The 72,089-nt window shown below is 38.4% G+C and overlaps 2 protein-coding genes across 3 annotated transcripts; one reads left to right on the plus strand and one right to left on the minus strand.

Annotated features, from left to right (window-relative positions):
- The first annotated feature begins 1,482 nt into the window (after window positions 1-1,482).
- On the plus strand, window positions 1,483-9,967 carry neil3 (nei-like DNA glycosylase 3). Of its 2 annotated transcripts, none has more exons than XM_066718149.1 (10): window positions 1,483-1,859; window positions 2,012-2,124; window positions 3,496-3,630; window positions 4,627-4,840; window positions 5,216-5,290; window positions 6,563-6,729; window positions 7,516-7,688; window positions 7,788-8,178; window positions 8,286-8,460; window positions 9,243-9,967. In XM_066718149.1, the coding sequence occupies exons 1-10, from the start codon at window positions 1,752-1,754 to the stop codon at window positions 9,423-9,425; spliced, it is 1,734 nt and encodes a 577-aa protein (XP_066574246.1). In that variant the 5' UTR covers window positions 1,483-1,751; the 3' UTR covers window positions 9,426-9,967. The 2 variants fall into 2 exon arrangements, with proteins under 2 accessions (XP_066574246.1, XP_066574247.1); XM_066718150.1 differs by having other exon boundaries at window positions 8,286-8,446; window positions 9,243-9,348.
- Window positions 9,597-18,799, minus strand: aga (aspartylglucosaminidase). Its single transcript, XM_066718151.1, has 9 exons — window positions 18,505-18,799; window positions 16,777-16,930; window positions 15,955-16,067; window positions 15,330-15,442; window positions 13,889-13,997; window positions 12,518-12,593; window positions 11,345-11,452; window positions 10,456-10,589; window positions 9,597-10,360 (listed from the first exon to the last, which is right to left on the minus strand). The coding sequence occupies exons 1-9, from the start codon at window positions 18,623-18,625 to the stop codon at window positions 10,260-10,262; spliced, it is 1,029 nt and encodes a 342-aa protein (XP_066574248.1). The 5' UTR covers window positions 18,626-18,799; the 3' UTR covers window positions 9,597-10,259.
- Window positions 18,800-72,089: the final 53,290 nt, after the last annotated feature.

Consider the following 72,089-nt stretch of genomic DNA (forward strand, 5'->3'; position numbering starts at 1 on the left):
TTTGATTTAGTCTTGGCCTTCATGATCGTACAGAAAGTAGAAAAGGTTCAGTTCCCTCATTCTCTCTGAGTTGGACATTCCCTTCAAACGTGGAATAAGTCTGGTACATGAGACTTTGAGATCATTTTGAGTCACATCCTCTGTCTTGTAAGAAAAGAGTCTGAACTTGAAAACTCGTGCCTGGCCGATGACACACGGACAAGATCCCCAGAGGGAATGTGTGGGCAATCTCCCACTGATCTCTTGACCTCATCCCATTAAAGCCACTTCCTGGCACTCCTTCATACCTGTTCTGTGCCAGCAATGGAATGCAACCCCACAATCCCGGATTACTGTACAAGTCCACATCAAGGCCTGGACCTAATCAAACGATTCACCCACCCATCAATCACACGTGACAATTTCACTATGGGATGGTGTTTCTTTTCTAATTGAAATCTGCAATGAAGTACCTGGCTGGATCTTACTTTATGATTCATGGCACAGTTTTGTCCTGGTTTGGTGTATGGTTCTAAAATCAAAAGGCATTGTTTCAAACTAGGGCGGATTCTTACTGACCCTTTTGTTATGAATGTCCCAACTGGGAAACAATTGAATACATATATTTTTAGTATTGGGGATGGTAAAAACACACACACTTTCAGGTAGAGAAATGAGCTAGGAAGTGACACAGGGTATTAACATCAATACAATAAAATGAACATAAATGTGGTAGTGAATTTGGACCTGGAAAATGCAACATGCTCTGCATTTTAGTGTGAAAAGTTTGTGGACCACATAATAGCATCAAATTACACTTCTTCTCATTTGTATTGTGGTGACAATGTAAAATGTGGTTTTGGTGTAGGCTAGTTCCCAGGGCTTTTAAAAGGCTATTGTTCCCTGATATTTGAATATCTCTCTTGCCAGTAAAGGCACAGTGAAAAGACAATACTCTGAAAGTTAAAAACTAAGGGAATTCAATTAGAGGTAAATATTTGTTTTTTGTATCTGAGGATGAATGTTAATGTATATTTAGATTTAAAGAATTGTGTTATATTAAGCGAAATGTTAATTTAAATGATATTTCTGCACTCCTTATTTTTTTTGCGTTCAAGGGTATGCTTACGTTTATGAAGGCGTATTTCATGTATATTAGGATATGTTAATGTCTGTCACACAAATAGCACATTATACATATATAACCCAATGCTGCCACCTATAGGTCAAATACTTAAACGCTTTACTGTCGTGCCGCCGCCCATTTTACAAGATCGGCTGAGACCTTGAGACCAGACTAATAATAATAATAATAATAATAATAATTGGGTATTTTTAAATCTCCGGTAAAGCAGAGAAGTGTAGCTTTAGGTTTGAGTTCAGCTTCCTGGAGTGAGCTGCAGCAGACTGCGCAGTCACATGCCACAGTGCATTCTGGGTAGGTCTGGATAATGGTACCTTACTCACTGAGGTCAATCCCCAAACACCTGACAGTGGCCTTAAACACAGGTCGTTTTCTTGTGGCGCAGATTTCTGCAGTTCTGCACAGATATGCAGAATGACCCAATCCCATTAGTGTAGCAGCACAGATATGCGCAGATCTGCGCTACACGTTTTGGCCTGTGTCTGGTACTCACAACGCATGCGCTGTTTTGAAACGTCTGGCGGGATGTGTTCATGTTGTTGTTGTCGCTGTGGTACGTCCTGCCTCCGATACTGGAATCAAGTTGAGTTTGTTTCCAGGCAAACTGTTCATTTTTCTGTGATCTGCGATGGTTGAGGGACCGGGGTGCGCCATAAACGGAGAAAAAATCCGCTGCAAGATCCAGAAAGGACAGAAGGTGAAAGAGATTAGAAAAGGCTGCGTGTCAGAGGCGAAGGTACTTTTTAATCTCAAATCACGACATTTGTATTAAACTATGTTCGTTACGTTAAATCGCAAATGCACATTTATGTTGTATTGACGTTTTAAGGGATTCAGTGGCCGCACGATGTCAATATCTGTCTGATGTCTCTTTCTGTGTGAAATCAGCGGGGGTGTCCTGCTCCTACGGAAGCCTGTAAGGTTTTCTCTGGAAGCCGTTTCTCAGGGGTGCAGACTTTGGGGAAGGAGCTCTTCATGTATTTTGGACCAAGAGCGCTGAGGTGAGATGCTGTGATTGCTAAAGTATTAATCATCCAATTATTATATTTCCATGAATAACCACTAATTGCATATGAACTACAGTTTAAATAATCAATGCATCCGTAATTGAGCCATTACGCAAATTAACTAATTTTGTAATGCGTAACATATTTGAACCTCTGGTGTTAAAGAGCAGTAGCCTAATAATCAGCTTTAATTATTGTACACCACCACAGTATCATGTTTATTGGTAACTTACTCACATTATACCATATGCCATTTAATTCTTAGGTGGTTTAGCTACATTTGAGATACATCCATAAATACTAGATTTAAAATACAAGTGGTTAAACTCCAGTCTTGAACAGAGCCACACTCCTGAAGACATAATGGGTCTTTCAAAGTAATGAACAATGTGAGACTCTGGATGACGCAGGTTTGCTCTATTTGCTCTAATGCGCAAAAATCCTGATGCCAATTCAAATCATAATATATATATATAGTAGTACTTTACTTAATTCCTAACAAAATCATTATTGCAAGTAATGATTGACTGACTGATTGATTGATTAATTGAATGTATACAGTTCCCCTGGTAACTACTTCTGCACCACCACAGAGAAGGACACTTATTATTACATACAATTTCCCAATATAACCACAACATCCATATGTTCAAAATATATATTTATTGTGTTTAGTTCGGTGACAACTCGGTTCCTTTTATTAATGGGCACCGAATGAGCACGATGGGGCGAATGTCCTCTTGATTGGACACTTTCTTATGAATGTTGGGTTAAAATAGATTAATAGTCTATCAGTACAAATGTCTTCTGCAGAATCTGCACACATTATTAATAGATCACAGAACAAAAAATAGTTCAGAATGCTAGGCTTTGTCATATTTAGCATATCAAGTGTCATGTATCATGTCAAGACTCTTTTTAAGAAACTCAAATAGTTTGATCACTGCATTTTCCACTGGCAGTGTTGCTCAATGTGCACATTTGGAACTTGTTTAACATTGAACCCCGGAATAAAATCAAGTGTTAAGCAAAAGAAACCCAGTATAGAAAACCAACGAGTCAAATGGAGATGCATGCAACGATTACATATGTGTTTGACGTAACGATAGAAGTCCTAAGCTATATAGTTGAGTTTGTGTGTGTTTGGGGGGTAAATAAATGAAAACACTTGTTAGAAAATGTACTAGACTAAAATAGGTGGTATTACAGAAAACAACTTTTTCTTGGGTTGTGTTGAAATACTGTATCAGCAATTGTGCAAGAAAGAGATGGTCTTGATTGATTCGTAACATCCTGAAGAAGTTTGGTACATTTAGCACTAAAGTATCCTCATCGCCTGTGTACCACCAACCTTGTGTGTTTCAGAATTCACTTTGGCATGAATGGCTCCATGCAAATTAATCCCAGCGAGAGGAGGGACAGGAGCGGGGCCCCGTCTGCCCTGGAAGTCCTGATGATGACCGATACTGTGTGCTTTTTTGACTCGACGGTAGAAATCAGGTGATTTGTGGTTTGATCTGCGTATGGTAACCCTTAACAGTCAGATAACAGAAAGCTTATGGAAGTTTGTTTTTATCATTGTAATTTCAAACTAAAACCAGATTACTTTTATTTTCAGCCATGTGATCCAATAAATGTTGGAAGTGCCACTGATCTTCTCTTTAATCTCAACAATCAGTATCTTGTTTTTTTTTTCTTTCTAAAGAATGCTGCATACTGAGTAAACATAATTCAATTTTGTACATAGCTTCTCATCAGGGAAATCAACAAGATCAGACCCTTATGATTAAAAGAGATGTGTTTTCCACTTTGATAAATGTAAAACTATTATTCTGGAATAATTTTTTACTTGTATTTCTGCAAATACTCTATGTATGTATGTGTCTATGTTTCTGTCTGAGTATCTATCAATGTATCTATCTAGGCTATATATTGACATAAAAATGAATATAATGGTTTATAAAGCGTTTCTTAAATATTATTACCGAGCACAAGTTTGAAATTCAAATTACATGAAAACACCAATTGTCAATCAAGGTACAGAGACTACAGGCCTACCCTAAATGGGTAATTGTCAAACTACCTTTGGTTAACACAGGACTTGAGCACAAGCACTGGTATCCAAATTACCCAGAGCTATTTGTCTTTAAATGCTCAATGGCATTTTCTTCATTACTGTATTGTGTTGGTATTGTGTTGGTGACTTTTATCTTAGATGTGTGTCATCGCAGTGGTCTGATTAAGGATGCAAGGTTGTGGATTGCAGCCAGGCAGTCAGCCTTTTCTAATTCTAGGCATTCTCAATAGTTTTAGAAAGCCATTTTTCCCTCAATGTAGCAGTAACCTTTACAGATAATCAAAGACACATTCATATGTGTCAGCAGGTTTTTTTCATAGATATTTTGGCCTGCTGGACTGCAAAGTTTTGCAGTGAATATACAATATCTTTATCTGTACAGCCATATTGTTTTAACCTGTTGTTGTGATTTATTGCAGACTTACTGCCGATTGTGAACAGAAAGTAAAGGCAATGGAAAGCTTGGATGTTTGTTCTCCTCAATTCAGTTTCACCCGAGCCGAAGGAGAAGTGAGGAAGCACGGTGGCCGCATGCTCTGTGATGTGCTGCTGGACCAGGCCGTCTTGCCAGGCGTGGGGAACATCATTAAAAACGAAGCTCTCTTCGACAGCGGACTGCACCCTACTGTAAAGGTACATCATTATTATCCCCGCCAAGAGGTGAAGAAACTTTCCAGTTAGGGAAATGCCATATTCTAAAGGTTTATTCCCGTCTACATGTATAAAAACATAATCCATTGTGTTTCTGCTGTGGCTGCTTGAAGAAAAAATGTATATAATACTGAATAAAATTATGTATCTGTCTTTTGTTTTTGTTTGCTTATACATTAATATTTATTACCCTGAAGACTTTTTAATAGTTTAATAGTTTGAACTTTCGTTTCTCATGCATACACTTAATTTTTTCTTCAGTTTGAGCTCCCATTTGCACATAATAATTGTGTATTGTGAGGCTGTTAAAGTACTTTATTTGATGTTTATAATCCTGTTTATTCCTGTTTTCTTCAGGTGCACCAGTTGACTGAAGTGCAGATTCATCATCTTGTAAAAATGACCCGTGATTTTACAATGCTTTTTTACAAGGTAAATACCCAGTCAAAACCATCTATGGCCATTTATGAGTCTTACCTATATTTATTCTGTACTACCCAGTGGTTCCCAACTTAAGAAAACAATGTTTCAATCCATAACTGTAGGCACCCTGCAAAGGAATAAGCTTTCTTATGTCCATTAGCTTACACTTGAACAGCATAAGACGATTACAGACTTGTCATGGACAGATCTGTGTCCTTGAAAGGAATGGATTGCTCTGCATGGTTACCAATAACATCACCAGGATCTAGGGTTCAACACTTTAATGATACGGGCTCTGAACCTTACCTTTCTGTCAGTATAATATACATCATAGCGCTGCTTTTTGGCCCTGATCTCAATTATTAGCTATGTAAGACAAGGAAATGCAAAAATGCACGGTTAAGCTTCTGGCAGAGACAAAGGAGCCGGTAGCGGTTGCTCCAGGTGTCCCATTACCAACGCTGTCCGGATGCCGCTCGGTTCCTTCATCATGCGAGTCCCGCCGTCTGTAATCAGTCCTACAAATAAAACACGCTGTGCGCCGGCTTTGTACAGTTTCCAATAACCCTGCGTGCTCGGCTGCATCAAGTCCAGTTGTAATGCATCAAAATTAGCAAATGACTCGTGGGGTAATTACACATTAGCTCAGGATGCGTCCAGGATAAGTAATGTCTATATATTTTTAAATGATGCATCATTGACAGAAAACATCAGGAGGAGAATTTAAAAATCAAAACAAGGGGAAGACAAAAAAACATTATAATCGTGTGTTTATAATGTGCATTTTTCAAATGTCTTTTTCTCCTAGTTAAAACTTAATTTGACCCTAAGCCCTATGAATACTTTGCATAATCTGCTTAATGCAAGAAACACATTTTCCAATTAGTGGTACATTAAGGTTCCATGAATACAATATTAGGGTCCTAAGGTTTATGTTAATATTGGGTGACACACAGTACATATATTCTGGAAAGTGAACAAGCACTTCGCTCAACTGTTCTGCCTCGGTATTAAAATCCTATTTTAAAGAGGGTGTTTTATGTAAATATGGTATATTATTTAAATATATACAGATAAATTGAGGGTGAAATGAACAAATAATGCCCCTTTCTAGGTTCTGTAACTAGTGTAATATTATATTATATATGGTGTAATTAAAATCTCCTCATGTAGGGTTTTCCTACATCCTAGAAAGATTAATGTGTCCCTCTTTTTATTTCAGTCACTGATGGGAAAAGTTAAGGAAGTTTTAATGTGTTCTTTGACTGACTTTTCTCCTAGTGCCGTAAATCTGGCTCCCCCCTCTACAAGCATTATAAAGTATACAAGCGGCCGTCGTGCGGTCAGTGTGATGGAAAGGTGGCTGTCTGTCGACTTGGGGACAATGGAAGAATGACGTACTTTTGTCACCTCTGCCAAAATCGGGACCCTCGCCAGGTTCACGTTAAGTAAGATAATTATGTATTTGTCTTTGAAACGATGCCGTGTTTTATGTTGGATCTAAACCTCGTCTGCCCGACTGATTTGGCTCTCTTCTTTGAAACTCAGATTGGTTTTGTTTCAAGATCAGAGTCGTTTCAAAATGCAGAAACGGAGATGGGGAAACGGAGGACTCTTGCCTGGGAATGACTGATCATGCCTATTGTGCAGAATGCCAGCTTAACTCCCTCCTGTTTTTGTTGAGAGAGGCTCTTTGTGATTAAAGCTCTTAGTCTGATTTGCATGATGTAGCTGTTTTAGAATTCTGGGGCGCGAACTTCTCAAAACTCTGTAAATTGGTCTCCGCGGTGCCTATTTATTGTGCACTCGTTTATTAATTTACTAATCAAATGCTTCTGCTGCAGCAGTTGTTCCTACAGTAAATGTCCTTCTGAACCCGGAGGTGGCACTCTACGCCTGTTTGGTTGGCATCTGTGTTCCCAATTTTACAGATAGAAAGATGTGTTTTTCTGATATAAAGTGAGAACCTTTTGTTTCTTTAATCAAAATGATTTTGTCAGATTAGCATTATAAAAATTATTTTCAGAATAACGTGCCATAGGGGTAAACAGTTTTGCTTTCTGGACCTGATACGTGTAAATCTCCTAGTTTTGTAAGAAAAGGGGAAGGACTTGTAACCCTAAATTCCAACCCCTTGCCACCAAAAGATCAGGGTCAAAGGTCAAGTGTCAAACTCTTTCCAAATCTTTCCTTGATTTGCTTTGTCCACCATTTCTCCTTTCTTTTCCTTATAGCAAACTTCCAGTCAGGAATAGTCTAATAGGTTGGGCATATGGAGGAGCCGAGTGGCAATCGGACAACCAAGTTGCTAAAAAGGATGAAGAAGAATGGGTCTGCGATCGGTGCACTTTGATCAACCAGCCCGGGGAAAAGTCCTGCAACGCCTGCTTCACATCTAGACCTGATGGTGAGAAAAAGACAAGCCTTTGTTTTCTTATTTTCCTGTCTTTCTTTGTGTCTGTTTTACCTGTGAGTGATGATTAACTGCCCTCTCTTCCCTTTACAGTCCCTAAGGAGGAGATTAAAGAAAAGTTTTCATCATTTACTAGAGATTTGATCAAATTCCCCCACAATGCCTTTCTCAGGCCGCAGGAGGAGCTCAAAGTCAACAGGACGGCCGTGTTTGGAACCTCCACTCTGGTCTTCACAGATTTCTCAAGCAAATCTTTGTCCTCCAGCAGTCGGCTGCTCGGTTCAGCGAAAAGTCCTTTAGGTGCAAATGGCAGTTTAAATCAACCGGGTCTTAGTCATGGGGAAACAAGTCCTAATTACAGCTGTACTGTCTCCAAGAGGAAAAGCTCAGAGTTGTCCAACACTGCGTACAATCAGCCACCGAAGAAAATGAAAACTGATCCACCCTCCTTTTCAAATAGAGCCCATTCAAACTCTACATTCAGGTACGGGATCTGAGGTATAGTTTTATATTTGTCAGCTGGCTTCTACTGGTTTGCTTCTTCCTTTACAGCACTTTGGTACAAACGATGCATGCGTCTCTGTCCTGCAGCGAGCCTCGTCCTCAGATGACCGCCGTCCCCTCGGCCTCAGTGCCGGCGACCCCGTGCTGCGCCACACACGGACGCCCCTGTGTCCTCAGGGTCGTCAAGAAGGACGGGGGGAACAAAGGGAGGCCATTCCACGCGTGTTCTTTACCGAGGGACACTCAATGTGAGTTTTTTGAGGTGAGGTGAAAAGTGTGATCGCTTCATTGTGGAGGGCACTGCTCAGATTATTAATGTGGAACAATGCTTTTTTACGCTGTGGAGATTGGGAGGGGAGCACTTTGCCAGCACTTTCACCTATTGTTGTAATTCATGCACCGTAGCCTAGAAGGTGTTTAAAACGGTTCCATAATACTTTAAATCAATCCCACCACAATGTAACAAACTAAATCTCCTTTACATTTTCAAAGCATTATGTTACATTCATCAGATTGGAAAATGGTGAAATACAATCTTCCAATATGTTAGGTTTAATAACTTAATATGACTCTAATAATAGGAGGTGTAATGAGACTCAATAATTATATTTTGTAATGTGCCTCTTAATTGTGAAATCTACTTAAGTTCGCTATGCTCCATCGAACCTTATTCGTGCGGATTGTTTGGGATGGATGCCAATATGTAGGAAATCATAAATGTGCCTATAATTACTTTATGAATGTATATTTTTAAAAAGATGGTGCGTTTATGTATATATATTAATTTGTGGTCTTTACACATTAATAAAACAGCCTTTTACAGCCTCTAATCAACCTGGTAATACAACTAACCTCTGAATGCTTCAGCATGTATATCTGTACGGGTACACAGATTTGCCAGGCTGGGCTGACCTATGACCAGCAATCTGCTTTGCACTTACAACTGGAGGAAGCTGTTGCCTGTGAAAGCCCGACCCCTGGAAACAGTGTAGGGAATCGGGGGAATGAAATGAAAATCGTGTTGTTTTTCTTCTCCTCTCCCAGTGGGCTGATCTACACTTCCCCCGCTGTGGTCACGGAAAGCGCTGCCTCGTGAGAACTGTGCTGAAACTCGGCCCCAACAACGGACGACATTTTCACGTGTGTCCCTTAGGAAAGCACAAACAGTGTGAATTTTTCCAGTGGGCGGAGGATGGACCGGGAATAAAGATAATCTCCGGATGCTGATCATTTACTGGTGAATTGGATGATGAAACTCCAGAGACTGAGATGTTTAAATGTATTTTATCACCATACAGTTACAGGAGCTTTTGGCAAGATTTTTTTTTTTTTTTTTTTTTTTTTAATGTAAAATCTACAATATTCTTAAAAACAACAACTTGAAAAATCAAGCCATAATTAAGTGAATTGCACATTTATATCCAGAGGCAGTTAAGACAATCACACACTTCAGTATTCTTAAATCATTCTGAAACATTACAGAAAACAAATACACTATATGGATTAAATTAAGCGTATTGACTGCATAACTTCACATTAATAATAAGTCAAGGTGTGTGTGACACTGTTGTCATATGATCCTAAATAACATGTTGTTATTGTGTCAATACATGGTTATAGATCAATAACCATAGACTGTAGCATGATTCAATTAAACACAAAGACAATCCTGGTGTAGAAAACCTAATAATAAAATGACAGTCAAGTCATGAGCAATATTTTGATATTGAAAAACTCTGAATAAAGTGCCAGCATGGTTTTGGAAAATGCACGCAGTTATTGTCTACTGCAGTGTCTGGAATGGATTCAAGCATCAGCCAGCTTCAAAATTATATTGGAAAACAGAAGTTGTCTGCAATCCATTTACAAAGCATCAGCATGACTGGAATCCACTAAAACACTCATTCTAATTTCATTTGTGAAAGTTAATATTGACAGTTAACCTAAATAGCCAGATAACATGTTGTTACCATTTATTTTTCCTTCATTGGGAATAGAAGCAGCCTTCGTTGGCCATCGCCACAACAGAGCGTTAGCATAGAAACAAATCATCATCAGTAGTTAAATGCAATCTACCATAGCTTGGAGTGGTGATTTTAACTGAGCGTTATATACCATGAAGTTAAACTGGGAAAATCCGGGAACCTTATTGCAGGCAGCACCTACACATGGAACAGGAAAAATGTTTGTATCAAAGATTTGACCTTGAATAGCATCAATGTTTATAAAGTGATTGATACAGTCCCCTGATACTCACCGTAACCTCCAGTTATGTTTGCGCAGATCATTGCACCGAAGAACTGCGGGAAATACTTTCTAATTCTGGTGATTGCCTTTTTGCAAGCAGTTGTAGGGTCCGTTCCAGCCCTCATGAGTTCCACGGCATGGTAGCTAAACAGAAAGCACACCGAGATCAAAACGGCATTTACAACGAGAACAAGATATGCTAATTCAGGCATTTTGCAATCGTCTGTGAGAATCCATTGACCTCTGTGCTCCATGTCAGCACAGCTTGCAGATTGCTTTACACAATGCATTGTGACTCATTAGTGAAGCCAAGATGGGCCCCCGGCTCCAACAGTGCCACCCTCTGACCTGACACAACAGCTCGAGAAGGGCGCAAAAACACATCTTGCGTACGGCCGACATTCTTTAAGGTAAAAGGACATCCGATTAAGATGATTACACTGTGCTTTTAATGACTACATATTAGTCTTCTGCGGCTGTGATTGATTCTCTACACGTCTGCCTTGGAGGCATTATCTGTGCTGGCCATGCCGCGGAGGCTATGAATGTGGATTCAGCAGAAGGTTTGAAATATCGATACAACGGGAATTGTAGGTAAGCTGAAATTAATTTCACTGCTATACCGGAGAAAGGGCACTTGAGTTGTATTTTATCACTCGTTAATCTTTGACTGCTGTTGGATTACTTCAGCCTTTGACCAGGTTCTGAAGTCCTGAATTTCAGTATCAGAATCCTCCCCTTCGCCGTACGGAAATATTTCAGTAAGCCTTCAGCTGACAAGCATTGCCGTTCTGCTTCTTTGAGTAGGCAATGCCATGTTATGTCAGTCAAGACTAAAAGGAAAATGAAATATCTGCTTAAAAATGGTCTCATCAAATCTATTTTACAAGTCAGAGAACCTGGGGAGGAAGCGCATCATAACATCCCCGTCTCCAGTAGCCGCGGCACCCCCAGCTGTGCTGTCAGCGTAGGCCCCGGCTCCTGCAACCGGCGAATCCCCGACACGACTATTATGCGAGAGAGAGAAGAAAAAGAAACCCACACAAAGTGATGTATTAATGCATCAAGCAACAAGGACAGCTGACATCTGATAGCAAGTGATGGGAGATGCAGGACTCCAGTAACACATAAAACATGCTTGAATACTACAGTCACAGCCGGACTGGGAGCACAGTACAGCTCTGCGTATTGCTTTGGGTTCAGTTCTGATAGCTGAACTGGAGGCGTTTAAATACTTATCAATTTGAGAAAGATTCAAGCAATCATCTTCACTCCAGAAATAAGTTTGTCTTTTAAAAGTCTCAGGAGGGAAGTAATCACATGCACTTTTGGATTTGAAATACAACTTTTTGGAGAAGAAAACGTTTGCTTTAAAAAAAAAAATTATATATATATATATATATATATATATATATATAAAAAAAAAATAGTGCAATGGCAGTTTAAAAAAAAAGGTTGCGTTATATAGAAACCAATTTCCAAATCTGACAAAAGCCTCAAACTCTCATTTTAACTCCCATCCCCCATGCAGTCCAAACAAATAATCCGACTCTATATTGCTTTAGAATATGCCATTGTCAGCCTGGTATTTACTTATCGCAGGAGGTATTCCACATACTTTGGATAATAAAACCAAAACATAAATCCCACAAGCATCACATTGAGATTCTATTCAGTCAGAGCTTAATAAAAATAAAACAAAACATAATATCTGCATTTTCATCCCACAGTTTTACATGCACTTCGTACTCCTGTAATACAGAAAAAAGTGAAACCACTAAGATCAATACTCTAGTAGCAAAGTACTGCATAGAGTCCTGATACTTTTATCATTGTTTTCTATAAAAACCTATATACATACAAATACGGAGATTATTTATTCATTTGGCAGACACTAATATAATCTGTGTACAATACTATGCGGGTTTATTCCCTTTATTTCAATGTAATTTATATTTACTAGTCTTACATGAGGATACAAAGAGTAATATTGGATAGCACAGCATTGTGGGCAGGAAGACTTTTCAAAAGCACAGCACACACTCGTGCATGCGAGTCCGTCGAGTACAAACCCCGGGATCTTATGTCGTGCTCCGTTAGTAGACGTTCCTGCAGTAACGTGCCCCTTTTGATTAATCACAATCATCCCTAAATGCAAAAAAAGACACACAGTCAGCCCGATTAATTCAAGCGCGACACACACACACACACTCGCATAGCTTTCAACCGCTTTAATATCATATCCTGCTGCCGCCCATTACTCACTGTCTGAGGCTAACACTAATGTGACCCAAATTATTCCTTAGGGGCAATTTCCTCGGCTCAGATTTTGGGAAGTTGGACAAAAAATAAATCTGAAACCTTGCAGCAGGCATGAAGACCCGAAGTTGAATCGTCTCTCTGTATTATTACTTTTAACGGATTACGACTGCCGCAATTACGAGGTTGAGCATTAAACCCTGAAAGTGAAATAAATATGTATGCTAACACCCTTTTGATTATGTGAAATGACCAGCTTTGGATTTATCATCGCATAATTATTCTAGCCTGGATGCATCTGCTAAATGTTAGGTCATCCTCAATCACTGATGTCACTGTGGTTTTTTCACAAACAATAGGAATACATCTTTGGCCATAAAGTACAGATCCCGAGGGTCAATGAGTGTTGCCCCTTGGAGCAAGACCCTCAGCAGAGGACTTCTTCTAAATTAAGGACCCCAGAGTAATGAGCTCCGTCTTATCTGGTTTCCACAGGTGTTCACATCAAACAGTGTTGAGGGTGCTGGTAATGACACGTGCAATGCAAGTAAGTCTGCATTTTAATGTTTTATAAGACATAGGCTACACATTAACTAAACAAAAGCTGAATAAAATACAAACATCAAAATAAGTGCTGTTTAAAACTTTTTAAGCAACCTTGATGAAAAACATATAACTGCAGTTGCTAATCAAATCTCAAAAGCCTAATTGATCAGCTCGACCCATTTCTGTCACTCCCCCAACGCGGACACTTCTCTCCGTCAGCTGGAATTGCGGGGGGTGGGGGGGGGGGGCGCCTGAGAACAATTTATTTTGCTGCAAATATACTACGTTTCCACAAGCAACAAATTCGATTGGCCCGCTCGTTCCGTTAATTTGTCGCCTGGATTTCATGACTAATATTCTCTTGCAAAAAAGGGAACTTCAGCTCAAGGTTGAACTTAATGTCACATAACAGTGCCCACCTAACATGCATGCGAGACTAATTTAAACACTGAAAAGGTAAGGAAAGTCAAACTTATGAGAGTGCTCTCTGGGTAGTGAGGATTTTTATTCAGATTTGGCCAAAGCACCATGCCTCTTGAGCTTGAATGACTTTAAAGGTTATTTTACTTCTACTGTTCCCCTTTAAGACAGCGCCACAGAGTTGGCATTTAGCAAGGAATAGAAAACAGATACTGTACCAATAGTGTCATGAGTGTGGATATTAATGTGCTGATCCCCTGCCGTTTGTTGCAACCTGGCACTTGGCTTATACGGACCACATGCGTTTGAAGGGTCTGGAGAAACACTCTGTCAATCAATGAGGAATAGAGTAAAGAATCTGCCATTTTAAGTGTCATATAGATGCTTCTGAGAGTTGTTCTTCTAGGTCAACAGTGTATACAACAGCTTGAGAGAATCTTGGGTCAAAAAGGGAAACAAGACAGTGGTGAAAACAATTCCCATTCAAAACTGAAGAATATTGTTTCTCTCTGGTAATAAGGAGCCAGGATAGAGGAGATAAAACCACTTTTTAATTTGCCGCCTGTCCTGGAAACCCCTTTTCTTTGAACAGAGCCTTGACGGTTGCTCAGATGCAACCGGCCCACTACCTCGCCGCTTTAATCTGCTTTGGTGTGTAAAGTTCGCAAGATAAATATTTAATGCAGGAGATTGGTATGAGCTTTCGCGTCATATTTCCAGTAGGCTTTGATCATGCCAAGTTTAACAGCATGTTGGGATCAAGAGTAGTCCTTTTCACATAACCCAAAATTAATTATTCATGCCGGCATTATGCATAATTTTAGGGTAAGGATTAGGGTAATATCCTTGAGCAAGTGCACAGAGAAGTACACACTCTGAATACAGCAGCAAGATGAAGTCACTATCTTGTATTGACACAACAAGCCATGCAATATTATGGCACGGTCTGCTGCTGGAATATACATCTATGAGTGAAAACTGCTCATATATTTTATTATTATCCGTTATTAACGCAGATGTGGCTTGCGCTAGTGATCTCACCGCACCGTGCCAACTGTATTGGGGTGAACAGACTAATGACAGAGTCACGATCCAAATGATTTAATTGCTGTTCCTGCGGTGAAGTATATCAGTTGAAGGAATTCATCATTTTGTCTTCCAAGAGAGCAGCAATTAACAGCCCAGCTATTTCCTTCCTGTTGTCTAAAATGTGCCAAAAAAAAAAGTAGTTGTGGCGTTTCCTTTATTATTATTAATTCTGGCAATGAAAGTTTTCTTTGGTTTCTGGCTGTAGTTCAGATTATAAATATCCTGAAGCACGAAACCACACATCATGGGTCCTTAATCAGTTTTCCCCCCAATAAAGGCTTTTTGTGTTTTCCCATCTTCCATATTATTGAATTAGAAAACAGAAATTTTAGATACTATTAAAGAGCACAATGAAGTATGCATTTCAATTTTGGATGTAGTCTTTTTACAGATAGTCTTTTTTTTTTTTTGTTTAAATGCATGAATAAAAAACATGACTTCATAATATAGTGCATAGCAATCACAAGCACATTATTTATAGGTTATATTTGATTCATCAATTTAATTAGGGGCAGCACAGTTAGCAGTGTGGTTCGAGATTTCTTCTGCTAAAGAAAGGAAGAGATTTACCTGTCGGTAATTGGGCTGGCAGTTTGCATTCAGCCACTTTTTATAGATGTTGAGTGACGTGTTAGTTGTCAAGTCCTCGGCGGTAAAACCCATATTTTCTGCAAATACTGATGCTTTAAAAAAAATTAAAATAAAAAGTCTGTATTAGCATAAATAAGAAGAATACCTATGCTTCAAAAACCATGGCATGGTTCATAACACAGATATGATTTATGTAGGGTTTATAATTCAGTCAATTCCCAGGCACAGTGTTTAACTCATCATATCACCCAGATTCTCAGTCCTATGCTCATAGGATCTATCCTTCTTGCCCACTGACTGTCATAATTTATTGCGCCTGTTGGGGGCTATCAAGGTTAAGCGGACCAGCTTGATTGTAAGGTATAAGTCTTGCTCCGGCCAATACACCCTAAATATTTTTCCATAATGGAGATTGCACTTCAAATCAAACTGCGATTCTACTGCTCAGGACAGACTGCATGTTTTTATGATGACAGCAGAAGCTCATACATCACAGAAGCCATTGTGCGGGAATTCCATCTTGCATTAGGAACTATGCATTAAGATGCAGAGTCTATTCGAACCCCTAGAAAGGTGACATTTATTCCTCAGTCATGTACTTTACCTGATTCTCCCACGAGGAACGTGTGTTTGCTGTGCTCCATTACAGCACGGGCTACACTGATGGCATCTTTAATCCGTCTGAGGTCTCCCACAGCTCCGACTTCCATCGTATCACTTCATCAAACGCACAAAACACAGAGACGTCAGTACAGAGCATTCTCCTCACCACCAGAGATGAAGAGTGTGCGTCATTTCATTTCATTAAAAAACTCGTAATCTAGGAATAGATGGGTTGCCTCAGAATGAATCATCTATAAATGGCATAAACAAACTGAACACTGCTATTAGCTGTGAAAAGGTAAAGATGCAATCGCATTTGAGGATGGAATTGAATTCCTTGTTAAGGTGTAGTGATATGACATAGATGGGGTAAGTTAATTAGCCTGTGATGTCATCTTGTTAAACCAATCTCACCACTTAATTTATCCAAGTCATTTTAGAAAGAATGGTTAACCAATGTAATTCCGGTTCTAAAAGGAAAATGTACAGACCAAGTCATTGTGCAAAAAAACACTTAACTTTGATGATATATGATCCATAATCGCAACTGCAAGAAATAAAATGTGCCTTAATTTGTTAAGACGGAAAACAGGAGACACTTCTTCACACAGAGAGGCGTCACAATCTGAACAAACTCCCCAGTGATGTGGCTGAAGAGACAATTTGGGATCATTCAAAAACAGACTGGATAGGATCCTTGATCACTTAGTTATTAATGGACACCAAACGAGCGCGATGGGGCGAACGGCCTCCTCTCGAGTGGATACTTTCTTACATTCTTCATCAATATTCAGACGATTCTCTGAAACAAAAGAAGACTCACCCATTCATAATCATCGCATCCAGTGTAGTTTCTCCAGTCTCGTCGGGGTTCCCTCCATAGCCCACGCTGCCATCACACTGGTCTTTCTCGCACTGCCCACAGCCTTGTTCTACAGCATCCAGCGCCGAACCACCAGCCTGCAGGACACGCCAGGCTTGCAAAGGAAAACAGTGCAATTATGTTCAGTAGCTTCAAATTATACACAAGAGTTTTTTTCCTTGGCAGACCTTCCAATTAATTAATTGAAAAACAGTTTTAAGATTATTGTTGCTGTTACTACCCTCTGCGACGCTGGAACCGAACCAAAGAACTAAAACTTCTTCATGTATTCTTCATGTAGAGCTTCACACTTGGTGATCTCCCTTCAAAAACCCAACTACGTTATAAATAAGTTATTTTTTTTTCTGCAAATGTGCCCTCCTGTGTCTCCCACATATAATCGGTTTTCTTTTTGATTTTTGTTTTGGGGAATGTAAAATAGTATAACAGATGTAAAGATGGATATGTTAGGAATTTAAATTCTAGATCATATTTCTTGTTTATTGACTCAACAACAACACTGGAATGACAGAGAACATAGTTGAGGGATCCACGCAGGGATGTCTGGGATTTAACATGCTGTTTTATTTGCGCTGACTTTTATTTCCATGCCAGCAAACCTAATGCACAACAGTGATTAAAGTTAAATAAGTGACAACAAGTACAACAGAGAAGCAAATCAGCATCCCATCACATTGCAATTTTCTCCATTTCACTTTCCGTGAGCTGCGTGATATTATTATAAGCAAAGGTGCTGTAGAAGTTGAGGCTTGTTGAGTCCTTTTCTATAGATCAATTTTATTAAATATGCACTATACTGCTTTTCTGCTTCGGCAGTCTAGTCTGTGCAGGAGCATCCAGCTTATCAACCCTGAAATGTATCCCGTTCCTATGCACAGTGAATAGGAATCATTGTATAACATATGGAAGAAGAATCTCATGCATGTTATATGTATAGTCTACTGGCCTTTCCATATTTGACAACTGGATTACACAGCATTAATGAAAGTACCGAGAGATTATAGATATAGGAGTTGTTTGAAGGAAATATTGGTTTGCATTTTTTTTTATATAGTCTATATTGTGTATGTAGTATGGTACCAAATCTAGATAGAAAGATAAAGAGTGGCATTACTATAAAATGTTATCTAAATGCCAGAGGTAACTTTTATGACCCAAAAAACCCATTTGGCAGGTTATTCATCTGATACTGCACTAGGAACAAATCTAAGCCCTGCTGCCTGCCTGGATTTTTTGTTCTTTTCTTTTGCTCATACCTAACAGCCTGACTGTTAATAGCCAGACGATTAGGGTTAATACTGAGGTTCAGAGGATGATCAAAACCAACAGAAGACGTTAGGCTGAGACAGTACTGCGCCTAATGTGCATGCCAAGTGAACAGCATGCGGATGGGGCACAGTCAACACTGGCCGGCCGTATGTCTGCTCTGTGAGCTCTTCATAAATCTTCCACATGGCTGGTTTGAGAGAGAGCAATGCAAGAGGGTTTATCCGACATGCATAATTCATGCCACGTTAATTAAGACTTCCACAGCAACATGCATGACTTCAAGTGGGCTCTGCATGCCAATACACATTGCAATTATGCGTATTATGGATAGTAATATGTTGTCCAGATTATAAATTGACAGGGATGTGCATGGACAGTATTACAGGTAGAGGATCTTACCTTGTTCCGTTGCTTTCTTGAAAGGCCAGGTGTTGATGACCAGAGGTAGTGCCGCACAGCTGACGGGCACCAGGGCGAGTAATAGTAATACCAGGCACATCTGCACCGGGCGAGGCATCATTGTGAAGCCGGACTGGTCAGCTCTGTATCCGGGGAAATCAAGCTGTACCTCGGCAATAGTGGTCTCGTACTGTGCAGATCCTAACTAAGTTCGTGTAAGTGTTTCATTACATGTTGATTTGCTGCAGCCTGACTTTCTTGTGACTTCCTAAGTTAATTGTCCGGGCGTGTCACATGCTCGTACGGGTAGTGTGTTTGGACAAAAAGAGCCTGTTCTCATTTGTTTCGTTTTTGTTTCGCATTTATACATTTCACTTTTTTTTCTATCCCCCATCAATTATTTTCTCTACTCTTCCTTAACACTATTGTAATCATTAATAGCCTACCAGAAAATGTGCTCTATGACGCTGCCCAGCTTTTTATGAATATAATTATTACATTTCAAATGATAGCCTACTTGTACGGTTCATATAAAACATCATGCTTTTAATATATTTATTTATTCTAACCTAATGCTTTGATGCTGCAGTTGATATTACTGATACATTATATTGTGTTCTATTAATAACGATATGTATACATTATTGATTGTGCAAACACCCCAGTAAAGCTGATTAACATTTATTTTTTCAAGTACACAGAGAGAGAAAGAGAGAGGGGGAGAGGAGGAGGACGAGTGTGTATTTTGAGTCACATCTTTTATAATATGACCTATACATCTTGTGGCAAAGTCCACACTGGATGCACCTGCCATAGCTCAATTGTTGTGTTTTTGATACTGCCCCACATTGTAGCAAAACATAGTGATAAATGGTAGAATGAATGTGCATGTACAGCATATTGGCAACAATATTTGATCAACAGACAAAATTCATAGTGTGTTAATAGGGATTAGACCCAATTTAAGTCTGCTGTAATCCTTTTGATAAATGACCAGTGTAACAGGGAGCAATTTCTCCCACAGCCAAGTTTCTTGTTTAGGATAAGAATTTGGTATCGGTGTCCTGATTTGCCTTCCCAGTTCATCATCAGCTCATCAATGGATCTTTTCTATGGGATTAAGATCTCTGGTCAGGTTACGCAAACTTTCTGTGCATTTCTTTTTGTACCAGTTTTATACTCATGTTGGCAAAGCCTCTAATGTGTTACATACACACACATACAGTGGTTATTATATTATTTTGATTGCAGTATATTTCACCGAAGCTTTCAGATTTCCACTTTTAACATTAGCCCTTAATAGTACTGTTCTTATAAACTGCAAATAAAGCAGCACCTGCAATTTCCTTGTGGCAATACAACTACTTTTGTTTGCCTTGTTTATTGCACCTTAACAGATAATGATGTGCTTTAAAAACAATATCCCTACATGCATGCCTCAGGCATAATAGAGATGGGACAGAGATATACAGATGACATAGACAGAGGCCTCTATGAAATTAAACAGGAGCAACTTCTATTCACTAATTAAATAAACACATTATCTGTTTGTTTGTTTATGTATGTATGTATTTTTATGTTGACAAACAAAAGTTTAAATCCGCTTTTGAAAAAGTTCCTTACCCATCACCAGATTCACTAATTGACCCTTCACTTTGCTTAATCTCCTAACACATAAAACAGATATTTAACAATTATTTACAGTCTCTACTAGAAGTGCTTCTTCTGTCAAAGATATTAGTGTGCCAACTACAGCACCTTGTGTTTTCCATCAGCATATTTTATCTGTAGCATTGCACTAAAACATTAATATTGTATTTATAGTATACCACCAAAGAGCAGCATTTCTACAGCCACTGTGATCTCTGTAATATTGAATACAGATTGTCACAGTTGTGTATGAACAGCAATAACTGAATTCAGCTTTATTTCTCTCCATCCACAGGAGCATGGGATTTCAAATGTTTAGTTGCTTGAGCTATGGCCAGTAATAATGCTGGAGCTCTCTTGTCTAATATAATGTGACAAAGTAATAGAAAAGAATTATGAGAACTCTGCTGGTCTGGAAGGTTTTTCTCCTTCCTGAATCAATTTCACAAATCCAAAATGATGTATTACATTAAACTCAAGCAACAGTAATCCAGATTCGGAAACAAATGGTAAATTAATTGCTTGAATTATATTTTCTTAATGGTGTATGTATTTGAGTAAATGGATATCTGAAATAAGACATGAACCAGTGTAATGTGTTGTGTCTGAACTTGGACTAAATGTCACAATTTGTTAGTAGGCCTTCAAAGAAATGCCAATGCATTTTCATATCTCAAAACTCTACCACGGGAATGTGTTTTCTCCAATTGAAACAAACAACACAAAACAAATTCAGGAAAAGCACAGTCTCTTATGTCTTTCGTTCTATTTACCCTAGTTAATGAGCACATCTGAATACAAACAGCTATTCTGAAGTTATACTTTAAAATTGAAATGAGCTGCAGAAGAGGTAAAAAAAAAAAAACATGCACTTCTCTAATCACCCAGAATTATTTATGAATATCTACTGAATTTGATATCCCAAAAGGTTTCTGCACCACTAGCACGAATTAAAAGCATTAGGAAATGTATTATTTCCTGTAAATTTAGATTCAGATTTGGCTTCACCCTACGCATTGAAATTTGCTGTGATTTTATCCCATCCAATTTCTTAGTTCATTTTTTCCCCTTGATGCCTATAGAAGTCAGTGATCACCTGCTGAGTCCATAACCCATCGACCATGTCTTTTCTGCCTTGTTATCCCGGCTCTAAATCTCTGGATGTTGGCAGTCCTGGAGATGTGTATTCCCAAAAAGACTCCCTAACTATCTCCCCTACTGGTTACCATCATGATTGCTTACACACACACACAGCTCTCTTGCAGCACGCTGGCTATATTTGGAAGGACTAATTGGGTGTTCTGGTATCATTGTTAGAAGAAATGACACCTTTGAAGTTAATAAAAATCTCCTGTGCATTGGCTTTTTATCAGTTGTAACAAAACAGAGGTTGAGCAAGTGCGTTCTCCGTTGAATTGACAGCTCATTTGAAGAACCCATCTTTGGAACAAATCACTGCTTGTCCCATTATTATTGCACTCTTGTGTAATTATAATCCCATAAGTTGCAAAACAAAAGTTGTGCAAGTCTGGTGTTATAAATTAGCAGCTTCCATTACTCCGAGGTACACAATTCCCTTCATGCTATCTGTTTTACAGAATAGCGCTCACCCTCTGGGTATGGATGTGGTGCCAGGAGGGACATTATAGTCTTAAAGGGGACAAGCTGAATATTACACATTTAAAGTGATAGTTAATATTAGTTTTTTTACTTTAGAAAGTAGCATTATATTATGTTTAACCTTATCAAAACATTGTGCAAGCATTGATAGTAAATCAACCAGATTATAACTAATTTACATTGAAGACTATGTGCTTGTATTTAAAACCTGCCTACAAATTAGGCAAGGAAGGAAAGAAATTACATCCACCATGAGTGAACTACATAACCAAGAAATTAGCCATGACATGAGACAGATGTTACCTGTCCATGAGACAGGTTGTGTTGTCCCTTCAACGGGAAGCAGAATATGAGAACAAATGATCAAGTAATACAAAGTTTATACACAAGATAATTCTGACATTAGAACCAAACACACAGACCAAACTAAATAAAATATGCTTTAAGACAGAGGGAGGGAATGGAAGTAATTGTGGGAATAGGGAAGATATTTGCTGGTATTTGTCATAGAATGGCTTCAGAAATATTAGCTACAATGACAATGGTTACTCATTGTAAACACACACAGTGATATAGTATAGATAGAGTATATAGTAGAAACAACACAGACATATCTGGAAAATACAAAAGATGATTTGCAATTGCTTGTAAGTTGTTTTAAGTAAATATATCCACCTGCTCCTGCCTTTATATTATATCCACCCCATTTCTCTATAAGGTAGCAGTGATAAAACTTTAATGTTATTACAATAATAACAGTAAGTAAGTGCCTTATTCAATTAAAAAGGGCTTTTATGCTGAATGCAGGAAGGTACATTTTGCTTAGCAGAAAGGCCAAGCCACAGGGGACAGTACAATGTGAGCTAACAGTATTAAACCTGTAACTGAATTAAAATCAATACAAGTTATATAATATGTAAAACAACAATTCTACTGGATGCTAAATTCAAAATGAAAGGTCCATGCTGTTAAACTCAGTCAGCACTGTAAGCAGTCTTCAGCAGCCCCTGCAATTAGACAGTGCTGTCCTAATTCAATTTGGCTAGCATCCGTCGGTAAGTAAATGCTCATGTTTTTAGCAATACGTGTATATCTGTATTTCATTTAGTGTATACAAAGCTCAGTATGTCAATCTCTGGGGAATGTGTACAGCTGTTGAAACTCCTAGAGTATAAAATCCCTCGCAGGTCCCTTTTATTAGGTGCTGAAACACATTTCTTTGCAGATAAGTGACATGCAAGAAAGAAAAACAAAAGAACGACACATCCCATGGGAACTCAGCATCTTCAATTCATGTGTGTTAGTTTCCCCTCAGAATGACCCCTTCTTGAACAGAGTGTCAGGGTAGGTTTGTAAAGGAAAGCCTGTAACATCCAGTTTCACTGTAACTCCAGAAGGTGGCACAAGAGACATGTGGACAAAACACCAACCAGTTTACAGAGCATTAGCACTAATGGTTTGGCATCCCTTAAGCAGATGTAGTATATTTTTTAGAAATCACATGACACTAGATGGATTTTTTTTAATTAAAAAGCAATGCAGGGTAGCATTGATTTTGCATTGCAAATGATTGTGTAATATTTGTATATAAATGTCAACCAGAATCAAATATTACTTACACATTGGCACACCATTTACATTTTTGTATTATTATTATTATTATTATTATTAATAATAATAATAATCATAAAAAAAAATACAATTAAAACAAAACCCTGCAGGCCCAAAGTTCATAAATGCAGACATTAAAGTCTAAATTGAAAATAAGCAAATACATGCCACGGAAAAATAAATAACAGAAAGAGAGTTAATTAGCAGTTTCCTTTGTTTTCGAATTACTTTAACAAACATTGTGACTGAAGGGGACATAATTATAAGTAGACCATTTATATAATGAATCTTAAATGATGTGTTTAGTACCAGTAAATACGAGTTGCCACTAGGCGTGTTGACTTCTTCTGTATTTACGTAAGCTAATTTGCCATCTGTTCAAACAGAATGAACCTTCTCTGAGTATACACTGTATAGCAGATGACTTTGAGATTCCCCTGCTCTGGATAAGAGTAACCACAGCTAACAGAGGAAGCAATGCAGAGCAAACCGTACACAGCATCGCTTTACCTTTAGAGATACTGAAGATGAAGCATTTTCATTAAAGGTTATTACGACATGTGTTTATACATTGTGCTGCTCTGTGATGAATGTGTCCGTTGCCTGCACAGTGTGTTTTGCCGTCAGTATTTATGCATGACCCGCAGTGACAGTGAGAGAAGTACCAGTGTCCTGCTCTAGTCAATGGGGAACAGATATACTGCTGACACCTACACATGATGAAACAGTCATCAGATTAAAATAGTTTAAAAAACGGTAGAGCGAGCCGAGTAGAGTGCATTATTTCAACTGGACATTTAGTTTGTTCTCTTTATGTACATATTCTCATATATATATTCCTCTTCTTCATGATGACAAACTACTGCTTTGAAAAAAGCTCCTAAAGACCATCTGAAACCCGATTGCCAGGAATTGAACAGTGTAAACTAAAATGAAATAACTACAACGTACTGGGAGGTGGAAACAAAGAACTGGAAGAAAGTAAAACATGCAGATACTGTGTGAAGATGCATTGTACTATATGTCCTTAAAGGTTAATTACATGTTGATAGTTTTTAAATTTAAAATTTCCACCTTGGAAATCAGTGGAATGGCTTTGAAAGTTTATTCCCATCCTCTTTTAACTCCTTCACATCAACTTTGTTCGGTGTTCGGTGAAAAAACAGACAAAAAACAATCATACAATAAATTCTTCAGAATACTGATTATTAATTGTGTACCACGTAAACGGGGGGGGGGGGACAACACACAACATCATAGAAATGTCTTTATATAAAATGAATTTACAAATAAATAACCACACATTGACAGGTAACCCGTAATCAATACAGATTTACAATAAAATGGGCATCTTGAAATTCTGTGCGTCTTTATTGATCCTGAATGTGAAGCTTTGTGGATTTCAGACTGCTTTCTCCTCGTGGGCACTGGTAGATGGGAAGGAAAAATCTGATAGCTGAGCAAATCTGCAGTTCATTACTAAACATGTATTGACGTTATGAATATTGCTGTTTATATTATATTAAAGATGTTGACTGTTTATTATTATTTTTATTATTATGCTACAGTGAATATGATGTCCAGATGTAATGCAGTATCCAGCTCTTTAATCCATGCACCTTCTGTTAAGTGTCAGTGACATCATAGTAAATGTGTTTTTTTCATTAAAGTCAAGTAATTGTACACATTTGAAGGTTTACATATAAAAACTGGACATTTGTGCTGTTACACTCTCAACCTATTTCAAGTCTCAATTGAGTAAAATCAGAGAAGGTTTCTTTGGGTCACAGGGCTTTTAATTGGCCAATTAACTCTAATTTGGATGCACAGGTTAGGAATGCTAAGACTCAACGAAGATTAATCAGTACTTACATTTGCTCTACTATACTCTTCCCGGCACTAGTGCTGACACTTCATTTGAAATAATGTGAATCGTTAAAAAAATATTGTTCATTGATCTGATAGATCCAGGTACCAAGATGCCAAGCTTATTGGATGCCGATTGATCGCAGGGAGCCGTAGGAGTGAAGTGTTCAGGTCAATTATCTGAGTGCAAACACTTGTGTATGTAACTCCACTGCTATTTATCTACATTGGCAAACCCTGTGTTAACTCATTCCTCTAGAATCTCCACCACTACTCGCTTGGATGTATAAATAAGTATAGCTGAAGTCATACTTTATTATTCTGAGACAGTACAAGAATATAACTACAAGGCCTTCGACTGCACAGTGGATTTTTTTTTAATCAGTTTCCTCCGGATCATGGAAACAAGCCCTATTTATGATAACTCACTTAATCACACACTCAACGAACGAGCCCACGGCCGACCACAGAAAAATAACAAATAAATAGCAAGGCTAGCATATTTAAACTCGCCCCAAACAGTGTCCTCTGCCATGCGTTTGGATTCACCTCCGCCTCCCCAGACTCCACCTGCGCCCTGGCTCTCCTGTCGAGGGGGGGATGGGTGGCAGCTGCACGACCCCCTGCCACAGCTGTACGCTGGTCGGACATGCAGATGTTACTAAATTACCGGCGGACAGGGGACCCTTGAATGGAGAGGACAAAGCCAAAAGTCTATGTATAATAACTGTAACACATTGCCAATTAACTGCACGTTATTGCATGAACTCATCTATTACACAAAGGTAACTTGCTGCTGAAAAGCTATAGATTACAGTCCTAAATTAACAAGCTGATCCCCAAAGCTGTTTTCTGTTTATTTGCTTGATGCACAGTATGCATTATTATTATTAATTCAGGATGTGCTGTTAACCTAAGCAAATGAAAAATATATATTAGCTTAATGTATTTTGCCATGCATCCAATTCCCCTTTACTTTCAGGTGGAAACAGTGACAGCCTTGTGCACAGGCGTTTATGAAGTGTTGGAAAAGAGACCAAATACACAAAAGGTGTTGGGAAATAGATTCAATAACGGCGGGGCATTCAATGATAACCTTCACTAATTTGAATTTAACAGCAGGGTAATTAATGAAAGCCCCATCTTGAGTTTTCAGATATGGTCGTGTTTTTTGTGTGTGTTTTTTTCAGTCAAAACTCAACACCCCAGTAAAAGTTATCTTCCCCTTATTGCCACATAATTAAGAGTCAGGTTGAAGATGTCTGATGTGGTTTGATCCCTTTTGATCACAAGAGTAAAAAGATAAGGTCATAATGTAGCTAGCCCCAGAGGTGTTGCAGTCTTGGCTTGATTCACCTCCTGCTGTGTTGTGAATATTTCCCAGGATCCCTGGCTTAACACAGCCTGGAGCTGTGCAATTTCTTATGGTTGGAGTAGTAAACCAAATGGAATTGAGGATGTTTATCTTCTCAAAGCAAGACAACAAAAGCAGCACAGCAAACTGCTGTCCGATCCAGCAATTAGTTGTGTTATGACTGCTTTTTGTTGATATATTTTCTAACAAAGGCATCCTAAGTGCTCACTAAAATACTGATGTTCTTCTTACGTCAGATCTGTGTGTGTGTGGAAAGTTTGCTTCTGGCAGTGAAATAAAGACACACAACCACACAGAGTAAAAATAAATGTTCATCTAATATGACCCCACAAAGCACAAACAAGTGTGCTCAACCCTTAAGTGTATAAATATAAGTGAATAATGAGAAAAAGAGAGATAAATAAACCAAGAAATCCAATCAAATAAAACATTTTAGAAAAACAAATGCTTTAATGATTTATAATAATATTCTTTTTTACTATGAGATGTCTCTATAAAAGTAGTTTGAGTATTTTTCCCTTAGGAACCCAGTGTGCAATATATGTCACATACAGAGCATAATATATTTGTGTCAAGTCTGGTACATGTTTGTGACATGTGAGTCACATTGGGGTTCAAACTCCGAAAAGCAGTTTTTGCCCCAGCGAAGTTGATTCTCATTCTTTGCCTGATTTAGCTACCAATGTGTGATTATTGTCCTGCATTGTTTTCATCTGCAAATGAAGCAGAACTGCATTATATTTAGTAAGCAGATACGTCAACAGGTCAGCAGGGAAATAGAAATCAGGAAGATAATGGCAGAAAACCTTTTTTTATAACTAGTGTAATAATCCAACAGCTAAGGGAATTAATACATTTGCCTGTATTTGCTTGCCAAGCTCTACAATGCTAGCAGAATATCTATTACTTTTTGCCAGTAGTATTGCTTTTTGATTTATATTGTTTATTCCTGGGTTCAGTTTTACAGTTATCTTCTGCAACTTGAATTCAAAATGTTTCACCCTCTTTTACACACACACACACACACACACATATATATATATATATATATATATATATATATATATATATATATATATATATATATTTATGCACACACAGTTTATAAATAGAGGGGTGGAATTGTATTTTTTGCTCACATTTTCCACCTCTAACAAGGCAATCCCTTCCAGGCTGCTTCGAAGACATTAGATCAGAAGGGGGAAAGTTATTAAAAAACCTCCAAGGGCAGTAAGTATTTATAAAAGTGCCACATTTTTTTCTGTATCATTGATCTAAGTTAAAGATCATCAGGTAAAAGGGATTGCCCTTTTAGAATATAGCTTCATCAATCACATCTGCCCTTTTTAAGGCTATTGCAGGCTGTCCTCCAAGGCTTTCTTTCGGAGTATGCCATTTCTTCTTGGCTACTTTCAATTTGCTTCAATGTATTCCTAAATAATGGGCAAGAAGGGACAACTTTGTTAAATGTTTATGGGAATCAAGTCTTTGTGTCTCCCAAACACAGAAAAAAGAAAGGAAGAAAAAGAGGATTTTAAAACAAAAAAAAACAGATAAACAACTTTAGCAGTGCATCTGCCTCTATTTGTACTTTTTAATTTCATTTCCATATTTACAAATATTCCTCCTCCTCATTCATCTTGTCATGATGAGGAGGAAGAGGATAGCAGTGTTGTCCACTGGGGGTACATTCAAAATGTCTATAGGAGACGCTTTTGAGAAATGTTTTAGACAAGAATAAACAGGTTACCCTGAGGAAGGCTTTAGAGCTGTGTCTTTACATATCAATACTAGCAAGAGGATCGGCCGGTTACTGTAGTCTGTGCCTGAGCTCTCCTGTGGCCATTGATTGGCACTAGATACCAAGACATAGAGATTTACTAACAAAATGCATACAGGTTCAGTCCCATAAAGCATGTAACGTCTACTTTCCTGCTCCAGAAAGCTCTGAGAGCATATACAGTTGTAGTTGAACGCATTCACACCCTTCAGTTGAAGTAAAGCTATGCAGCGATTCATTTAGGTCAATACGTGTTGGTGTATGTGTGAAGTGTGCTACTTTTCAATATCAGAAAGTTCTAGGAATCAGTACTGAGATGAATAGCATTGCTGTCCGATTATTGAAAGCGCTGCATATTCGGCAGTCTTTTATCTCTCAGTAACAGAATCTTCCAGACTGATCTTTAGTTCTTCTCGATGGGTTTTCATTGTATCCATTTACTTTCAATATTAGAAGTTGCCAGAGTTCATCCTCATTCAGTAAGTGAGCTTGTTTTTAGCTCAGCTGACTTAATAGTAAAGTAAAACCTCAATTCTCTTGCTATGGAGATATTTTTGGGCTTTAATTGAGGGGAGGTTCCTCAGGCTAGCTATAAAAGTGGACGTGTAGCCCCATGTGTAGAGAGTTGTGGCTGCAGAGCTGTTGAAATGAAAGGAGTTGTCTTACTCCAATTCCAATCGAGCCCGAAGCCTCCATGTAACAATAATGTTAATTAAAATATACTTATTTGTCACTGACAAAGATTGATGTTGATTTAACTGAGTTAACACAGGGGATGTGTTCATTTGTGACTGCCACTCCAATTGAATGGCACTTACATCCTTATTTAATCTTTGTTTTATTTTACATTTTCTTAAATACTAGTAATTTGGCTTGTGAATATTCCCTACATTATAGACTGTTTATCAAGACTAACTATGGAAAGAGTATTTCTTAAACATAAAAAAAATACTATTTATAGGTATGTGTTTGGGTAAAATTTACATTTTTGTTTTATTCTATAAACTACTGACAACATTTCTCCCAAATTCCAAATAAAAATATGAATGGAATGGAATGGCTGCCATACATGTACAGAAGCTGATTTACTTTAAAAAGAAACACAAAAAGTGAAAATACATCAGCAAACGTACTGTTTTAATTAAAATTTGATTTTCATTTCAGTACAACCCACTGCCATAACTAAAATAACAAAGTAAAACATTAAAAAGAAAAAAGAAATACATTTCCATTAATTTGTGCTTCATCACTACTAATCATGTGTTTTGTTTGACTGTCTAAAGTCAAACTTTTGTAATCTCAGTAACATGATACCAGACAGAAATGCCTAATGCTCAATAGCACAGATTAAATCAGATCTTGAATCAACCCACCAATCGTGAATTTCAAATCCATCCATGGTGGCTTTCTGTCAGACGGAGGCTTCCTGACTCTTCCCAATGCAAAGCTGCCTTCAAGCGATGGATTTGGAATTGGCAGTTTGGTCGAAGTTTGGACTTAATCCGGGCCGGTGTCTCATATTATCTCTGCCAATATTTTTTTTTATTGCAGACTAATTGTAAAACGGGACTCTTTGGCTGAATCCTAAGGTCTCAAAGACAAGTATTTTTATTTACAGCAATGTGAATGTTAAATGCTTTTATCCTGCCCGACATTTGCTTTCCGCATCACAGCGAGTGAAGGACAGACACTGATTGAAATATGACTGTGCACTTTTGTGTTGACCTCCTGTTTGAACAGGGAAGTGATCAAAATGAAAACCGACAGTAAGTGACCTAAGGTATTTCATGGAAGGACTTTTATCGGGTCAGGGATGAGTGTGAATGATCATTTATTAATTGCTTTGCTGCTTGCACACCATCTATTTTTATTCCAGGTTTGAAGGGAATTTCCTACTGAGAGACTGAGGAACTGAACATTTTCTTGCTGGAACAGAGGAGACTACGTGGGGACTTGATCCAAGTCTTCAAAATCATGAAAGGCATCGACCACATCAAACCAGAGGAGCTTTTCCAGATCAGCAGGGACACACGCACCCGAGGACACAAATGGAAATTGGGCCTCAAGGCATTCAAGACAGAAAACAGGAGACACTTCTTCACACAGAGAGGCATCACAATCTGAACAAACTCCCCAGCGATGTGGCTGAAGAGACAATTTGTGAACATTTAAAAACAGACTGGATAGGATCCTTGGATCACTTAGTTATTAATGGACACCAAACGAGCACGATGGGGTGAACGGCCTCCTCTCAATTGGACGCTGTCTTATGTTCTTATGTTCTTTCTATGAAATATTGATATTTAATATATTTCTACCACTTCCAAAGCTGACAGCTTCTTTATTTAGGACCGCTGTGCATCCCCCCCACCTCCCCCACTCTTGGTTTTGCTTAGAATATTTAGCAATATAAAATCTGTTGCAGTTCAGTGTATAAAACATTGTTTGCAATCACACAGTTCTGAGCCTCTTGTTGAAGCTTACAAATGTGTCAGTTCTGACTGCCAAAACCTACTGCAACCTTTCTAATTCTATGCATTTTAGTTCATGGGAAAGCTAGTGTCACAGGCACACTTGGCTCCTGAATCAGAAAGGCCAGTCTACTGCTTCAACCTTCAGAGTATGACAGACACATGAAGCAAACTGAGTCACTGGTCTCCCGACACCTTCATAGGACTTCCGCACTAAAATGAAGAGACCTAGTATATACCAGTGGATCTGTGCAAAGTGAGCCGAAGCTGTCAACGCGGCCGTCCACAGAGCAGGGGGTCAAACATCTCCAGGGATACTGGCTGGCACTCTGTCACTGGGATCTGGAAGTAAAGTGATGTGGACGAACTGTCACCACCATGAATGATGAATAGTCAGATCTGCAGTGACAAGCTGCGGACTGTAAACTGCTTGGCGTGTTAGAATATCATGCCTTACCTTTATTTTGGAAGCCCAAACCCTAAGCAGTACATCACAGCACTTCCAAGAAGCTTATTTCAAGAATAATTAGCAAAAAACTAAAAACAAAACCCAACTGAGAGGTGGGCACGTCAAACTCAGGGAAAAGTAGGCTTCATGTTGTTTTAAGGCAGCTTCGGCAGCCTTCCTGTCGTCCCTCTGTCCCCGTCTGCTCTGAGATCTTCCCCCGCTCTGCTCTCGAGGCATGCAGACTACTTCACTGAAGAGCTGGGATGACTCCTGCAGTGTCGGCCAGCAAGTGGTCCTCAAGCTGAAGTACTCGGATCTGAAGGCGCTCAACTGACTGGTTCTCACTCAAACGTCCGCTTTGGATGTCACAAGCCGAGTAAACCTAGCATTTCAGAAAAACACAGCCTCTGTGAGCTGTGAACTGCTTGTTTCTTATTTAATGTTTATTCTAGTAATAGTATGCACTGTATCATAGGCGCCATAAGCTCCTATTAAAAAAACAAGACGCAAACAAGCACGTTTTTAAACATGTTAAAGCATTGATTAAAATGGATATCAATGTAAAGGGAGGGAACTGGTCCCCTGACTGAAAACCAGAAACAACCGTGAGAGAGACGAAATCGAAATTTAAACGATAATTAACCAAAAACACAAAGCCTGTGACTGCTATGACCCTGCAGACAAATAGAAGCCAAAAACATACCTGTGGACTGTACCCCCAATTTACTTTCCTTTGTCAGTGTAGACATTTTTTGTTAGACTCACGTTGTGTATTGCGATGGAGAATTGTATCTTGCATGCTGAAAGATAAAGGAGCTGCAAAAAGTAGGCTTTTCAGCAAGTTTAACCTCTACTCTCCTGCTGCCTCTTGGACATTAATTTTGTCTACATAATTTATGCTGTTGTTGTTGTTTTGTTTTCTCCAGAATTAATACTTAACATTTTTCTAAAACACTTTACATCTATTCTAAAAAGCACATTTATTTATGTAAGCGATGCAGTAAGAATCATAATTGTGTGAACTGACTAGAGTCTATTTAGTTTTCAGTTTGGAAATTAATTAAATACACAATATTTATTATTATTCATTATGATTTATTTATACTAAGAGTCACCCACTGGTTGCATTGCCCAGGGTTGTAGGGAATGCTGTTATTTGTGACCATATTGAAATAACTAAGATTTAATTGGATTTCCCCCTAGAAGAAATACACACACACACACCTGCACACACTAGCCTAGTCACTTGTGCTTTAAATAAATATAATACTCCTTTTACCCATATATTTTTAATAATGTATTACTTTGGATCATTTTTGTATATATATCTTAATGTGAATTATATCTATTGAGTTGTAATAATGCAAGATAATTATTTTAGCAACATAGTCACAGGGAAATATGAAACACATAACCAGTTGGTTGCTTAAAACATTTCTAAAAACCTTGTCTGACTATGGCAAGATTTTAGAGATCCAGTGTGGCTTTATATATTAGTGATAGTGACCGTATTGGCTTGCCATTATGTAAGCAATGGAGTTGGCGCAATTATTTTCCAAGAGAAAACTAGCTGGAACGAGAACATAGCAGGCAAAGTTTACCAGCTAATGCAGTGCAGAAGATGACAGAGGGTTATTACATTAATTAATGTATATATCGTTTTCTCAGAATCCCTTATTATCCAGTGTATAAGAATTATTTTATTTTTATTATATTTATTTTTTTCCTGCTGTCTAGGTACTGTAATTAAATTTCCTCAGCTCAAAATTGAATTGCAAATAAGGAGTCAAGGTTGGACTGTTTTACACTTTTTAGGTTTAACTTCTCTTTATTTGCTTGTCAACTGCGAGGACTCCTTCAGGACAAACCCAAGACTAATGAGCTATCAGGCTGAGGTAAATGAAAGGCATGATGCCCCCTTTCTTTTAGGAAGTCACAGTGGGCATTACTGTCTTCTGGCAGAGAAAGACTCATCTCTGTTAATAAACCGTGGGAGATATGTTGTCAGTTTGAAGAGCTGATGGTGAGTAAATGAAAGAGACCTCCAGCAGCCAAGAGAGATTTTTATTTGAGTTAGTGCGAGGAAACATAAGGGATGCTTTGCAGTGCTAAATGCTTCATAACGGATTTATCTAGTTGAAATAAATGACATTGTCTGCTGAGCAACTGCTTTCAAGCTCCCTGTAAAGCAAAGCAGGTGGGTTCCCCACTTTATTGGAAAAGAATCGTTAAAGCTATAAATCATTACAGCATTTACAGGAGGCATTGCTCCCTGTCAAGTTACTAATTGTTTGTGATCCATGGAGCATTATTTGCTGTTAACTAGCTATCACAAATTGTGGGGAAGTCTCTGAGCGCGGCTGGAAAAAAGGAGAACTCTATTTGTTTGTGCTGGAGTGTGTTCGTCGAAGCGGATTGTTTAGAGGGAATCAATCCCAATCAATGCCTTGGTCTGTCATCTGCCTGCCTTAATGACACCGAATGCACTTTATCTTGCCATGTGGAAACCTTGTAGATGTTGTTTCCCCTCACTATAATGGTCAAATTATGTGCGGTGAGAGTAAATTAAAGAAAAATAAGTAAAGATAAATCAAGCAGAATGGAGTCTTTTATCAAAAAGAGCCACTGTGTTAAAAGTGTTTTCCTGGCTTTACAGGATATCGTCCCCAGCTGTTTGCTCTGAGATTCATAATTTTTGATAAATTTGGAGCAAGTTGTTTTTGTTATGAGGGTAGTGTGTTACAATTACCATCCAGAATGTGCGGGTTTTTTTTCAGAAAAGTAGAAGACACAATTTATTCTGAATATACTGTTTCTATTATTATAACTTTTACACTGCAATATTCTATATATAATTTATACTGGGTTATAAAAGCTATTCAGAGTGAACTCTATCTGTTTGTCTTCAAAATAAATAAAATACCACAATGATACCACATTAAAATAGACAGGTAGATAGATAGATAGATAGATAGATAGATAGATAGATAGATAGATAGATAGATAGATAGATAGAGAGAAAGATGCTTGGTTTGGAACCTCTTGATTCAATACATTCTTGCAAATCTGCCTGTACAGACTTTATAACTTTGTTAACGTTGCTGGCAGTGTGATCAGAAATGTAAACACATGGAGAAAAAACCTTACAGAAATAAAAGGCAGAAGTTATTGTCTCGGATTATCAGATCGACTGATTTCTACAGCTACAGATTTCTATATATATCAATAATGCTGGGGGTATGAATTCCTTATCAACAAATGGCTTTTTGTCAGTGCAATGTAACAAAATAAATCAATATTATTGTATATGTGTGTGTAAATGTGTATGTGTGTAAATTATAGATTTCTATGTTCCACAAGCAAGCTGCAATATGCCATGTCTAGGTTTACATACATTACAGCAGACAGATACCGACTACTTGTGTGTGTGCGTGTGTCTGTGCATGTGTGCGCGCGTGTGTGCGTGTGGGTGTGCATGTGTGCGCTGCAGTAGTAGTACTGATACAATCATTTTATCACCTATATTGTGTTTTAGTGATTTCAGTGTCCGTCTAAATAAATGTCTGTTTAGAAGTGATTACCACATTCCTCTTTTTTCACGTTTCTGTACAGGGTAATAATTTATTTTCTTTTTGTTCAGTTAAGAAAGACAAGTTGATCAGCATAACTGAAAGTATTAAATGTATTTTGTTTCTTTTTCTGAAATAAAAGTGCTTTTCATGACCATTATGTTTGAACATATGTGTCCAATTAATGCTTAAGGTTTATGTCAAAGCCTCAACAAAACAAAAGTATTACTGGAGTATTACTGGAAAGAAAACAACAGTGATGTTAAATAAGACGAGGCCCAGTTGTGGTGAGAGCGCTGGTTCTGGTCACCTCAGCTGGGTCCAAGCACCCGAATGGGACAGAGCATTAAAACCGGCGCTGACAAGAAGCAAACCCTGCCCCCACCAACAGCTGTGCCTTGACTGGGGTGACCTGTCACTTATCCAGATACAAACATGGTTTGCCAGTCTTGTGTGTCTGAAATGGCTTATACTGTAGGTTTCTATAGACTTTATTTTCTACCTAGGAGTTCATTTGAAGCAATAAAAAAGGCAAACACAATGTTAGGGTATATTGTCAAAAGTGTAGAATTGAGAACAAGGGCAGTGATGTTCAGAATGTACAATGCACTAGTTAGAGCTCATCTGGATACTGTGTGCAGTTCTGGGCTCCACACTTCAAGAAAGATATCGCTGCTCTAGAGGCAGTTCAGAGGAGAGCAACCAGACTTATTCCAGGTCTGAAGGGAATGTCCTACTGAGAGACTGAGGACCTGAACCTTTTCACCCTGGAACAGAGGAGACTACGTGGGGACTTGATCCAAGTCTTCAAAATCATGAAAGGCATCGACCACATCAAACCAGAGGAGCTTTTCCAGATCAGCAGGGACACACGCACCCGGGGACACAAATGAAAATTGGGCTTCAAGGCATTCAAGACAGAAAACAGGAGACACTTCTTCACACAGAGAGGCATCACAATCTGAACAAACTCCCCCGCGATGTGGCTGAAGAGACCATTTGGGAACATTCAAAAACAGACTGGATAGGATCCTTGATCACTCAGTTATTAATGGACACCAAACAAGCACGATGGGGTGAATGGCCTCCTCTCGACTGGACACTTTCTTATGTTCTCATGTTCTTATATTATAAGTATTCCAAAAACCCATTGCAGAATCATTTAGGCCTACCTACTAAATGTTCCCTGTCCAAACTCAGAATACCAGTGCCAGCTACCATCCCACCGATACATCCATCCCATGGTATTAACTACACCTCAATGATCATGATTACTGCTGGCCTTGGGTCCAACATGACTTTCATACATGACGTGTGAGTGAGTTGAAATATTTAAAGGCGGTGGTTATTATATAGATGCGTTTTGCAGGGTGCAGCTGGACCTACTCTTGGGATACATTGGCGGGCAACCATATAGCAACACAGACACGTTACTGGGATAGCAAACGGGACGCTCAAACCCAAACACACTTATTAAATATGGCACCAAAAACTGTGCAAATGGAAAAAAATCTTAGAAATACACACAACACAGTTGTAACATAATAACTGGCACAAACAGCTGAAGGGAAACACCAAATCGGGGTTTAAGATCGGGGTATGATAGTGTAAGTTCAGTTGTAGTCTTATTGCTTTCTGTCGATGTTGCCTTGCTATTGATTCATACTAGGTGTGGAGGTCCAAAGCTTAAATTGTGTTTCAATTCTGTGCAAGCAAACGGAGCCTTTACACTTTTCACTTTTACACTGGTGCTGGTCAAACTGTGGAAAGAAACAACGGATGAATAAGAATGTATTGGTCTGAATACTTTGGCCTATAGCTTTACTAGAGATGTACTATATATGTGGAGGAGGGTATCTAAGCTTTTGCCTTCAGGGTATTGCTGGCTTGAATTAGTAAGCAGTAACGCCAGCCGTCTCCTCCATAATTACTTAGTTATTGACGCTGTTCGATCTACATTCTGTTTAGGTAGAGCTCAAGTTCCACATGGCCAATTACTTCGGGATCGTGATGAGAGCACTGAGCAGTCCCGTTTTGTCTTTCCTGCCTGCCTTTTAACATCAAAAGAGGCATTAAAACAAGATCACATCCTGACAGGACTTAGATATGAATCGTGGTGTTTATTAGTGTTTGCTGATTAACTGTGATCTTTAAAACAATCTGTATTACTGCCTGAGGGCTCTCATCTTTCATCAGAAATTGACATTTTCAGATTAGTACTCTGGATTAGCAAGCTTGCCTCCCCCCTGTTTCTTAAAACTTAAAACATATATGTCAAATTGCACTGCTTATTTTGAAGCTTTTTTTTTCCTAACAAACTAGACACATTGCACTGCATCAAGGAGCTAAACATGTCAAGATCTAATATTCCATTTTGGTAAATTATTTGCAATGATAGATTTTATGTCATATAGATTTGCGCAGCACACACAGATCTACGACAAATCATTATGGGAGACATCCAGAAGAGTAATTCATACCAGACAGATGGATAGCACAGGATTGTTACAGTGGGAGCAAATGGGCAGACTTAAACCCTCAATACTGAAGAAGGATCGCTAAGGGTTCTGTGTTTAAAGCACACACATCAGCCACACTCATCACTGTTCATCTCTGTGCTACACGGCTGATCATAACCCACATCTTATCTCTCTAAACGATCATACATCTCAGAGTAAGACAGGGCCGTGGCTGCCGCAAGTATGACCTGTTACCTGCTACAGTTGAACTCAGGATGGGATTAAATCACATCTTTGACCCACTCGCTAATAGAGAACTAAACATAAAATGTCACTTTCTTTGAATCATAAATGTCACGGCTATGATGTACAGTTTTGTAACTTGCCATTAGCAGGTGGGTCAACGTTTTGGTTTAATCCGGCCCTCAGTCCTCTTATGAACAACTGAGAAATCATTATGATGGAGTACAAACTTTGCTGGTGTGCAGTGTAGGTTTTTAACTATAAAACGTAATTCTGCATGTAAAAAACAAAGATGTAAGAATATGCACCCTCGAGAAGATATATATATATATATATATATATATATATATATATATATATATATATATATATATATATACATACACAATTAATGGGGTTTGTAACTTTTTCGATTTAAGTAAACACACAGACTGGTCTAAAGTGATGCTCCTGAATGTTTTGTGTGTATTTTGTGTTTATGTCAATTTCATTACCCCACATTTTGTAGGAACCCAAATAGTATTTGCTACATTTTGTTTTTCAATAGATGCACAGTCTGGGAAAACATTTGTCCATTGCTGTTTGAAACAATTATACCACTTCATCATGGGTGCAAAGGAGTCAAGTGGCCCACAAAAACACTGCACAATGCCAGTTATTGATTCCATCAGAATGAGGGCGAGAATATGCACAATGACAATGACTATTCTTGAGATATTTTTGAATAACAATACACTGTTTACACATCAGCCTACATAAACTTGGCAAAGAAGGAAGAGCTAATCAGACATTAGTTATACTGGCTAGACACTCCAGGAGTGCGGCATTGTATAGAAAAATATGAACAAAAAGGTCCAGATGACTAAATTGAATGCTTAACTGTAAAGTGTAATTTGTAAAGTGCTTTATTGCACCTTTTTTTAATTATTGGAAGGCATTAAACACCTGATGTCATGCAGTTAATGAGTCACAAAAATAAGTAACTACAAAACTCCACTTGAACAAAATTAGAAGACACGGCACTCCAAGACCAGGGCTAATAACCAGCGGTGTAAAAGATCAGGAGCCTCCGTATGCACGAGCAGGTTGACCTCAGTGGAATTCCATATCCAGCAGAGCTATATTGATTCTGATCATTCCCGGCTATGAGAGTACGGCAACATCAAGAGCATTTAGAGACATTCACTCAATATGTGATTATGTAATGGACACCAGGCAGGGGCAGATGGGTTGACTGAAAACCTCCACTTCCAAGAAAGGTCCCTTGTCAAATGGATCTGATTGACTGTTCTCAATCCGCCCCTGCAGAGTACACACATCAACACCGAATAGCATTCCTGCAAAGGCTAATGGACAGCAAGAGTTAATAATGCTTATTTTTAATTAATCCTGCACAGAGCTGAAACGGGAAAAGGGCAACTTGAGAACCCAGCCTTAAAAGTGTCTTTATTAATTTTTTACCTTTTTACAATGTAGGGCCCATTTAATTATGTAGTGACATTTCCCACTTAGCCTTTAAACAAAATCTGGGTTAAACTGGGCTGATTTAAGGGTCTGATGACTGTAAGTATTACAACAGTTTTGAAATGTCACACGCCTAGTTGTTAAACAAAACATTAATACTTCTGAACAAGATCTGACTCTTGCTACTTCCCCCGAGCTTTTCTGTTTGTTTTTTAAAGTTAATAAGGAAAAAAAAGTTTTGATGCTACTACTGCATGTACTACTTCTATAATGTTTTTGACCATCTACTTTTGACTGCATTAATTATTTATTATTATCAATTCATTTGGCACATTCCTTTAATTCAGTTACCCATTTTTAAATTATAATCACACAGTAGAGACAAAAGCAGCATGCACACTAATTCAGCTGCTCAACAGGTGCATTGCTCTGTAGCAGCCAATTGCTACTTAAGTACTTTCTGGATGCAACCATTTCATTTGTCCTCCCAGTTAGGCAATTACCGTGCCTGTATGTATTTGCCAGAATTATCCAACTGGGTCTCCACTTTTAGATTTTCATATTGAGACATCCTCAGTACAAGCAGAACAACACTGTCAAAAATATCAGAATATGATCAGAGAAATGTGGTGCCATTCAGGGTTGCTGTGTATTAATTCACTCTAACACTAGAGGTCAGCAGGCATTTCGCTGGCACCTGTATGTCTAAAAGTGTTTGGGAAGGTCAGCTCTTTATATTTAGAGGGTTAAACACTCTTATCAAAATGTAAACAATTCTATCACACATCTGCCGAATAGTATCTATGAAACTATCAATCTATTTATATATATATATATATATATATATATATATATATATATATATATATATAGAGAGAGAGAGAGAGAGAGAGAGAGTGGGAGAGAGAGAGAGAGAGAGAGAGAGAGAGAGAGAGAGAGATTAACTACAGATTTCTTTTTAGCGACCCATGTTGTTTACCCCAGAAACCTCCGCCATTATAATTACTGTGGTCCACAACCAAAACGAGATGGAATACAGATGAGTGCCCCGGCAATTTAACACCCAACCAGACCTTCTTGTCATGTGGCCAGCCTATTGTAGCCTATGTTGCTGCTATTAAACCCGAGGATGAGGCTCAATGTGAGCAATTTCTTTCTGGGCTTGTCAGGCACCACCCCAGTCAAGATCGCTGAAGCAGAAACAGGTGCATTTACCCCCTGTAACCTGCCCATCTTCCAAACCACGTCTGAGAATTTGCAGCCCCCAGTATCTAAACCTTACTTCATCCCCTGCACGTGGCATATATACGACACATTATGCAATGTACTGGTTTAGCACAGTTTGCCTCTAGGCATTCTTTCTCCTTGTTTTTAAGATAAGAGACTGCCTTGCCTCCAGAGGTTTACTTTTGCAGCAATTTGACAACAAATGACGGAACAACAGAAGAACAAGAACTCAAAATAACTGAAGAAAAACGGTCCACAACCAGGGTGGTAAGCAAATATTCAAAATGACATATATATTATGCTTCCCTTCACTAAACAAGACAAATTTATAGTAATAACCTGTGCAGGGTTCACAACATTTCATTTATGACAGTTTTCCTAAGGGCTGGGAGAAAGGGAGATGTATACCAAAGACAGAGGCAGTGCGGAAGAGAAAAAAAAGTCAAGGTCACAGGTAGAGTTCATTTTAATAAGGTATTTTCTCCAAGGGTAATTGTAGAAACTACAGGAGTGGATTACACTTTAAGGCTGAAAGATTTTATAAAGATGTTATTTGTATCCATTGCATGTCGCAGCTACAAAGATAAAAACCACACAATATCTCAATACAGTGGTGAAGCAGGCACAGATGTTAATTTATAAACTGGATATTGCTTTGATTTCTCCAGTAACTGCATTATTTATATTGTCTTTCCTCAATATATTTGTTTTTGCTGGATTTATTTTTTAACCTCCAGCCTTTTTTGTGATACATTACCTTCATTAAAAATACAAATTGAGTCTGGAGAAGAGCATAACATTTCCTTAGCTGTTGAAAATAATAAATGGAATAACATTTTAGGCTAACAGTTAGCAAGGAGTTGCTGAGGTTAATTACATTATACAGTTCCCATTTCTCAAAGCAAAGCACTACTTTCAATCTCTACACGTGACAGCGCAACCTTACATTGAGTTAAGCCCTGGACAAACACTACTGGCTCTCCATGTTTTTCCATTAATATTGCTGCCAGTGTGTTCCTATGTATGTGAGTAAGCTGTAAGTGATAATTAAATTCGGCAGTGGAAAAATGCTGCAGTAGCACAAAATAACGACATCAAAATATAACTTTATGGAGGGTTTATCATTACTGCTATGGTAAAGCTGACAGTAAAGCTGGAGCTATGGTTGAATATCAGGGGAGAAAAGAAACTGCAGCACAGAAAAGTACAGGTTATAGGTGAAAAATGTCTATATACACACACACTTATTTCTGTTTCAATTTTTTGTAATGTAATTATTATTATTATCTGACCACCTGTTTTACATACACATGTCTGGGGGATATGAAGAACTATTTGATACCAATGTTTTCTTCACTGTTTTGGCCTCTCTGTGTGTACTTAAACACAGCAAGTATAACAGATGTGCATCATTTGCAGCCAATCAAACTGTTAAGTCTACATTTCACTGTTACAAAAAGCAAACGTGAAAAGAGCATCACCTCCAGTTAAAGGCCAAGACACCAGCTAGAGATGGATAGGGTATCCAAAGTAAAATTCTGTATTTACCAAACTTGACAACATACCTATTCAGTTTTAGCTTACATAAATCAACACTTAGGGATGGAGTGCTATGATTACAATTTTTATGAAACTGGGACAATTTAAATAATATGTTGGGCTGAGTGGATCCTATATTCTGTAGGTAAAACATTCCTTATGTCCTTCTCTCTCTCTCTCTCTCTCTCTCTCTCTCTCTCTCTCTCCCTCTCTCCACTCTCTTTCTATATATAAATACTGAAACTTTGTTACTGTAAATACTGTAAGCATATATCCACACACACAATGTTATGTCATCAAAAAAGTTATATTTTTGACAAAGGCTCCACACATTTAACTTCCAGCAATGTCAATTTACATATTTTGCAGTATGTCAATTAAGCCATTAAGAAGCAAACAATATAGTATACTGAAGAAAAAATGAAAAATCAAAGAACAGTAGAGATGTCTAATTAGAAGATTAGAAAAACAAAAGAACAACAGAGATTTCTATCTGAATTCAAATGGGACTTCAAAAGGGAACAGTGCAATTCGGGGGGAGCACTAAGCAGTTAGGTACCAAGACATACAGTACCCCCTAAGACAAGGTAAAGTTTCTAGCTTGAGATCTTGAGGGAAATGATCTAGGATTACAGTCCATGATTGGCACTATGTAAAACTGCGTAACTGTATCAGTGGCTGTTTTGCCAAGGGAGAGGACTGCCCACTCCTTTGAAGAACATCTCTGTTCATTAATTATATCATTGCTTGTAACCAGGAAGTCAACAGACTTTTGCAGAAAAAATCAGATGCAAGATCTATGTGTGAATTCACTTGAAATTAAGCTGATTGACTGAAGACCCCTGTCCCAGTAATTCTTTCCAATAGAAATACTCCGCTGTAAACTATATTCTGCTGAAGAAAATAGTCACTTCAACCAGTTGTTATGAAAAAAATGAATATTATGTTTATAATATAAAGAATGATAATGACCAGAAATTATTATTGTCAATAGAAACAATATCTAAATTATAAAATAATATGATGATTGAAGGGGAAGGAAATTGTAGGGAAGTGCAATGTATACACACATAAAATAATGTTATCATATGGTTGTGAATCTTTATTCAGCAGGTTCTGGCACTGCATATTTCTAAGTTAATGAAAAACACAATCAAATTAAAGGAACAGTTGGACAAAAACAAATCTGTATCTGACATTTTGACCCTTTGTTACCCTGCAGTACAATAAGTGCAACAAGCAGGAGACAAGAACTGAAAGCTATTAGCCATTTTAATGGACAAAAGTATTATTGATTTCCTTCCCTAATTTAATGTGTGAGAAAATAGGAAACACATTTTTTTTCTTCTCAAATATAAATCATTAACAGAATTGCCTCATGTTAAACCAATCTATTGTGTTACATGAAACAAGGCCATTTTACCAACTGATCATCAAAAGGAAAAAACAAACGTTGGGAGAACGTAATAAATTGTATTTCGGACAGTTTTAGTCATTGTTGATTGTAATAAACAAATGTCTGTCATATGATTTTTAACATGTACACCAGTCTGGATAATGAAGAATGACTGCTGACCTACTTTACACAGTATTCCACAGGCCGTGCCAATACACAGACTGTATGCCAGGAACTGTACCATCTGTGGGACACTACTGTCAATGCAGGCAACTCAGAAACCAGACTGGTGCAGCAGGAGTGTCCACACTGTTGCTTTTACCTTCTATAAAATGCGATTAAAACTCCATGGTACACAGTTTATGGTACGCATCCCAGATCCTCGAGATGCTAGTTCTTCAGGTCACCCTAAATCAGTGCTTAAGCAAGCTGCTTGTTCCCTGAAGAATGAAGGGGTCTTCTGACTGAGTTGATCGAATGGGCTGCATAAGTGATCTTAGTTAAATACCTCGATTGAACATTTACAGATAGCCTATAACACCTGTTGGAGCCAGGGCTGGGCACTTGGTCTCATTATTGTATGTTTGCAGCTGTCAGTTTGTTCCTGTCCCTGGTTCTGACTCCCAGTCCCCAGTGTAGCTGTTGTTAAAATAAAACAAAGGACAAGAAAGCAGGTTATCAGCTAGGTCAGAATGATGTTTCCATAAAAATAAAGGAATGTTCCAGATCATATACTTGTACAAACAGAGTCCCTTGCTTGGGAGATTTACCTGTAACCTTCAAACAATATTGTTAACCAGGGATGTAGTTGAACAGTTTCAAGATGCAATCATGCAGGGCAACATCACTATAAACACAGGCCGGGATTTAATACAAATTATAATGCAAGGTGCCCTAATCCTGTAAAATACAAACTTCACACAGAATGCACACTCCAGAAAACTGTTGATTACAGGTGTTACCCTAAGCTCTCTCTCTAATTTAGTGACTCTGTGGAGCAGCCTAGACTCTATAGGGTCCAATACTCTGGGAGATGTCTGAATGAATGGTCACTGATCATACATACATGCATAACAGTGAAATCTGGGAGGAAAATAATACATCAATAGCAGATGTTTTAGTGATTCTGTGATGAAAGATAAGGCTGTGTTTTGAAAAATGAGAGCGGTAATATCCTGTTAATCATGTGGCGAGGCTGATTTCTTGTTTTCCCATCCTCACATCGTGTTAAAGACGCACTTGTTTTTGTAATCACATTCTGTTCTTGTTAGACACTTGACCTTCTGTATGAAAATGAATTAATCTCAACAGCGGAGAACGCATTAGTTTGCTTTGGATTTATAGCGTTTAAACACTTTGCACATATCCATTACACATTTACATTTAGAATGTGCTTGGCGCCGAAATAATACATAAAACATTAGGCTTACCCAAGACACGTCGGTTTATATTACCTCGAATGACTCCCATACCCGAACAGTTAATGGGAGAGCACATCAGTCAATCTACTCCATTCACCAAACTGACTCTACACACACAAAGGTATGCCCAAAGCCACCCATCAAGAAATGAAGAAAATTATGTGTTTCACAGCATCTGTTTTCACCACCAACCACAGATTCGCTGACAATAAAGTTGCTCGCTTGCTTGAAGCCAAAGATCCATTGTCCTGTTATTGCTTTATCATATAAGAAATAAAGAAATACCAACCCTTGACTGTAATTTGAGATGGATGTGGCACTTCTAGAGGTTGGAATATTGAATTTCCTGTCACACTAGAGATACTTCTGTAGTCCCTCCATAAATTATATCAATCACACTGTAAGCTCTCATGATGTTTTAGTTTTCCCAACTAGAGCAGGGCAAATGTAAAGTGAATACAAGTGAGGAAATGGGTTGGTTTTCTTAAAAAAACTAACAAACATAATCAGGAACACCAGTACAGACACTATAAGCTGAGGATCGTGGTCGTAACTCACTGAGGATAGATAGAAAACAGACTGCGGATAAAAAGTAGCAATCTAAAGCAGAGCGCTTTCCACTTAACCAGCAGTAAAGTAATGTTCTTCATATTCCTGCTACTCAAGCCCCAAATGAAATAATACTTTAAACAATTCATCATTTAATAATAATAAATAATAATTAGACCGTCGTTTTGAATTATGGTCTGCTGTGAGATTTCATAAACTCATGAAAATGTGAATATGAGCTGAAAGAGAGAGCATATGTAACATCATCAACGCTGTGTGCATGCAGTTAAATTTGTAAAAAACAACAACAATGAAACAACAAAAAACACAATATGACATTATAAAAACACATCACGGCAGGCCTCAGTATCATTACACATACACTTTAATAAGAAAAGAGGTTAATGCTTCATGTTTAAACATTGTTTCATTAGAATATCTAGTCTATGATAATTATTATAATGGTATCTCCAGGCATAATTTTCTGTTGCATATTTAAAAGCCATTAATATGAAAAAAAGTAAAATTGTCACAATATGTTTCTATGAATGTATTAAAAATATAATGCTTAACATTATGCATTACAGAGTATGCATTCACAAAGATTAAAACACATTGTGTACTATTATTATTTGTTCTAATACACTTGAGGGGGTTGGCTATTGTTAACCTGTTTTTATTTTCTGCATTACTGTATTACTTATTTCATATATTCCTATTTATTTATTTACATTTTTATTTTATTTTAAACATGTCTTTTGGGCACCATGCCTCCTTGTGGTCACAATGAATGGGAATTATATTTGAATGTCTGCATGTGAAAAAATAAGTTTTATGTTGTTGCATTGATGATTTATGTACCTTATGTCTTTTCTATGTGCAATTGTAACTTAGATCAAAAAACATTTCATGTATTGTTTTAAATCTTCCTGGCTAAAACGTTTTGGGAATGATTTATGATGTACTTTACGTCTTTACAACCTGAAAGCTGTTGTCTAATTGATGAAAGAGGTGTGTGCTTTTCTACAGAGCTAATTAGTCATTATTGCCAGCTGCTTGTAATTATTTGTATTTGTCTATGTAATGTAAACTTGTCTTTGTATTACATGATGAAGGTGAGCACACACCAAAACGTTAGCCTTTAGTTTCCTCCCATGTATCAAATAATACAAAATTAACTCATGCCAACAACTGCTTAAAAAAGAATCTCTGCTGAGGTATTTTATCTGTTTTTACAAGACGCACTTGGGGAGTGTGGGTTGGGCAGGCAACAGACTTAACTTTTAAATTTACCCTAGTGTCATATAGTGAGGGAAAAAAGTATTTGATCCCCTGCTGATTTTGTACGTTTGCCCACTGACAAAGAAATGATCAGTCTATAATTTTAATGGTAGGTGTATTTTAACAGTGAGAGACAGAATAACAACAAAAAAATCCAGAAAAACGCATTTCAAAAAAGTTATACATTGATTTGCATGTTAATGAGGGAAATAAGTATTTGATCCCCTATCAATCAGCAAGATTTCTGGCTCCCAGGTGTCTTTTATACAGGTAACGAGCTGAGATTAGGAGCACTCTCTTAAAGGGAAGCACTCTCTTAAAGGGAGTGCTCCTAATCTCAGCTCGTTACCTGTATAAAAGACACCTGTCCACAGAAGCAATCAATCAATCAGATTCCAAACTCTCCACCATGGCCAAGTCCAAAGAGCTGTCCAAGGATGTCAGTGACAAGATTGTAGACCTACACAAGGCTGGAATGGGCTACAAGACCATCACCAAGCAGCTTGGTGAGAAGGTGACAACAGTTGGTGCGATTATTCGCAAATGGAAGAAACACAAAATAACTGTCAGTCTCCCTCGGTCTGGGGCTCCATGCAAGATCTCACCTCGTGGAGTTTCAATGATCGTGAGAACGGTGAGGAATCAGCCCAGAACTACACGGGAGGATCTTGTTAATGATCTCAAGGCAGCTGGGACCATAGTCAGCAAGAAAACAATTGGTAACACACTACGCCGTGAAGGACTGAAATCCTGCAGCGCCCGCAAGGTCCCCCTGCTCAAGAAAGCACATGTACAGGCCCGTCTGAAGTTTGCCAATAAACATCTGAATGATTCAGAGGAGAACTGGGTGAAAGTGTTGTGGTCAGATGAGACCAAAATCAAGCTCTTTGGCATCAACTCAACTCGCCGTGTTTGGAGGAGGAGGAATGACCCCAAGAACACCATCCCCACCGTCAAACATGGAGGTGGAAACATTATGCTTTGGGGGTGTTTTTCTGCTAAGGGGACAGGACAACTGCACCGCATCAAAGGGACAATGGACGGGGGCCATGTACCGCCAAATCTTGGGTGAGAACCTCCTTCCCTCAGCCAGGGCATTGAAAATGGGTCGTGGATGGGTATTCCAGCATGACAATGACCCAAAACACACAGCCAAGGCAACAAAGGAGTGGCTCAAGAAGAAGCACATTGAGGTCCTGGAGTGGCCTAGCCAGTCTCCAGACCTTAATCCCATAGAAAATCTGTGGAGGGAGCTGAAGGTTCGAGTTGCCAAACGTCAGCCTCGAAACCTTAATGACTTGGAGAGGATCTGCAAAGAGGAGTGGGACAAAATCCCTCCTGAGATGTGTGCAAACCTGGTGGCCAACTACAAGAAACGTCTGACCTCTGTGATTGCCAACAAGGGTTTTGCCACCAAGTACTAAGTCGAAGGGGTCAAATATTTTTTTCCCTCATTAACATGCAAATCAATTTATAAATGCGTTTTTTCTGGATTTTTTTGTTGTTATTCTGTCTCTCACTGTTAAAATACACCTACCATTAAAATTATAGACTGATCATTTCTTTGTCAGTGGGCAAACGTACAAAATCAGCAGGGGATCAAATACTTTTTCCCCCCACTGTATATGTTACCTACCTGATAAATTGTGATAATATGTTTTTGCCGAGCCGGAAAAATGTTTATGACATATACAGAATATTGTTTTCTAAGGGTTAAGGCAGGGGTCTCAACCCAATTCCTGGAGGGCCGTGTGTATGTTGGTTTTCGTTCCAACAATTACTTAATTTGTCTAATTAATTATTCTATTTGATATATTTAAACAATATATTACAGTTGATGGTCTAAAAGTGCATTTGATTCAAGGTACAGCATCTTATAAAATATCCTGGGCCTGGATAGGTGTTTAAATGTATTTAGATAATTCAACAATTAGATCAATTAAGTCATTGAGGACTCGGTTGGAATGAAAACCAGCAAACACACGGCCCTCCATGGATTAAGTTTGAGACCCCTGGGTTAAAGTAAAGGGCCTTTAGGTACAGTAGCATCCTAAACACAGTCTTCCGCCTCAGAGTATATCTTTGTGGCCTAGAAGTCCACAAACACCACTTTCAGCACGCGATATCTGCGATCTAACAGGATCTGGACTGTCTTTTGTTTGTGGTTGAATGATGTGGGCATGCCGTCTTTTCCAAAGTAAATAAAATAAAAACTTTTGGAAATGTTTCTTGAGGCTGACTGCAATAAAGCAAATTAGTGGTGAAATGCTCCACAGCCCACTGATAAAGTACTGCTCAGTTTCCGGCCACCAGAGAATTGCACTCTCAACTCATATGCTTCAATTGCTAAACTAGTGTGCTACTGCTTATTTCCTTCATATTTCTACCTTGGGGTCCCTTTCACGAGTCACTATCAATATACATAATAGGATATAAAATAAACAGACGGAAGATACAAATTAGCCCAAAGAAAGCTGACATCCCAGCAGTAGTTAACAATAAAAAGTATTTCCTAATGACAATATTGACTATTTAAATCAGCGTTACGACCCCACTTTGCCAATGGTGTACAATATTTATGATGGAGATGAACCCTTTCATAATGTATTCACAAATGAGGCAGAAGTGCGTCAGCAGGTCTGGAGCACAGGCTGTATTCTGGGTGCTGAATAAACGTCAGGGCTGCCACAATTTGTTTAGCCTCCTGCTCCTCAGGGTTGGTTTTTAAATGGGTTAGTCATGGTCAAAGTTTTATCCTTTATGAGCAGAGATTTACAATGTGATCCCTACATCATGCGAACTGGCCATTCAGTCACTGTGATCTGAACACTAATGCATGCAAAGCAGGTAGAATTTAATGCTCCAGTATTTAGAAGAGCATATATAGCCAATAATATTAAAAACATGCCAACTGAGTAGTTGCACATTGCGTCATTTGTTTTTCTATAGAATGAACAATCCCACGGAGTACATGATTCTTCTCAAAATGGCCGAGCACTCTTCTGTGCGTTCTTTTTAACGGCATCACATTTGTAGAACAGAGCTCAGAGAAAGTAGTTAACAACCTTATCCAGACAAAGGATTTAAGCTGTGTTCCTCACACTGTCATAAACAAGGCGTTTATTTGATATGGTCTGTGCTGTGACCAGTTATTTTGGGTTCTCTTTACACCCCGTGTCCACAGTATTAAAAGTTAGTTTTTCTCAAATGAAGTTGCATGGTTTTCATCTTATACGCTGATCGATTTGAGCCCCCTCTAAAGATCACCAGCGAAGCTCTCGAAATGAACTAGAGTCAGTGCACCACATGTAATGGCATTCACAGCTCCCACCCCTAGATGAAAGGCAAGCCAATGTTATTGATATATTGATATCACAGGTAGGAGCTCAAAATGAGAAAGTCATTTTGGAAACAGATTGTATTTTGTTTTGTTTGTTTGTTTTTCTGTGTTTTTAGTATTTTTTTGACTCTTGCGACTGTCAGTTTGGAACAGTTCAATTAGGAAACAAGCATGTGTGTATGCAGGGAAGATAAACAAAAACACAAAAATAAAATAAGATCATCTCCCCCTTAGGGTGGACTGAATCATATGTGTCTGCTTCCTTAGTTACAATAGCTGTGCAAAAAGTTAGAACAGAATCCTGTCTTCCCTTCCTCCCTGAGCTGTTAATTAGTTAATTTAACTAATTTCTCACTTAATTGAACAATTCCCCACCCCCCTTCTTAGGTCTTATGCAGATTAATATTGAAATAGACTGATGTACTGTGACCAATGAGAACTGGATTCTAGGAACCATAGAATAGAAGGCTATGAGACTAAATCTTTAACTGTATAGAAACTGCAAACATGTTTATAATATGCATATATTCCAGGCTTCATCAGCTGTGATCCTGCTAGGCCACATTGTCTTCAGGTGTTTACTCTACCTGAGCACTCAGCTACCTAATTCAACTAATTAATCCAATTTAATGTAACCACCCCTCAGTTATGAGAGTGTCAGTGATTTAATAAGAGTTAAACAACAACCCTCCAAGGATTGGAGACTATCAATGTATTTAATACAATTATAATATGCCTATTACAATTGTATGTTTATAACAGTGTTATAACAACACAATGGAGTGCATTTGGACATTGTATGCATGCTATAAGAGTAAGTATATATTTAAGTATTTGTTTAAAGCTACAGCATTACTCAGCTAAGTATATTGCAATATATTTTTATATATGGAAGTTGAAATCATAAAAATACCTGAACAAAAACAAAAACTGGGTTCAAGTGAGACTGAAGCACAAGTATGTATATACACTCACCTAAAGGATTATTAGGAACACCATACTAATACTGTGTTTGACCCCCTTTCGCCTTCAGAACTGCCTTAATTCTACGTGGCATTGATTCAACAAGGTGCTGAAAGCATTCTTTAGAAATGTTGGCCCATATTGATAGGATAGCATCTTGCAGTTGATGGAGATTTGTGGGATGCACATCCAGGGCACGAAGCTCCCGTTCCACCACATCCCAAAGATGCTCTATTGGGTTGAGATCTGGTGACTGTGGGGGCCAGTTTAGTACAGTGAACTCATTGTCATGTTCAAGAAACCAATTTGAAATGATTCGACCTTTGTGAGATGGTGCATTATCCTGCTGGAAGTAGCCATCAGAGGATGGGTACATGGTGGTCATAAAGGGATGGACATGGTCAGAAACAATGCTCAGGTAGGCCGTGGCATTTAAACGATGCCCAATTGGCACTAAGGGGCCTAAAGTGTGCCAAGAAAACATCCCCCACACCATTACACCACCACCACCAGCCTGCACAGTGGTAACAAGGCATGATGGATCCATGTTCTCATTCTGTTTACGCCAAATTCTGACTCTACCATCTGAATGTCTCAACAGAAATCGAGACTCATCAGACCAGGCAACATTTTTCCAGTTTTCAACTGTCCAATTTTGGTGAGCTTGTGCAAATTGTAGCCTCTTTTTCCTATTTGTAGTGGAGATGAGTGGTACCCGGTGGGGTCTTCTGCTGTTGTAGCCCATCCGCCTCAAGGTTGTACGTGTTGTGGCTTCACAAATGCTTTGCTGCATACCTCGGTTGTAACGAGTGGTTATTTCAGTCAAAGTTGCTCTTCTATCAGCCTGAATCAGTCGGCCCATTCTCCTTTGACCTCTAGCATCAACAAGGCATTTTTGCCCACAGGACTGCCGCATACTGGATGTTTTTCCCTTTTCACACCATTCTTTGTAAACCCTAGAAATGGTTGTGCGTGAAAATCCCAGTTACTGAGCAGATTGTGAAATACTCAGACCGACCCGTCTGGCACCAACAACCATGCCACGCTCAAAATTGATAAAATCGCCTTTCTTTCCCATTCAGACATTCAGTTTGGAGTTCAGGAGATTGTCTTGACCAGGACCACACCCCTAAATGCATTGAAGCAACTGCCATGTGATTGGTTGGTTAGATAATTGCATTAATGAGAAATTGAACAGGTGTTCCTAATAATCCTTTAGGTGAGTGTATATATATATATATATATATATATATATATATATATATATATATATATATATATTTACTGTGAGAAGTCATTCAAAGAAGTAATTTGGTGAAGTCATACTCAAATGGAGAACAATTTAAATAACTATCTGCTATTCTGGAAAAAGGGAGATAATCTGATGTAAAGAGACAAGTCTGAAAGCTTCATTCCTTGAAGAAACACCCCTGCTGCTCCAGCTATGGACATATATTATTCTTCTGTAAAGACAGTGAGCATATGAGCAGCTGCTGTTAACCGATGCAGTGATGTATGACAGACCACACAGCACAAGGAAAGTCAATAAGCACATCTAAAAGGAGGGCAATGCTTCAAATTGGCTTTTCGTTCTTTCTATATCCGGGTCACATCCCAGTTCCTGACTACCCAGGCCATGACCCTGTATCCCATTTTTGACCCAAATGGACTTGGTCAGTGTGTGATCCGTTTTGGGAATTAGATCAACCATACACTTGGGTCAATACACTACTGCTACTACTACAGAGATGGTGAAGATGAAGAAGACAAAGAATACTACTCCTAGTACTAATAAAGACTAATATATATTAGATAACATAGTACCAGTAATATTTCCAGCAGCATTACTTTCTAGCTTCACCCCTTTTTGCAATCTCAGCCAAACTTGGTACTTCGGAAAGTTTCATCAAACTTACATCATAAGTAGGTAACTAGATAATGTACATTAAAACTAAATACTTGACTGCCTACCTGATAGTGGTACATAGGAGAATTGAAACAAATAATTTTATATACGACTACTACTACCTTTGTTTTCATTCACTCAGTCTTTTCCATAACGATGATGCTAATAAAACGGTCACAAGAACATCAAATGGTTCCTAAATAGGTTGCAAACATAAAGTCATTATGCATTAAAGGCAGCAGCAGAAGTTAAAATGTTATTACATGGGAAATAAAAAAGAAGCCTTAAAGTTTATCAGTAGGCTGCCTGCATTTATAACTCATATAGACAGCTTCCTTTGCCCTGTGACAGTATTAAATAATAATACTGCCACAATAAATGCATGTGCAATTGATACCGCCTGAATCACTGTTGTAGGTCCTCTCTTCACCGAGCTACTCTCTCCAACCCCTCGTCTCCTGGCTCTGTGTATATCCCCTCTGGCCCTCACCTTTACTCTTCTGCAGGTCAATTAGTCATGCCTGCCCTCAGGTGTCAGACCCCCAGGGCTCACTCTTTCTCCTCGGTTTGCCCCCCAGGGGTAGAAGAAGCTGCCCATGAGTATTATAACTGCACGCTCTTTCACCACAATTTGACACCTCCTTATAACACATCTGTCTAGATTCCTCCGAAGACCATTCCAATCTATTCGTATACCTTAACTGGATGCACTGTAGTGTGTAGATGAGTTTTTATAATGTTGTTTATCCTTTGGTATATGTCAGCATTTCATGTATGTAGCCTTGTATGATGGTTTTTGTTAAATAATTTAATAATAATAATACATTCGGTACGGAAACATTTTAATATCAGGATTATTCTTTATTTGGGTTCCCGTCTTTCGAAATGGAAATATAGTCATTCTGTGTTATTTTCCATTACCTTCTGGACAATTAAATAAAGTAATTTTCCTCACAATAAAACCAGGAACGCCGCATGCATGTGTTTTGATTAACAAATTAGCTGTGTGAGCGCTGGGATGCGAAGTCGTGTGTGTGACCTATGGCAATTCATTTTTACATACTGGCAGATTTCATTAGCAGCCTCCTGTCTCAAAGCTCCGTCGGATTGACTTGATTAGCAAAGTCCGATTTAGAAATCACTTGTGGTTGAAGCTTGCATCGCTGTGCTGCGACGTCTGGCAAGAACACATTGTTGCTGGAAACACGTTTCTGTATTCTCGTCTGAGTTGGAAATACTCTTGCATATTATTTTTCATTATTCACCCAAAGCTTGAAATATTTTGGCAAGGCACAATTAGACAACTTTCTACAGAGAGTAATAAAAGAAATGAAAGAACCGCCTTGGCAAAATATTTCCTTTTCAAGTCCCCATGTTAATATTTTCACGAGTCCCCTAAGCTTAACTTAGAACATTTTAATGCAGTAGGCTGTGATATTATGCTTCTGTTTTCTTTAACAACATCATACGTTTCAATCTTTATCATAGTGGGGACAATAAAATACCAGGCTGCAATACATTAACATCATAAAGGAAATCTAATAAATGAGTTTATAACTATAGTAAAAGTTGAATGAGCATCAGCATCTGGAGCAGAGGTGTTGCTACAGCAGTTTTATGACCTAATGACACTCAGAGGACTGATATTGCTGTGTACATGGGGAAGGAAAGCAATTTTAGGAGCTGCGAGTCAGTGCATACACAGTATATTTCGAGAGAAGGGAATGTGTACACGGTGGAAGATGAACGTACTGTTCTTCTCTATCACACACACACACACACACACACACACACACACACACACACACACAGACACATGTAACCAAACCCTTTTGATTTAACATTTGTTCAGTGAGTTTGAGTTCCATCAAAGTATATTATCAGTAAATACCTATTTTATACACAAACAGCAAATCCCAGGGGTCGGTGAGTACAGTAAATCCCCACTAACTAAAACAGAGCAGATAGATCACATATGATGACTCGCATACTGCAAATCAGACATGAAGCTCAGCTTTCATTGACAGGTGAGCGTATCCTCTTTTGCACAGACAGGCAATGTCCCTCTGTCCTCGGCTACAGAAATTGGCTTTGACATAAAATCAATTTCAACAAAAAACATATTTAAACTTTCAAACAAACTCTCCATGTTTTGAAACAGCCCATTTTAAACCAAACCCAGAATGTGGATTATATGTATCTATATATCTATTTATCTATATCTATCTATCTATGTATCTATCTATCTATTTATATTTGATACATGTAATCCATCCTTGAACATTGGAATATTTCAAGAACTTCAAGGAGGTTACCGGAGTAGAAAATTACAAAGACATCATAAACCATCCGAGTTGTATATCTGTCATGTGACTTTCTGTTGATTTCCTGCTGTTTTCTTTAAATGGTCATGTTTTCCATGATCGAGGAATGAAAAGGACACAAGAAAATTGCTGTTCTTAAATACAAATCTCCTGTGATATCATGAGTACATATATGATGCTCTTATCTTCGTAGCTAGAAATATAAAGGAAAACTACTGTCTAATGTTATTCATACTTATTTGCATCTACTAATTCAAAGATGTTGACAGTAATACAAGTTGTATCCCATTTAATACTCCATGTTTCATTTATATTTCAGTCCCTATACAGATAAAAATGATACATTAACCTAATGATGTAATTTACTTTGAACGTGAGTAATTAAAGATAAACACCTACCATTTCAATACTGGTATCTTATTTTTCATTACTACATTAGCAACTTTGTATTGACAGTCCTTTTTTGACAATGCATATCTGATATCATAGTGCACATTACAAAGGAGGTGCATTTCTGCTGCACTGTAGTGATGAAGCACACTGAAAACGGGCTCAGAAATGTATGATTGAAAGATAAATATTTCAAATTGTGTGCAACATAATGGCAGATCCTATGTGTTTCTCATTTCACTAACGGCTTTATCCATGCAGTTAATGACACAGTTGCATTATATATAATGACACACATTACATAAAAGACTGTACTGGACTGCTTATTATTGTAAGTAATACCAAAACATAATTATTACACAAAAGGATAAGTGACAGAAAAATATGGTAATGGAAAATTGCTGTGCTCGTGGTTAAAATCTGGGGTCAGACCATATTTTGATAAATAAACAAACAAACAAACAGAAAAAGTCTGACACATTCCTGCTAGTTTGTTTTGATCTATGGGATATAAGTGACAGAAATAATATGGCCCTGTCCCACAATGGTCATTTGAGAACAAAAACATTTTTTTGTTGTTGTTTTTCTTTGCATATTTTCTTGCTTTGTTTCTTGGGGGATTCAATCCATCTTGTAACAAATACTTTGGTCTGGTGATTGATAACTGGATTAGCTGCCTTATTCTCTAAAGAAAGACACAACTCATACGCTCCATTATTTCAAAGCTGTTGTATTAGTCACACTTTCTCCCCTTTCTGTTAAACCTTCACGGATCAAGGCTACGATTACACGCCCCCTTACCTCTGAGGTCACACATTCAACCAAGCATACATATACAAACCTACAGACATAGATAGACTCCTTTGAAAATTATAGACAGTGTAACTAGTGATTATTATAGTGCATATTTGCAGTCAATAGACGATAGAGTAAACGTTGGTTTGACATTAAATGACTAAGTAGTACCAGAGAGCTCATTGCATGAAATGTATACCTGACACATTTCTATATGTATCTTTGTTTTGGCAAATAGCGAATTCAAGGCTGCATTAAAAACTCTGTATGCATATAAGCTTCTATATATAGCCCTGTATCCTTATACATGCATCTGCATTGTAATCTCCATTAAAGCATTTCGATGACATGGCCTTCTGACCTTTTCGATTTTGTATTCGATTCACAGAGAATCAGGCTGAAATTGTTTCACTTTTAAAACAATTTCAATTGTGTAACTTTTTGGGGGCATTTACTTGTCTTTTCCCTCTGTAACCTTTGCCAATAAATGATAAAAGTGACATTGGTATTTAAATGTTACCTCTTCTCAATAAAAGTCTGTCACATCACCAGCGGTTACATACCATTCGTATAAGCCTCTAACTTTGTGCATTAAGCAACTAACGGCTCCTACTGTTTAATTGGCATATAAAGACGGCATTGTAAAATTTCCACACTCAGTTAACAACTAATTGCCTAACGTAAGTTGTTTCTCAATAGCCAACCAGTCTCAATTGAAAAGAAAGGTTCTAATTGGCCTGAACGCAATAAGTGTGGAATGGATATCACAATAACGCTCTTTGTATGTCCTGCTTCATAACAAATCACTAAATTATAATTTGTACTGATTTACCAAATATAATATTTCCCTTTCACAAAGGATTCATATTGCATTGATGTATATCTCTTTTGTATTCTTCTGTTTGTTTCCTTTAATTAGGATTAGCCTGTGTTTGAGGTAATGGTAATATTTAGGACCAGGCATTAGGTGAGTATTAATGCTTAGAATTAGGTTCTAAATCTAATTCAATGATATGCAGCTCCTGAACAGCACGGATCCTGATGTAAACTGTACGTTAAGTTAAGATTGGTAAAACGTGATGTAATCCCTAAGAGCACAGTGTTTCTTCACCAAAACCAAGTAAGCACGAATTACGCATAGTGCATATGTGGAACATTAATGTCAATCCTTAAAACAGTGGGTTTAAACTTACATCGCATACACTGTTCCCTCAGACTCTGGAGAAGATCCTGTCGGTGACCACAATGGCTCAAACCTCTCTGACCATTTCCACATGCTTAATCAATATTAGTAGTGACCAGACGTGTTACAGTTCAGGGGCCCAGACTGTCTTCCAAAAAATAATTAATAAGGTACACCATGACCAATTATCAGTCAAGTAAAGGGTTTAATTTGATATATTTGCATACATACAAAGAGTGGAGAGGCATTTCAACAATCTGTCCATGGCTGATCACCTAAAATGTATTTGGGTCCCAGACAATAAACAGTATAAGGGCAGACGAGAGATCTTCATCAGTGATAACACAGGAGGTGCCATGTAATCTTATTTAGAGATAATTAAGAAACAGCAACAACACTTTATTGGATAGTTGTTATCAGCTTCATGTGCCACCAAACAATATACAATGAATAAGAATCAAATACAAATGATCTGCTAGACAAATTCATACCAAATTCAAATTCTGTACGCAAGTTAATAAATCTGAAAGGGTAACAGGGATAATAAATATTCAATGTCTTATGCATCTAAGCAAGGGAATCCTCATCTTCCTGCTTCACAAATTTTGGCACTTTAAGATCTACAGCTACTGGAGACTTTCTCCAGAGAGTGACATAGGTGCTAGTGAACCAAAAGTATGAAAGACTGTGCGTAAAGACTGTGCCTTCCTATTGTTTGATCAGTACCTTAATTCTTCCTGATGTGGCTGAAAAAGATATTGACACAGGCAGACATCTACCAAGATGTAAAGGGAGAGCAAAATCTGGTGCTCAATCAATGCTCCAGGCGTGTGGACTACATTGTTGTTTTTGCACATTGAGTGCTTGGTGCAACGACACAACCAGGCTTGTGGAATGCATGTCTGAGGCGGGAAGAAAAGCTTTCTCTGTAATCCACAAATTCACATACTGTGCCTGAGATATGGCCCTAAAAATACGTCCCGGGCTGTTCAGGTGTTAGTGGTTTCCATTTAATTTCACTTCATTATTTATTATATATTTTTTCTATTACCTGTGTTCTATTAAAGGTGTGTTCGTTCCCTTTGTTTATTTTCATTGTGTGTAATTCAGAGGGATCGGCTCCCAGTTTGCCCCTTTACACTTGACATACCTGGATTAATCTCAGATTCTTTGTCTGGTTTCCTCTAAACATTCAGCGGGGGTTGGGGGGGTGCTGCCAAGTCAGAAAAGAGAGAGGGAATGCATGTTTATTGTATAATTTTGATAATGCCAATAAACACATTTTTTCGATTGTGGTGTTTTTGTGGAAACCAGGTTAAAACAAAAAGATGAAAAGAATATTTGCATTGGCATTTTTGACTCCTACCAGTAGGGGGCAGAGTAGAGTCTAAGCATGAATGCAGTAGGGAGGGATTGTTGTTGAATTAGAGAGTTAGAGAGTCGTGTGGTGTGCAAGACAGGGTGAAAACGATGTCAAATGAAATGAACACAATTTTCTCCGGTGTGGCTAATGTTTCATCCACCACAGATGTAACGTTTCCTTGAGATGGATGACTCCAAATTGATGTCTTTACACTTTTAGTGCTTGAGTTACAATTCCAAGGGCCAGAGCACATCAATTTGTTTGTCTTTCTCATTCTGTGAAACCTCCAGTAAATGATTAGCAGGGTTGGTATCATGTAGAGCTAGGTTTGGCCTCAGTGAAGGGAGTTGCAAAATAATTTGAATTGGGTTCAGAGTGAAGATAAATCTTTGGGATTAACTAGCCTTTGGGTTTGGGTTAGCACTACTATATTGATATGTACAGTGAGGGAAAAAGTATTTGATCCCCTGCTGGTTTTGTATGTTTGCCCACTGACAAAGAAATGATCAGTCTATAATTTTAATGGTAGGTGTATTTTAACAGTGAGAGACAAGAGAACAACAAAAAAATCCAGAAAAATGCATTTCAAAAAAGTTATACATTGATTTGCATGTTAATTAGGGAAATAAGTATTTGATACCCTATCAATCAGCAAGATTTCTGGCTCCCAGGTGTCTTTTATACAGGTAACGAGCTGAGATTAGGAGCACTCTCTTAAAGGGAGTGCTCCTAATCTCAGCTCGTTACCTGTATAAAAGACACCGTTCCACAGAAGCAATCAATCAATCAGATTCCAAACTCTCCACCATGGCCAAGACCAAAGAGCTGTCCAAGGATGTCAGGGACAAGATTGTAGACCTACACAAGGCTGGAATGGGCTACAAGACCATCGCCAAGCAGCTTGGTGAGAAGGTGACAACAGTCGGTGCGATTATTCGCAAATGGAAGAAACACAAAATAACTGTCAGTCTCCCTCGGTCTGGGGCTCCATGCAAGATCTCACCTCGTGGAGTTTCAATGATCATGAGAACGGTGAGGAATCAGCCCAGAACTACACGGGAGGATCTTGTTAATGATCTCAAGGCAGCTGGGACCATAGTCACCAAGAAAACAATTGGTAACACACTACACCTTGAAGAACTAAAATCCTGCAGCGCCCGCAAGGTCCCCCTGCTCAAGAAAGCACATGTACAGGCCCGTCTGAAGTTTGCCAATGAACATCTGAATGATTCAGAGGAAAACTGGGTGAAAGTGTTGTGGTCAGATGAGACCAAAATCGAGCTCTTTGGCATCAACTCAACTCGCCGTGTTTGGAGGAGGAGGAATGACCCCAAGAACACCATCCCCACCGTCAAACATGGAGGTGGAAACATTATGCTTTGGGGGTGTTTTTCTGCTAAGGGGACAGGACAACTGCACCACATCAAAGGGACGATGGACGGGGCCATGTACCATCAAATCTTGGGTGAGAACCTCCTTCCCTCTACCAGGGCATTGAAAAAGGGTCGTGGATGGGTATTCCAGCATGACAATGACCCAAGACACACAGCCAAGGCAACAAAGGAGTGGCTCAAGAAGAAGCACATTAAGGTCCTGGAGTGGCCTAGCCAGTGTCCAGACCTTAATCCCATAGAAAATCTGTGGAGGGAGCTGAAGGTTCGAGTTGCCAAACGTCAGCCTCGAAACCTTAATGACTTGGAGAGGATCTGCAAAGAGGAGTGGGACAAAATCCCTCCAGAGATGTGTGCAAACCTGGTGGCCAACTACAAGAAACGTCTGACCTCTGTGATTGCCAACAAGGGTTTTGCCACCAAGTACTAAGTCGAAGGGGTCAAATACTTATTTCCCTCATTAACATGCAAATCAATTAATAACTTTTTTGAAATTTGTTTTTCTGGATTTGTTTGTTGTTATTCTGTCTCTCACTGTTAAAATACACCTACCATTAAAATTATAGACTGATCATTTCTTTGTCAGTGGGCAAATGTACAAAATCAGCAGGGGATCAAATACTTTTTTCCCTCACTGTATGTAGATTGAGTTGGGTTCATGTAAGAATCAAAGGTGTTTTTTTCTGGGGCAAAACTGTTAAAGCTGGGACTGGGAATATTCTTATTGTTACTGTATATGAATTAATACATGCATCACAGTAAATAATGTAAAATAACATTGCAGTTCACAAACTGCAATCACCAACAGTTCAATGTTGCACAGCATGTTAAACATGCTCTAAAGAATTGATTGTGTATAAGCACCATCTGGATAGTACAGTCAATTATTATAGCATTACAATCTTACCCTAGTCCTCTTTCCCTAGTCCCATAAATTTCCTAAGGAGCTGCTGTTGTTTCAGAGGTAGATAAATCACAGAATACATATTTTCCTTCTAGTTTTAAAGTGTAATTCCATTCAGAAAACGGTGAAGAAATCTGTCCCTTACTATTACAAAGATAGGACCCCGGGTGCATATTTACATTGTGCAATCCCCACTTGTGTAATCTGTACTGCTTTTGAAGCACAAAGGGTCTGTTTACCACAAAATAATTGTTTGCCCATAATTTCTATGACACCCTTGCTCTATGTTAATTGCTGCTTTGCCCTGCTTTGTGCACCTTCAAAAACAACAACAACAATCCAGCCATAATCATACACCAATCAACACAAGGTTATTCTACATTTTTGTATCCCTTCCATTACAGTAAATACATTAGGATTGTATTGATGATATTTTCATGGCTAGCTTATCTCATTTGATTGTATAAGAATGTATAATGCATGGGTCTTTCGATTTCTTATGTTTTTTTCTGGTTTTGTTTCTAATACATAGGCTACATATTATGAATACTGTAAATAAGCATTTATATATACACACAATACGGAAACACAAACACAATACAACATTAAACATACAACATAAATACAACATTTTAAAAATTGCCTCTTTGTATCAAATACTGGAATATGTATATATATATATATACAGTGAGGGAAAAAAGTATTTGATCCCCTGCTGGTTTTGTATGTTTGCCCACTGACAAAGAAATAATCAGTCTATAATTTTAATGGTAGGTGTATTTTAACAGTGAGAGACAGAATAACAGCAAAAGAATCCAGAAAAACGCATTTCAAAAAAGTTATACATTGATTTGCATGTTAATGAGGGAAATAAGTATTTGATCCCCTATCAATCAGCAAGATTTCTGACTCCCAGGTGTCTTTTATACAGGTAACGAGCTGAGATTAGGATCTCTCTCTTAAAGGGAGTGCTCCTAATCTCAGCTTGTTACCTGTATAAAAGACACCTGTCCACAGAAGCAATCAATCAATCAGATTCCAAACTCTCCACCATGGCCAAGACCAAAGAGCTGTCCAAGGATGTCAGGGACAAGATTGTAGACCTACACAAGGCTGGAATGGGCTACAAGACCATCGCCAAGCAGCTTGGTGAGAAGGTGACAACAGTCGGTGCGATTATTCGCAAATGGAAGAAACACAAAATAACTGTCAGTCTCCCTCGGTCTGGGGCTCCATGCAAAATCTCACCTCGTGGAGTTTCAATGATCATGAGAACGGTGAGGAATCAGCCCAGAACTACACAGGAGGATCTTGTTAATGATCTCAAGGCAGCAGGGACCATAGTCACCAAGAAAACAATTGGTAACACACTACGCCATGAAGGACTGAAATCCTGCAGCGCCCGCAAGGTCCCCCTGCTCAAGAAAGCACATGTACAGGCCCATCTGAAGTTTGCCAATGAACATCTGAATGATTCAGAGGAGAACTGGGTGAAAGTGTTGTGGTCAGATGAGACCAAAATCAAGCTCTTTGGCATCAACTCAACTCGCCGTGTTTGGAGGAGGAGGAATGACCCCAAGAACACCATCCCCACCGTCAAACATGGAGGTGGAAACATTATGCTTTGGGGGTGTTTTTCTGCTAAGGGGACAGGACAACTGCACCACATCAAAGGGACGATGGACGGGGCCATGTACCATCAAACCTTGGGTGAGAACCTCCTTCCCTCAGCCAGGGCATTGAAAATGGGTCGTGGATGGGTATTCCAGCATGACAATGACCCAAGACACACAGCCAAGGCAACAAAGGAGTGGCTCAAGAAGAAGCACATTGAGGCCCTGGAGTGGCCTAGCCAGTCTCCAGACCTTAATCCCATAGAAAATCTGTGGAGGGAGCTGAAGGTTCGAGTTGCCAAACGTCAGCCTCGAAACCTTAATGACTTGGAGAGGATCTGCAAAGAGGAGTGGGACAAAATCCCTCCAGAGATGTGTGCAAACCTGGTGGCCAACTACAAGAAACGTCTGACCTCTGTGATTGCCAACAAGGGTTTTGCCACCAAGTACTAAGTCGAAGGGGTCAAATACTTATTTCCCTCATTAACATGCAAATCACTTTTTTCCCCCACTGTATATATATATAATGTATATATCTTGTACTGAAACTAAAACAATAAATAAGAGAAGGTAAGGACTTTAAATCATTTCTGCAGAAAGCATGATTGATATAAAGCTTTGTTTACTGAGGAAACGCTTGCTGCTTGACAGAGGAAGTAGAAGGATGTAGTCGAGAAAACAATGCCGTTCAACTAGCATTATGAAGCAGCAGGATTCAATTGCAGTAAAATGAGTTTAAAAGGCACTATTTATATGGAACCATCTGGGTATACTAATCCTTTCAGAACAGATCATTTGTAGGCCTTTGTCACTATTAACATTTTACAGAGGTACCAGTGGGAACACATTTTATCAGTAAGTGCCGGCTGGAGCTTAGAAACGTTGATTCCTATATTAGCACAGGGTGAGCCGAAACTGTTTAATAGGGCTGTTTATGTCATGATTTGGGGCTTTCCAGTCATGTCAAATACTCAGAAAGGAAATGCTGTTTCTGACCGTTTTGATAAGACTGGAGTATTTCCGTATGAGGTCACCTTTAAGTCTTTTCTGAAGTCCATCTTAAGAAAGCAAGAAACACATTTCAGCTGATTTGAATGATAGTGGATTCACTTTCATTGCAGAAGGTAGCAGTGCTGGAATAATACAGCACTTCCACTTTCATTTTACTGTCTCCTATTTATTCAACAGTAAAATAATCCCAAACTTCACATCCAGCTTCAGGCTCCAGACAGTCAAATTCACAAAGCCATTATCTTTGAATGGTTCTCTTTCTTTTACTCTCATAAACATCTTTTTTTTTCTTTTGTTATTTTCTTACTTTAAGGATAGTTCCCACAATCCTTAGTCACATGCAGAACCAGTGCAGATCAGCAAATCAGAGTTACAAATGTCAAGCATCACGTTGACAAACAATCCTTACGATTTACTTGTAAGAATAACCCCCCAAATGTATCATTTTCCAGAAAAAAGAGCATTATGGATTATAAGAGTAAATTGTGCACTGTCATCCGTGCACACGATCTTGCTGAAAGTCACAAGAGCATCAAAAGGTGACAATTAATTAATTATTTAATATATATTTCGTTCTCAGGAGCTGGCCTCCAGAATGCAGAATTAAAGAGGAAAAAAAACATCAAACCATTTTAAATATATATCAGGATCTTCACAAGTAAGCAAAAGTACTTCATATTATATTGATAGGTTTTATATGGACCCTGTAAGAGAAAACTTGACACCTTGAAGATTTAGTCAGAATGATTGATTCAGTATTTCTTTCTCTGTATCCTTTTTTCCTAGTTCAAACAAAACCTGTCACTGGAGCCAGTATGGTCTCAGAGATTGTGTTCACGGGTATTCTTCCTGCATTTCTTGCAATTAGAATCAAGTCTTTTCCACCACAATTGATTAATCCTTCAAAACAAACAATAGCGGATAACTCAAATTAAGCATCTAACTGGTTTAAAAAAAAAAGAAGAAGGAATGAAAGAAGTGACTTAAATCAGGCATATTGAATTAAAACAAACATCCACAATCAGGGAGAGGTAGCTTTGATTGCGTTTTAAATAATTAGAGATTAACTGTGACTTTTAGAAAGCCAGTCAGTGTGACACTTGGGGAAGCAGTATTTGCCTTACAGAACTCTTTGACACACTATGTAGGAATACACCATTTCTCTTCCAGATGGCTTTCCTGTGTCAAGGCTCAGCATGTTCCTTAATAATGCTCTGCACTGTGGGCTTTGGCAAAAAAAAAAAAAAAAAAACGAGCTGTGTAACAATTGCTCTGATTGATTAACTGGCTCAGAGTGGTTTCACAGCTACATTTATAATACCTTACTGATGTTACTTCTTTGCATCTGTTCTCCGTCGACTTATAGGAGGTTTAGAAGTGCGTGTTTCATCCTGATTATACTTGATTTAAACTATGAAAAATTAAAAACACTTCTTGCATGCAATTCCTATCCTTTCTTGTTAGTCACCACTGTTGATGCTTTAGGGCAGTGCTGTGCACAAGTTTAGGCCATCATTAATTAAAACACCTGGGGTAGTACTTTGTGAATTGAAGGGGAATACCCACAATTCCTAAAGGTATGGTTGTATGCCTTTTTACATGTTTCTATGATGTGTAAATAAGGCGTACAGCACTTTCCCAGTTTAATTCGATCATGTAAGCAATTTTTAAAACTAACATTAAAACTTACCAAATAGTGGCAGATGTCAACAGCCAGCATGCATGCTGTTTCGGGATGTGTCATAACTTCTTGGATAGCAGAAACAGCGGGACAACTACAAAGATCTGGATTTGTTTCAATCTTTAACAAATACAGCTTGATGTGTATTGAAATGTGGTTTGGTTTGTGTGGAGCTATACACCGATCAGCCATAATATTATGACCACTGACAGGTGAAGTGAATACCACTGATAATCTCGTTATCATGGCACCTGTCAGTGGGTGGGATATATTAGGCAGCAAGTGAACATTTTGTCCTCAAAGTTGATGTGTTAGAAGCAGGAAAAATGGGCAGCATAAGGATCTGAGCAACTTTGACAAGGGCCAAATTGTAATGGCTAGACGACTGGGTCAGAGCATCTCCAAAACTGCAGCTCTTGTGGGGTGTTCCTGGTCTGCAGTGGTCAGTACCTATCAAAAGTGGTCCAAGGAAGGAAAAGCGGTGAACGACAGGGTCGTGGGCGGCCAAGGCTCATTGATGCACATGGGGAGCGAAGGCTGGCCCGTGTGGTCCGATCCAACAGATGAGCTACTGTAGCTCAAATTGCTGAAAAAGTGAATGCTGGTTCTGATAGAAAGGTGTCAGAACACACAGTGCATCGCAGTTTGTTGCGTATGGGGCTGCGTAGCCGCAGACGACCAGTCAGGGTGCCCATGCTGACCCCTGTCCACTGCCGAAAGTGCCTACAATGGGCACGTGAGCATCAGAACTGGACCACGGAGTAATGGAAGAAGATGGCCTGGTCTGATGAATCACGAGTTCAAGGTGTCGACTTGGCCTCCAAATTCCCCAGATCTCAATCCAATCGAACATCTGTGGGATGTGCTGGACAAAGAAGTCCGATCCATGGAGGCCCCACCTCACAATTGTAATGGAATGATGTAATTGTATCAGGGTGGGGATCAAACCAAACGGACTGAGATCATTAGAAAGAGATGGTCTCGGTTCATTTGAAAGTAAAGTTGTTGTTTTGTTGCAATGTGAAAGCAAGCATATTCCGGTTAACCTGGAAATTAACTGCTCCAAACTGTGGGAGTGACGGACTCAAACAAAGGAACTGCCGAGCCTTGTTGCTTTGTTTTGTTTTTTCCCTGAGAGAACCTTGGCACAAGTAAACTGCAAGACAATGAGCGCTTTGGAAAAAACGCTAGAATTCTGTCCGCAAGAAGCTGCACTTGAATTTAATATCAACGAAATTCAAGTTTGATTACATTTCCCTGGTGTGAATAATTCACAACATCATCATAATTTATGTGCTCCCTACACAGAGTCTGGGTTGCCACGTATTCCCCTGAGGTAATAAACCATCGGCTCTTACTTACGGATTATTAGAATGTGAACTAGGTGTGAACATGCCACAAGAGTTGCTTTTTCCCCCAGAAATATGGGCAGGGCGGCCTGGTACTGTTAGCCTTCTTTCCATTTCAGCTGAGCTCTAAATTAAACCCTTTGACGTAAAGCATACATTTTACATTTGAAAATGCTTCATGCACACACTATAGAAAGGTCACTAGTGACTGATTATAGTCATGCAGGCAAGATATGTTTATGTTTATTTATTCTACCTTCTGTCAGCCCCTCTGGATCTGAAAACAAATCCACCTCCGGAGTTGTCAGTGTACCGCGGTGTTAATAAGTCACATGCCATGAGTTTACATGACCCAGACTGCACAAATGGTCAGGTAGCTGTTTTAAAGCATACTGTAATTATGAGACACATTTTCAGCCAGAACAATCAGACAGAAAAATACAGCATCAGACATCTTAATATTTAATCAGATTTTAACAAGTCCCAGTTTAGTTGCTTTGTGTTCTTTTGTGGGATGCCGTCAAATAAAATATTCATATGTGATGCAATTATAAATAATTATATAATACTATTCCTACATCTTCATCACCCACAATCTCTTACTAGTATGATAGAATTATGATGCACTACAAGATGATTTTGATCCAGGTTTTTGGGAGAAAGTGTACATCTCAACGCTACAGCAGAATAAGTTATCTCACTGGCTCAGGAAGTATCCCACCAGAGGCTCTCGCTGGCATAAATAAGAACTGAGATTACATGTCTATGACAATAAGGAAAATAAATCAAAAACATGAAAATAAAAGTATCCAGGAAAGAAAAGGGCATCAATTTGACAATGCTAAAGCAATGGGAGCTTCAGTCAGCAGGACAGTTATGATTAAAAAATATGTTTACAACAGCATCGAAGGTGGGTTTTATGCAGACTGAAACATGGCTCTCCTGATGATAAAAGCATTGTCTTTGTGGTTGAATTATATTTCTTTTCTGAATGAAACAGCATCAACATTGACACAGAGGAGGTTTTGTCCTGAGAGTATTTTATAGGGATCTTTAAAAACAAATATAAGAATGTGTGCCACTCAGAGAGCATCTCACTGGCAAATAGCAACAAATAGCAACAGGTCCAATAAATTGAATTGTAGATATGAAGTGTTATGTACATGCACAGACACTGATGCACACAGGCACACACAAACATACAGCTGTTTTGGAAAGAATGCACACCCTACATTGCAATCAATGTCAGTCAATGATTCATTTGGTTCAATAATTCATGTTCAATAAAACAATACCATTTCATCAATCATATCTTTCCAGAAGTTAGACGGCTCTGTTCACTCTTGACCACTCTTTCATTAATTCCTGTGCAATTACTTTAATTCAGAACTGAAGACATAGAAAATGTAAGTATTCTACTCAGAAATGCATAAAAAGAAGAAGAAATAAATACTAAATAAATAAATAATAAATAAATAAGATAGACCTCAAGTGAATCTCAAAACACTTGTGTTTGCAGAAGAAGACCTCCGCATTGACCTGCCTGCATCCTGGCTGGTCTATATTACTGAGCCTGTGCACCAGGACCACACAGAGCACTTAACACTGCTGACCTTTGCCAGCAGTGGAGCACCGTTGATGGTGCGAGTGTCAGGTGACCAGCCAGCACTCAAGATCTCCTCGACCTCGATTTAAACCATACTCAAGCTCCAGCCACTCATCAAATATTCATCCACAAGCAGATTTTACTTTTAATCTGTGCCGCGCTCCACAATAGCAATCCTTTGACCTTCTTTATGTTATTTATTTATTTATTAAATCTGTCTGAGAAATTGTGGTCAAATGCAGTTTGACAGATTCAATGTATCTGCAAACGTTTCTTATCTCTTGTTCCCTTCAATTCTCTTTATAGTATATTTGCATGAATATCTGCAGACTATGATTATTAAGAAGAACATAAGAAAGTGTCCAATCAAGAGGAGGCCATTCGACCCATCGTGCTTGTTTGGTATCCTTTAATAACTAAGTGATCCAAGGATCCCATCCAGTCTGTTTTTGAATGTTCCCAAATTGTCTCTTCAGCCACATCGCGGGGGAGTTTGTTCAGATTGTGACGCCTCTCAGTGTGAAGAAGTGTCTCCTGTTTTCTGTCTTGAATGCCTTGAAACCCAATTTCCATTTGTGTCCCCGGGTGCGTGTGTCCCTGCTGATCTGGAAAAGCTCCTCTGGTTTGATGTGGTCGATGCCTTTCATGATTTTTAAGACTTGGACCAAGTCCCCACGTAGTCTCCTCTGTTCCAGGGTGAAAAGGTTCAGTTCCTCAGTCTCTCAGTAGGATAATCCCTTCAGACCTGGAATAAGTCTGGTTGCTCTCCTCTGAACTGCCTCTAGAGCAGCGATATCTTTCTTGAAGTGTGGAGCCCAGAACTGTACACAGTATCCAGATGAGCTCTAACTAGTGCATTTTACAGTCTGAACATTACTGCCCTTGTCCTCAATTCTACACTTTTGACAATATACCCTAACATTGTGTTTGCCTTTTTTATTGCTTCCCCACACTGTTTGGATGGAGAAAGTGAGGAGTCCACATAGACTCCTAGGTTACTTCATCTAGTTCTGTTCCTCCCATAGTGTAATTATAGTGGACATTTTTGTTACCTGCATGTAATACCTTGCACTTGTCCACATTGAATTTCATCTGCCAGGTGTCGGCACACAACTGAATGTTATCTAAGTCCCTTTGAATAACCTGTGCTGCCAAGATTGTATCTGCTGAGCCACCTATTTTAGTATCATCTGCAGATTTGACAAGTTTGCTAACTATCCCAGAGTCCAGATCATTAATATAGATTAGAAAAAGCAAAGGCTCTAGTACTGATCCCTGTGGAACTCCACTAACAACCTCACTCCAGTTAGAAGGTTTGTGGAACCTTATCAAAAGCTTTCTGAAAATCTAAGTATATCATATCATATGCTTTCACATGATCTACAGCTGCAGTTGGATGTTAAAAAAATTATATTATAAAATAGAATTATCAATCTATACAAATTATATATATATATATATATATATATATATATATATATATATATATATATATATATATGTATAATACTATTTTTATATTTTAAATAAATATTACATTATTAATTAAGTTATTCACCACTATTAATTAACTGTTATATTGTTATGTGTGTATGTGTGTGTTCTGACTATCCAGACCTCTGATCGCCTATCCTGTCTGATTGTAATGGATTCATTACACTGATCAGATTGCCTGCGGAGTGCTCTCTCTTTTACTTAAAACAGTAGAGTATTTTACAAATGTCTATAACTACATTAATACTGGATTGTTATGTATTGTCTATTAATGTCATATAGACTGTTCATGTTATGAAGATGTAACCGATTCCCTACATATGTAGATTAGACCATCGTGAGACAGGTTAGTTTTACCCTACTGATGATGTGTTGTTGCAATAGTAATCCTTCTCAGTTTTAGTAATCCTAGTAACCCATGCAATAGTAATCCTTCTCAAACTGCATTTGACCACAATTTCTCAGACAAATTTAATAAATAAATAAATAACATAAAGAAGGTCAAAGGATTGCTATTGTGGAGCGCGGCACAGATTAAAAGTAAAATCTGCTTGTGGATGAATATTTGATGAGTGGCTGGAGCTTGAGTATGGTTTAAATAGAGGTCGAGGAGATATCTACATATCTGTCTATCTATCACTACAACTATTTGTGTTGATAACTAACACATTAAAGCATGTTTTTCTTTAATGTATACTTTTTTCTACTTCTTCTTAAGTGCAAAGTTTGAAAGCAATTTGATATCTTGTATCTTGGCATTCCTGAACACATAACAGTCTCATATAAAAATACCCAAAAATAATGAGGAGGAAGTTCTCTCCTGAGCATAGTGGCAACTCAGCATGTTCCCCCTTTTGCTAGGAAAGCTGCACTACTGGGGAAAGCATGTGTGATTTTTGACTAATCAAGTCAGTGTGTTTGAAAATTAAGTATGCTGCTCTCAATTTATTTATATATTTATTCCTCAATTTAGTTAACAGTCTGTCACCGGAACATGGCGAATATAGCAAATGTGATCTACTGACTATCAATGGAAAATTACAGCGAAAAACATGTTTATTTCTTTTGTTTCTCTTTTCTGTCAAAAATAATTACCTGGCAAATACTACCATTGACAACAGTCTGACTGCATCGAGGCGCTGCTGTAGTTTGGTGGAAAGCTTCTCATTAAAATGTTGTACAAACATCGAAAGCCTCCCATTTATTTTCCAAGTACCCTTGCTTCATTATTCAAACAACCCCCGCCCAACCCCCTCCTCGTCAGCTGTGTAGCATGGGTGCATGCATTTATTTATTTAGTTTACCCAGGAAACGGAGGATCGACAATTATGGATTGGAAATCACCCATAAAGCAGTCAGGCCAAGCACTTATTTACAGCATGGTCCAGGTAAGGTAAAGCAATGTAGAGATAGGAAGCATTAGAGAACTAGAATAGTAAAAAGTAGATTTGACTTGAAGCTTACAATGCAGAAATCTGCTCTTACTAACTACGCATTCCAAAGTAAAAGCACAGTAAACTTCAGGAAAGTAAAGTTAAATCACATTTAAAGCAGACGTATACAAGCAAAATGTGGAAAGTGCATGCATGATAAACTCATGGAAACAAAGGGTAATTCAAAGGACAATTTAAAGGTAAACATTCATAAAGGAGAAAATGTATACTTCATTGTATAATAATAATTATGAGATTAATTCCTGAGCCACAAATATGGCCTTAGAATAAAGTAATCTTAAATATCCACAGAAGCATTTAGTCACAGATGTTGATGAATAATTGCATATATCAGACGACAAGATTGTGTAAGGAGATGAAATGTGCAATGATGGTACAGGCCATAATAAAGGAAACCATACAACAGATACAACTGCATTCTTATCTGAAGTGCCCAGGTGATCCACACAATATATAGAAGTGGATATGTGGAGCAGAAGACCAGGCAAGAAATGGTCTGAGAACATACAACAGTGTTTCGGGCATTGGAGATCTTTAGCTTCCATGTGTTTGTAGACCTTTTGTGTTGAAGAAAGCATGAGTAGTGATAATAGAGAGCTCCATCCTTTTTATTCTTCTTCTTCTTATAATTATTATTATTTAGTATTTATAATCAAATGTTATTTAAACTGAAACACGTCAGACAAAACATTTGGTTTTAAGGTTTTCTGTGGCCCTAAAGTGCAAAACACAAACGCATTTCACAATGCAAAAAATGACAATAAGAATGCAAACAAACTTGAGAATGCAAATAAAAATAAAAAAACAAAATGGAAGTTGATCCTCAGCGCTCGAATCACTCTCATAAAC

The sequence above is a fragment of the Amia ocellicauda genome, chromosome 12 (genome assembly GCF_036373705.1).
Source record: "Amia ocellicauda isolate fAmiCal2 chromosome 12, fAmiCal2.hap1, whole genome shotgun sequence".
NCBI lineage: Eukaryota > Metazoa > Chordata > Actinopteri > Amiiformes > Amiidae > Amia > Amia ocellicauda.

Bases quoted from the DNA above. Each gene is read 5' to 3' on its own strand.
- neil3 (XM_066718149.1), top strand. From the start codon at position 1,752: ATGGTTGAGGGACCGGGGTGCGCCATAAACGGAGAAAAAATCCGCTGC. The intron at 5,291-6,562 runs GTAAATACCCAG...CTTTTCTCCTAG, and splicing joins TTACAATGCTTTTTTACAAG to TGCCGTAAATCTGGCTCCCC. The intron at 8,461-9,242 runs GTGAGGTGAAAA...CTCCTCTCCCAG, and splicing joins CTCAATGTGAGTTTTTTGAG to TGGGCTGATCTACACTTCCC.
- aga (XM_066718151.1), bottom strand. From the start codon at position 18,625: ATGATGCCTCGCCCGGTGCAGATGTGCCTGGTATTACTATTACTCGCC. The intron at 12,594-13,888 runs GTACAGTATCTG...TTTTGCATTTAG, and splicing joins CCACACTCATGACACTATTG to GGATGATTGTGATTAATCAA. The intron at 10,361-10,455 runs GTGAGTATCAGG...TTCCATGTGTAG, and splicing joins AAACATAACTGGAGGTTACG to GTGCTGCCTGCAATAAGGTT.